The sequence below is a fragment of the Nicotiana tabacum genome, chromosome 10 (assembly GCF_000715075.1).
Source record: "Nicotiana tabacum cultivar K326 chromosome 10, ASM71507v2, whole genome shotgun sequence".
Lineage (NCBI taxonomy): Eukaryota > Viridiplantae > Streptophyta > Magnoliopsida > Solanales > Solanaceae > Nicotiana > Nicotiana tabacum.
Window position 1 is genome coordinate 12,715,448 of NC_134089.1, and position 72,089 is coordinate 12,787,536.

The window sequence follows — 72,089 nt, forward strand, 5'->3', positions numbered from 1 at the left end:
TTATACCATACTTATTATTACTAATAAGTACTTACCGTATAAAATATATGTATTGTGCGTGTACAGAATTTAAACTCTAATTAAAATTGAACTTTTGAAAGAGGACAAATGGGGTATGGTTTGAACGAGGTGAATTTCTTGCAAAAGCCTTCTAAATTCTAACATGTGGGAGAAGCTTAATAGACAATACTTCTCTGTTTCAATTTAGAAAATACATTTTACTTATTGAGAATGAATTTAATTAAATTTTAAAGCTAAATTAGATTAGTTCAACTCAATATTTTAAAATTAAAATTTAGATATTCAAAAATTATATGAAAAACAAGTTAAGTTGAAAATTTTCTCATGTGTATATGATAAAAAAATATTTAAAAATATTAGTCAAACTTTATATAATTTGGCTCTCGATAAGCAAAATGTGTCATTTAAGGTCCCATTTGTTCATAATATTTTTTTCCAAAAATGTGTTTGTCCATAAAATTTTGTAAGTTTTTGGAAATTTTTCGAAAATGAGTTTTCAAAAAACCACTTTTCAAAAATTTCAGAAAGACTTTTCCCCCACTCATAAAATTGTAACATTTTTTCAAGTGAAATGCATATCCAAACATAATTTCAAATTGTAAAGATCATTTTTCAAAATACTACTTTTAAAAAAAAAAATTATAGGACTAATTTTTCTGTCCAAACGTCTACTAAATCAAAATGAAAGAAGTACTACTAGTAATCAGAAAGTCAAAAAAATAGTATAGCTATATTAACTACATTTGTATAGGCATCTGATGTGTGAAAATGATAGTAGAAGTATTAATGTTGGAGAAAATTACAAATTTTCCTTTAAATATTTTTTAATTTATTTTTTACCACCGCCAGTTTCAGAATAAATTGTTCTGGTCAAAAAAACCAATCTCCAGTTTACACACAGTATTCCTTGTCGGGTGCTAAAGTTCATGACTTTCTCTTTCTCTCTCACACATACACACACTCTCTCTAGGTTTATAGGCTGCTCTCATCATCTGTCAATTCTCTGTTCTTTTCCTTGTGGGATAATTTTCTTGCTTTCCTTTACTATTTACCAGGAGTAACTCAAGCAGAAAAAACTAAGAAATTATCGGTAAAATTTAAAACGGCAGTACGGTGCATTAAGCTTTTGTCATGCGGATCCGGGAAACAACGGAACCACAATGGTTTATTGTATGCGGTTTTATCGTGCATTTCTGTAAGAAACTATTTTCACGGTTCAAATCAGTGACCTCCTAGTCACATGACAATAACTTTACCTATTACGCCAAGATTTCCCTTTATCATGAAAGTTACTTGCATTAGATTTTTAGTATTTTCTCTACTTTATTTTATATGATTTAGTCCGAAGTAAAAGAGTTAAGCTGACTAATTATATGAATTTGGGAGAAATTCAAAAATAGCCAGATTTTTATAACTGGTTGTTCAAAAATAGCCCAGTTTCAAAAGTAATCGAAATTTAATCACTTTTCATGTAAAGATAAATTTGAGCGAAAACACTGTTCAAAACCCGGAAAATACGCCAGTATATTATACTGGAGTTCCAGCATAAGTATGCTTGAACTCCAGCATAATATGATGGAGTTCCAGCATAAGTACACTAGAACTCCAGCATAATATACTGGAGTCCAGCAAAATATACTGGAGTCCAGCAAGTATAATTGTCCAGTATAATATACTGGGGTTTGGAGCACCGGTGCTCCAGTCTCCAGTATATTATACTGGAGTCAGCAAAGTATACCGGTCCAGCATAATATGCTGGAGTTCATACACACGTGCACCGGACTCCAGTATATTATGCTGGACCGGTCTCTATTGCAGCAAAATAATGGCTATTTTTCATTGACTTCGTAAACGCTGACTATTTTTGAATGATCAATCTTAAAATTAGCTATACCGTGCTATTTTTACTATGAATTTGGACATAAAACTTTCAATACTTTTAAACTTAAATTTACATATTTAAAAACTACATAAAAAAAGCTAGACATAGTAGTTAACACTTTAAATTTTCTAAAATATACTCCTATTTGCAAATTAGGATTAATAAATTAGGATTTAATGGTATCAGTGTATGAGAAGACATGCACAACATATATTCATTGAATTATTTAAACACCAAATATGTACAAATTTTTACTACTAACCCCAATCCACTGTTAAAAAAGTACATACAGTAAAATTAAAAAAGAAAGAGATTTTTTCCTAATAGAAGTCAATGGTGAGGAAGAAAATATGACTAGGAATAGTAAAAAATGGAGTAACAAACAAGAAAAACAATAACAACAAGGGATGCAGTGAAGTAATAAATACTCCTTCATCCTTAACCAGAATTTTCGAGTTCGAATCTCTGGGTATGAAGTTAACTTTGTTAGGCAACATTTTATCCCAATGTGGGACTTTTCGGCTCGAACTAGGATTTAATCGGACCCCAAAATAAATACCAAAGTGTGAGAAACCAAAAACAGAAGAAAAATAATTAAAAAGTTGGAGAGAGAAAGAGAGAAAGAGTGTAATATAATAAGAGAGATAAAAGGGAAGTGTGGAAAAAACAACTACAAGTGTGGTGTGTGTGTGTGTTTTGTAAGTTTATTGCAAAGCAATGTCACAAGATTCTGAGGAGATAAAGACCATTGGAGAACACTGGAAATGGTCTGAAATGCAAGGCCTTGAACTTGTTGTCTCTGAACACAATAATAACAACTCTATTAAATCCAACCATCAAATTCAAGAAACCACACAAATACAACAACAACAACAAAAACAAGAAATGGAGGTTTCTGAAGGGAAAAAAGAAGGGAATGAAAAGCCAAATACTCAACCAGAAGCAGTTGGTTTTGGAGAGTTATTCAGATTTGCTGATAGTTTAGACTATGTACTAATGGCAATTGGTTCACTTGGTGCTTTTGTACATGGTTGTTCTTTACCTTTGTTTCTTAGATTCTTTGCTGATCTTGTTAATTCTTTTGGCTCTTATGCTAATGATGTTGATAAGATGACTCAAGAAGTTTTAAAGGTAAGCCAACCTCAAATTTCACTAATAAAAAACAATTAAACAAAGCTAATTCCCTTCTTTTTTTCCTTTCTTCTTGATATTTTTTTGGTTTTGTTTCCTTTGCAGTATGCATTTTACTTTTTAGTTGTTGGTGCTGCTATATGGGCATCTTCTTGGGCAGGTAAAAAACTTCATAAAAAATGAATTTTTATTATTAAGATTGAATTTTTATTGTAAAAATTGAATCTTTTTTGGTTCAAGAATTGGTTTTTAGGATTCTTGATTGCAATGATTTTGCAGAGATATCATGTTGGATGTGGACTGGAGAGAGACAAACAACAAAGATGAGGATTAAATATTTGGAAGCTGCTTTAAACCAAGATATTCAATACTTTGATACTGAAGTTAGAACTTCTGATGTTGTTTTTGCTATTAACACTGATGCTGTTATGGTCCAAGATGCCATTAGTGAGAAGGTGAACATACTTTAAAAATTGATTCTTTTTCATTTTTAGGATAATGGGTGTGGAGTTAAGGATCTGATAATTTTTTTTTTTTGCAGTTGGGTAATTTCATTCATTATATGGCTACATTTGTGTCTGGATTTGTGGTGGGATTTACAGCTGTGTGGCAATTAGCTCTTGTTACTCTTGCTGTAGTTCCACTTATTGCTGTTATTGGTGCTATTCACACTATTACATTAGCTAAGCTCTCTGGAAAAAGTCAAGAAGCACTTTCAAAGGCAGGGAACATTGTTGAACAGGTAAAAAGATAAATGGTAGTACAAATTATGTGAAATTAAGCTCAGCTAAGAACGGGAGCCTTGGCGTAACTTGTAAAGTTGATGCCATGTGACCAGGGGGTCACGGGTTGGAGTCGTGGAAACAACCTCTTGCAGAAATGCAGGTAAGGCTCTGTACAATAGACCCTTGTGGTCCGGCCTTTCCCCGGACCTCATTCATAGCGGGAGCTTAGTGCACCGGCTGCCCTTTTTGTTTTAAGCTCAGTTAAGATAAAATATCCTCTGCTTTTTGTATTGGTTTACTGAAGTGTAGCCAAATTGCAGACAGTAGTTCAAATTAGGACAGTACTGGCATTTGTTGGTGAGTCAAAAGCAATGCAAGCATACTCAGCAGCACTTAAAGTTTCTCAAAAGATTGGTTATAAGAGTGGATTCTCAAAAGGATTAGGACTTGGCGCGACATACTTCACTGTTTTCTGCTGCTATGCTCTTCTTCTATGGTACGGCGGCTATTTGGTTAGGCATCATTATACCAATGGTGGACTTGCCATTGCAACAATGTTTGCTGTTATGATAGGTGGACTGTAAGTACTTAGCATTGGACAAAAATGTGTCAAGTTCGTTTACTTTTTTAAAGAAGTTTAATTGCTTAAAGATTTCTCCTTTATCGATAGGGCTTTGGGACAATCTGCCCCTAGCATGACTGCATTTGCGAAGGCCAGAGTTGCAGCAGCCAAGATTTTCCGTATTATCGATCATAAACCAAGCGTCGACAGAAACGCCAAGACAGGTTTGGAGTTGGACTCTGTTAGTGGGCAACTAGAGCTTAAAGATGTTGATTTCTCCTACCCTTCAAGGCCAGATATCAAGATTCTCGACAATTTCAACCTCATTGTTCCGGCTGGAAAGACCATTGCTTTAGTTGGAAGCAGTGGTTCTGGGAAAAGCACTGTGGTCTCCCTTATTGAAAGATTTTATGATCCCACCTCAGGTTAGCACAACTTTGCACAATGACCTCATTATTGAATCCAATATCAGCAATGTGCCTTTATAATAAACCGGATAATTACATTTTTGGACCTCCCTAAAAAATAATAGCCGGCAAATGCATATATATACATATGATATACATATTATATACATAATCGGTATATATGTTTCGTATACTTTGGCTAGCGCCCGTAATTAATGTGGGCCGATGGGCCAAAAATGAAAAAAATCCCTTAATACATTCACACATCCTGTGATGGGCATCTTAATGAAATGTTTGGTAGTTGAAGTGAATTCCATGTGTTTATGTGGAGACATGTTTCGGAAAGAAAATCTCAGCTAATAATTAGTCTGTATGCAGGACAACTTCTGCTTGATGGGAATGACATAAAGACACTGAAACTGAAATGGCTGAGGCAGCAAATTGGGCTTGTGAGCCAAGAACCGGCACTCTTCGCCACAAGCATCAAAGAAAACATATTATTAGGACGGCCGGATGCAACTCAAATTGAGATTGAAGAAGCTGCTAGAGTTGCTAATGCACATTCTTTCATAATCAAGCTTCCTGATGGCTTTGATACTCAGGTTAGCTAATAATAAATAATCATCCAAATCCATGATTTTTCCGAAAGTCTACATTGTATAGCCGCCCTCTAAAATAATAGCCGGAAAATACATAATATAATATACATATTTAATACATAATCAGTGATTTGGCTAGCGGTTGTAATTATTTTCAGAGCAACCAGCCACATGTGTAAAAATTCTTGCACCAAACAGAAATTTAGCTACTTTAGACTCAACTAATTATGTTGCATTAAAGATCTAGCAGATATATCATTAATTGTTGTAAATTTTCTTCTACATTCCATATGCTATTTAATGTGTGACATTTAATATAACTCATGTTGGGTCCCACCAGTTTGTGGAAGATGGATTGGATATAAGGTTAATTGTAGAGATTGCCTCAGAATGAGCTCTAAAATAAGGTTGATGTTTTTTTTTGCATGTATTCTCACGGTTTCAAACCGTGGAAACAACCTCTTGCAAAAATGCAGGAGAAGGCTACGTACAATAGACCATTGTGGTCCGGTCCTTCCCTGTACCCTGCGTATAGTCTTTATTCTCATGTATACAAAGGGTTCCCTTAGTCAATGGGCAAAAAAGGATGACTTTAGCCTTAGGCAAAGCTAGATTCAGTGGTTGTGTTGAATGGTCAAAGTTTATGTCTTACAAGATACATTTGATTGTAAATCATTTCACAAAGATGGTTTCATTAGTCTCACTTGTATTGGTTTTTGTGCCTAAATTGTTTATGTTTAGTCAACAAACAAACCTAACATTTTTTTAATAAAGTCAATGTTTGTAGGGGGACTGGTCATTCATTTAAGAAATAGGTAACATGGGTTTCAGTCAACAATGCATGTGCAGGAACAAGTTTTTATTTTATATATTCATGTGAGAACAAATGACTTGTAACCTTAATAGTTGGAGAGATGACAAAAAAAAAAAAGAGAAAAAACATGTAGGGCTATCGGTAGGATTATAATAAGCCTGATATCCAAAAAACAAAATAAATATTTTTCTTGGAATTTATTGTGTACTTAGGATATAAGGGCGCACTTCTTTGGACTGACAAAAGAATAATTGAAGGGATTGTTACACAAATAGCCTGACAGATTCCGTATTTACTTTTTCTAGCCGGTATACATAAATTATACATTGATTATACACATAGTATACATGAATTATATATATATATATATACACACGCCGGTTAGCGAAGGGACAAGTTGATCAAAGCTGTAGATAATTACCGGACTGTTACAACAGTTTTATTTTATGAATAAATTTCATAGTAGAATTTGACCTTGGTCTTTTTATAAGATGTTAATAATCAAGATCAAACTTTTATTTGTTAATCTGAGAGAAAAATGACACTGAGTTCTGCAATGCATATGGTATTGAATATTTTGGCGTTTCAAGTTAGACCAACAGAAAGTCATGTATATTTGGATATTGCAGGTAGGGGAGAGAGGAGTACAATTATCAGGTGGACAGAAGCAGAGGATTGCGATAGCGAGGGCCATGCTTAAGAATCCAGCAATCCTTCTTTTAGACGAGGCAACTAGTGCTTTGGATTCTGAATCAGAAAAACTAGTGCAGGAGGCTCTAGACAGGTTCATGATTGGACGAACGACTCTTGTAATTGCTCATCGCCTGTCTACCATCCGAAAGGCTGACCTAGTCGCCGTACTACAGCAAGGCAGTGTTTCTGAAATTGGATCGCATGATGAGCTCATGAGTAAAGGAGAGAATGGTATGTACGCCAAGCTCATCAAAATGCAAGAAGCAGCTCATGAAACAGCTCTTAATAATGCTAGAAAGAGCAGTGCGAGGTATCTAATGCACCTTATATCGCGGTCTTGACCTTTGTGGTCAACATGAAATTAATGCTCTTCAACTATTTTATTTGCAGGCCCTCGAGCGCAAGGAACTCTGTTAGCTCACCAATCATCACTAGAAACTCTTCCTATGGTCGATCACCATACTCCCGCCGATTGTCTGACTTTTCTACATCGGACTTCAGCCTCTCCCTCGATGCTGCATATTCTAGTTACCGACATGAAAAGCTTGCATTCAAGGACCAAGCTAGTTCGTTTGGCCGGCTTGCAAAGATGAACTCTCCCGAGTGGAGTTATGCTTTAGTTGGTTCCATCGGTTCTGTCATTTGTGGTTCACTTAGTGCTTTCTTTGCATACGTCCTCAGTGCTGTTCTTAGCGTGTATTACAATCCAGACCACACTTACATGAGCAAACAAATTGCAAAATACTGTTATCTTTTGATTGGAGTTTCATCGGCTGCGCTCATTTTCAATACTCTACAGCATTTCTTCTGGGATGTTGTGGGGGAGAATTTGACAAAACGTGTAAGAGAGAAAATGCTGGACGCCGTGCTTAAAATGGAAATGGCATGGTTTGATCAGGAAGAGAATGACAGTTCAAGAATTGCAGCAAGGCTAGCTCTTGACGCCAACAATGTTAGGTCAGCCATTGGAGATAGAATCTCTGTCATTATGCAGAACTCAGCTCTCATGCTAGTTGCATGCACTGCAGGATTTGTACTGCAGTGGCGTCTCGCCCTTGTCCTCATTGCTGTCTTCCCTGTGGTTGTTGCGGCAACTGTTTTACAGGTGAGTTCACAGAAATTCAACTTAATTTGCATAGCATGTTAATTAATCAGTTAGCAAATTCTTCAGAAAAAGATCAAGTCTCCACTGTAGAACATGTGTATAAGTTATTATGGTTTACATTTGTTTTAGATTATATTTTCGTAGTGCGCTGAATAGTCTGTATTCTCCACCAGAAAATGTTCATGACAGGATTCTCAGGAGACCTAGAAGCTGCTCATGCCAAAGCCACACAGCTTGCAGGGGAAGCTGTAGCTAATGTAAGAACAGTCGCTGCCTTCAATTCAGAAACAAAAATCGTCAATCTTTTCAACTCCAGCCTCCAAACTCCACTTAGGCGCTGCTTCTGGAAAGGACAGATTGCAGGAAGTGGTTATGGGATTGCTCAGTTCTTGCTTTATGCTTCCTATGCCCTCGGCCTTTGGTATGCCTCGTGGCTTGTCAAGCATGGGATATCTGACTTCTCGAAGACCATCCGTGTTTTCATGGTCCTCATGGTTTCTGCTAACGGTGCAGCTGAAACTTTAACCTTAGCCCCTGACTTCATCAAGGGTGGCCGAGCAATGCGCTCAGTTTTCGACCTCCTTGACCGTAAAACAGAAGTTGAGCCTGATGATCCAGATGCCACTGCTGTTCCTGATCGTCTTCGTGGTGAAGTGGAATTTAAGCATGTCGACTTCTCATATCCCACTAGGCCTGATGTGTCAATATTCCGAGATTTAAATCTTCGTGCTCGAGCTGGAAAGACTCTTGCTCTTGTTGGACCAAGTGGGTGCGGAAAGAGCTCAGTCATTGCACTTATAGAGCGGTTTTATGAGCCATCATCCGGACGTGTCATGATTGATGGCAAAGATATTCGAAAGTACAACCTTAAGTCTTTGAGAAAACACATTGCCGTGGTGCCACAAGAACCTTGCCTCTTTGCTACCACCATCTACGAGAACATTGCTTATGGACATGAATCAGCAACCGAAGCTGAGATAATCGAAGCAGCAACCTTGGCAAACGCCCACAAGTTTGTATCTGCATTGCCTGATGGCTACAAAACATTCGTCGGAGAAAGGGGAGTTCAATTGTCCGGTGGACAAAAGCAAAGAATTGCCATCGCACGTGCTTTCCTAAGGAAAGCAGAGCTAATGCTGCTGGATGAAGCAACAAGCGCTCTTGATGCAGAGTCCGAAAAATGTGTACAAGAAGCATTGGATCGCGCTTGTGCAGGAAAAACCACCATTGTGGTTGCACATAGGCTATCCACAATCAGAAATGCACATGTAATCGCGGTGATAGATGACGGGAAAGTAGCAGAACAAGGTTCTCATTCTCATCTGTTGAAAAACTACGCGGACGGAATTTATGCACGTATGATACAACTACAAAGATTTACACATGGTGAAGCTGTGAATATGGCAACAGGTTCTACTTCTTCTGCACGTCCTAAGGAAGATCAAGATTGATAAACTTGAAATTATGGCTAAAAGAAAATACCACTAGAAAAAGGAGTATACCTCGTGTAACACCCTTATTATTTTTTGGATGCTCATTTCTTGTTCACTGTTTTCTAGTATAGTATAGTATAGTATAATATGTGCATTAATCTATAATTTAAAATTTTTCCTTCAATCTTCATTCTTGGTCTTCCCTCATCATAGTTTAGCTTCATTTCTTTTTATTAATACAGATAAATTCAACTGATAGGTCACAGGTTCGAGCTGTGAAATCAGTCACCGAACCTTATATTAGGGTAGGTTGCCTACATCATATTCTCTTGGGTGCGGTCATTTCCTGAACCTTGCGTAAACATGGGATGCTTTGTCTATCGGGTTGCGCTGTACATAAATTCAACTTGTAGGTCACGCGTTCGAGTTGTGGAATCAGCCATCAAAGTTTGCATTAGGGTAGGTTGCCTACATCATACTCTCTTGGAGTGCGGTACTTTCCTGAACCTTGCGTAAACATGAGATGTTTCGTCCATCGGGTTGCTCTGTAGATAAATTCAACTAATTGATTAAGGGTCCGAGCCGTGGAATCAGCCACCGTAGCTTGCATTAGGGTAGGTTGCCTACATCATACTCTTTCGGGGTGTTGTTCTTTTCTGAACCCTGCGTAAATACAATGTAGGAAGAAAAAAAAGAGTTTGGGGGGGGGGGGGGGAGGTGACATTTTACTATCTTTGTGGGGACCTAGTGCCTAATGTTCATTATTTACTCTATAAAAGGGTGAAAAGATTGACACATTATAGGATTGATTTTAATGTCCTTTGGTCAGAAAGTCCTCGTACATCTGTTTATATGTCTCATTTATTACAAGACAAATTCAACATAATGTAGAAACAAGATCCATTGTTAGTGGTAAGTGGTAACTTTGAAGAAACAAAGGACATGTTTATGTCCCACTCCTACCAATTCACTACCAAATCAACCTAATTTGGACCCTACTTAGTACACTAATTAACCGTGAAATGCGTCGAATACAAACGTTAATTATGATGGCCTTGGGTACCATATTGATGACAACCTTAATCAAGATTGTTAGATTTGTATCACTTTTCAGACAATTGTGTGGATTGATTAGCCTTTGAGACTGTACAATATGGGACCAAAAATGTTGGAATTTCCGACAAGATTATAAGTCATAATCCAAGCAAGATATGATTTGCAATTTTGGACCGTTTGATGTTGATGGTGTCCCTAGAGGGAGTTTCTAAAAAGGCAGCTCGGTGCATAAGGCATTCCGTGTTCACGCAAGGTCGGAGGAAGAACAATTAGAGGCGAAACCAGGATTTAAAGCTTATGGGTTTAGAATTCTAGTTCGTTTATGTTACCGAGGTCTAAATTAACAATTTATACATATTCAATGATTTTTTTTAAGATAAATACATGATTTAGACCAAAGTTATTGGGTTCAGCCGAACTCACAAGTCCTATGCCAGCTACGTCCCTGAGGACTGTACCCCAAAGAGTGTAATGTACGTAGTCAGTCTACCTTAATGCAAGCATGAGTGGCTGATTTCATGATTCAAACCCGTAATATATAGATTATATAAAGATAACTTCATTGTTGCTCGATGTGGTCACTAATCTGTCAATACCTAAAGATGATAGTGATTTGTGAAGTGGAAGAAGGGGAAGGAAACGACATTATTGAGTTAGGGGGTTCACGTGGTTGAGTGGTTCCACTTCCACATGAGAAAGAGAAAGCAACTAATTGATGAAGTCTATATAGCAAAAGAAACAAAACAAAGCAATAATGGTTCATGATATATATATATTTGTCAAAACGTTGATTGTGAGTATACATAATGGGGTTTCGGGTGGTGGGAAGTGCACGAGTGAAAAGTAGCAAAAATTGGGCATTAAAAGTTGACAAAGATAGTATAAATAATGCTTTTCTTCGTGATGATGTAACGGCATTATATTTTCTACATGGATAAGGGCAGTGGCAAAAACACAACTGTGCCAAACCGATTAGATTTGGTTTAGTATTGAGTAAAATAATTCAAATCAAATTGATATATAAATATATAGTCTTTATATATACTTTTAAGATTTTATATAGAATTTTCTTTAAAAATTATCAAGAAATATTTGGCATCCTCTCATGGGATGTAACATTTAATAGAACTATAAAGTACATTTATTTTTATTTATTTTAATTGATTAGTTGTATCACTTTCTTATCAAGTATTATTGAAATACGTCAATTATCATCCTTCTATATTCATATGTCAAGATTTCTTATATCTTTTTTGAATTTGAAGTAGTATTTCAATAATTCAAAATTAAATAGAATGTATCATTATTTAGGTATCATATTAATTTTAATGTTAAATAATTAAATTCAATTAACCTTAAAAACGTACATCAACGAAAAATTATTGTTAGATGACTAAGAAAATAACTATCATTTGTTACTGAAAGAATTTTCCCATAAGAATATTAATAGATTATACATTTATTAAAAAAATTTAATTTTTAATTTACATATATTCACTTATCAAAATTTTATCTTTTATTTTAATAAAGTAAAATTAAAATAATATTCATGTAACAAAAAAAATCAAAAAATCCGAAAACCCGACAAAACCAAACCAATCGTTTGATATAGTTGATTTGGTTTGATTTTGATAAAATCCGAACCAACTCGATGCATGTACACCCCGAATCTGCATTATTACATGCCTAAATTATAGTTTCATTATTATCATTTAAACGAAAAAATATTATGATTCTTGCATTAGACACACACTAATCATTCAATAGTGGAAAGTAATGTAACATGAACATTAATTTGGACAGGAAAGTAAAAACTTTGAAACTCCACGGACCCGGATCCCCAACTACAAACCAGGGCGGATCCTGTAGGAATATATATCACAGCGGAAGCAATAACAGAATCTTATTCACGTGCAATCTAAACAACTAGCACGTATGGAGATTTTAGGATTACTTTTTGAAGCGTAAACACAATAAATCTATGTCGTTCTCCAGTTCCTCAGTTGAAAACACACTAGCAGATTTCCACAGTCTTCTACTGTGTTACCCAAACAATAACCGAAAATAGAGAATTTTGGGTGAGCAAAATTCTAGTAGAAACCGCAGTCAGAATCATGAAAAAAACGTCCAACCCTTATATCCATATATATAGTTGCGTTTTTTAGGTCAAAACCGTTTTCAAAACCTGTTAGGTTTCCTTCTCCCACTAAGGGACGGTTTCCACGTTTTCTTTCCCACTAAGTAACAGTTTCCACTATTTTCTATTACTTAGGCACAGTAGGGACCACAGAATTTAATTAACAAGGCTTCCTATTATGATATTAATTTCGAAATTCTGAAACTAATTTCCATCATAATAAATTACGAATTATTCCACTAAAAATTCGTAATTGCACTCCTTAGTTCAATTTCGAAATTCTTCCATAAAACCTTATTTAACTCCCCATGTTAAGATTCAGATACTAATCAATCAAATTAAATTACTGACTATTTAATTTATTGATTACTTCCTTTAGACTTACACTTAACTTATTTCATGTGTCGGATACAAAATCCACCGGCCGGGTTTACACATGAAAACTTATAAGCTTTCATAAAGGAGTATCATCAATCTCAAAATCGAGACATGGATTCCATCAACTAATTATTACTTCGCCAATGTATATCATTGTTATCCGATTTACCAGGCTTATTGACTCGCGAAAGAATCTCGCCTTTTAATAAATCAAAACAACAAGTGACATACACAGCTAATAATAATTATATCAGGATTAAGAGTATAAGTACATTAAATGGACTAGAGAAATTATTTTATAAAGTCAGTATAAAATACTCATCTCTACTTGATCCGTTCAATACATACAAAATGTACTAGCACAAGAAGTTGGAATTAAACCATTCCCATAATCAAGATAAATTATATTTAATCTTGTGCTACAATCATAACGATGATTTGTCCCATTCCATCATTAGATTGTGAACATTAACTTTTATGTCTTACAAGAACCGATGATTTAATCTTCCGTGTATAAGCTAAACTCTATACATTAAATCATCTACTATGTAAGCAATGGACGCACAAACCAACACATGATCTATTTAAAATGAAACTTTATTGAATTTAAACAAGTAAATAAATAATTGTTCATAAAGAATACTATAACAATACACATGGCTTATAGTATATTCTAACAATCTCCCACTTAGACTAATAACCATGCGTCTACAATTTTGACACCCATTCCTTCTACATGCTTATCAAAAGTCTTCTGTGGTAAGCTTTTAGTAAACGGATCTGCCAAGTTGTTCTCTGCACTATATCACGAATTAAATGATATTTACGCTCAATGTGTTTTGCCCTCTTATGGCTTCGTGGCTCCTTTGAATTTGCAACCGCACCACTATTATCACAGTAAAGCGCAATTGGCGCTTGAATCGAAGGAACCACACCCAACTCTCTCAGGAAGTTACCGAGCCAAACTGCCTCTTTGGCTGCCTCAGAGGTTGCCACATATTCGGCTTCCATGGTGGAATCAGCAACACAAGTTTGCTTGATACTCCTCTAACTTATGGCTCCACCTCCAAGAGTAAACACATTACCTGAGGTAGACTTTCTAGAATCTCTGTCTGATTGAAAATCCGAATCAGTATACCCAATAGGTACCAGGTCATCCGATTGGTAGATCAACATGTAATCCCTAGTCCTTTTCAGGTACTTGATTATATGTTTAACCGCCGTCCAATGCTCTTTCCCAGGATTAGACTGAAATCTGCTAACAACGCCAACGACAAAGCAGATATCAGGCCTAGTGCATAACATAGCATACAAGAGGCTCCCCACAGCTGATGCATAAGGGACAACCTTCATCTTTTCTATCTCTTCATCAGTCTTAGGAGACTGATCTTTAAATAGAGAAATTCCATGTCTGAAAGGAAGGAATCCTTTCTTGGAATCATGCATGCTAAACCTGGAGAGTATTGTATCAATATAAAGACCTTGGGACAAGCCTAATATCCTTTTCTTGCGATCTCGCAAGAGTTTGATCCCAAGGATATGAGCCGCTTCTCCCAAATCTTTCATATCAAAATGTGTGGACAACCACTGCTTAACTGAATTCAACATGCCCACATTATTTTCTATGAGCAGTATGTCATCTACATATAAGATCAAAAATGCCACTTTGTCCCCATCCCACTTTTTGTATAAACAAGATTCGTTAAGACACTGATCAAAACCAAAAGTTTTAATCGTCTTATCAAAACAAGTGTTCCATGCCCTAAATGCCTGTTTTAGTCTATAAATGGACCTTTTAAGCTTACACAACATGTGCTCTTTGCCACTTTCCATAAAACCGTCTGGTTGCATCATATAGATGCACTCATCAAGACTTCCATTAAGGAAAGCTGTCTTGACATCCTTTTGCCAAATCTCATAATCATAATGAGCAGCAATGGATAAGAGAATCCTTATAGACTTAAGCATGGCTACCGGCGAGAAGGTTTCCTCATAGTCAATCGCTTCTTTCTGAGTAAACCCTTTCGCTACAAGCCTTGCTTTAAAAGTTTGTACTTTTCCGTCTACACCTCTCTTTTTCTTATAGATCCACTTGCATCCAATGGGTTTAACCCCATCAATTGGTTCTACAAGATCCCAAACCTGATTAGAGTACATAAACTCCATCTCTGATTTCATAGCAGCAATCCACTTATCGGCATCCTTATCATGTAGTGCTTGGTCGTAATTGACAGGTTCGGAGGTAGACTCCTCAGGGATCCTATCATATGATTCTCCCAAGAGCGTGTAACGAACTGGCTGTCTTATTTCTCTCCCACTACGACTACGCACTACATCAGTTGCAACTACATCACGTTGATTTTGTGGTTGAACCACAACATCATCAGGAACCTGAGTCTCTATGCTATCCACAGGGATATCAACGACTTCTTCCTATTGTGCAGTCTGCTCAACATGATTCCCACTACTTTGTGGTAGTATGACTACGGACACTTGTTCTTGTGGTACATTAAGTCTATTGACATTTCTCCCACTACTAAAGTGCAATGGTATGTCAAAATCGACTTCCGGGGTTTGGATATGGTCGTTTTGATTTTCAGATGACTGAGTTTCCATTCCTTTGCTAAGTTCTTGTAAAACGAGTTTACTTCTAGGAACATGGTTCATCAAATAGTCCTCTTCTAGAAACTTGGCATTTGTGCTAACAATTACCTTTTTCTCTTTAGGACAATAGAATAAACCACCTTTCGTCCCTTTTGGATAACCTATAAACATGCATACATCCGTTCTTGCCTCCAATTTATCCGTTTTCCCCTTTAGCACATGTGTCAGACAACCCCAAACTCGAATATGCCGCAGACTAGGCTTGCGCCCAGTCCACAATTCTGTAGGGGTCAAGGGTACTGACTTTGAAGGAACTAAGTTCAGAACATAATTCGTCGTTTCTAAGGCATGTCCCCAAAAAGACGAAGGCAAATCGGAATAACTCATCATTGATCTAACCATTTCCATAAGAGTCCTATTTCTTCTTTCAGCTACACCATTTTGTTGTGGAGTTCCAGGTGCAGATAATTGAGATGTAATTCCACATTCTGATAAATAACCAATGAAGTCCGTAGAGAGGTACTCCCCACCACGATCAGATCGTAGTGTCTTGATATGTTTATTATGTCGCTTTTCAGTCTCAGTCTTGAATTCTTTGAACTTTTCAAAACATTCAGACTTTCGACGCAACAAATAAATATATCCATATTTTGAGTAATCATCTGTGAAAGTCACAAAATACTCAAAACCACCTCTTGCTTGGACATTCATTGGACCACACAAATCAGAATGAATTAACTCTAATTTATCACTTGCCCGATTTCCTTTTGAGGGGAAATTTAGTTTTGTCATTTTCCTTTCTAAACAGGATTCACAAGTTGGTAATGCCTCCACTTTCAATGAACTTAAAGGTCCATCCTTGACCATCCTGGAAATTCTGTTCAGATTTATATGACCCAAACGCAAGTGCCATAAATATGTTTCACTCAATTCAGAAGAACGTTTTCTCTTACTTGGTAAATCAACATTATTCAGTTCTTTAGGTGGTAACGGTTTAGGAATAGAGTCAACAACAAAAAGACCATTAATCAATGTAGCCGAAGAGAGATAACGCTTATTATGAGTAATAACACATTTATCAACGTCATGACAATTAAAATCATAACCATCTCTCATAGCGCTAGAAACCGAAATTAAATTCCTTCTAACGGAAGGTACATATAATGTGTCTTTTAAAGCTAAAACTCTACCACTACCAAACGAAATACTAATATTTCCTAATGCTAAAGTTGGGGCTGCTGAACTGTCTGCTTGATAAACATTGATTTCTCCTTTACTTAGCCGCTGTGTCACCTGAAACCCCTGCAAATAAGTGTAGATATGATTAGTGGCTCCCGAATCTACACATCATGACATGGTAGAAACAGCCGCTAAAAATGTTTCAACGACAAGTAGATGTAAATCACCTGGTTTATTTTTCAGCTTGGCCAGATAAGTTGGACACTGCTTCTTATGATGCCCGGGTTGCTTGCAGTGATAACACTTGCCCTTAGCCTTTTTCACACCAGCAGTCGCGCCACCAACAGAGGGTTTTTGAGCCTTTTTCTTTTTCTGCCCGCCTCTCGACTTAGAAGAAGAACCTGCCTCAAAATTCAATGCCACGGGAGGAGCTTGAGACTTGATAATAGTCTTTGCCGACTGCAGCTCATTCAACAATTTCGCAAGGGACAAATCCATTTTGTTCATGTTATAATTCAGGCGAAATTGCTGAAAACTGTCAGGCAAAGTCTGCAGGATCATTTCAACCTGCGTGTCCTTATCAATGTTAGCTCCAAGGACCTCCAGTTCATTCAGAAGACTCATCATCTTCAGAACATGGTCCCTGACCGATGAACCTTCAACCATTTTGGTATTCAGAAGGGCTTTCATGGCAGTCTGCTTAGCCGCACAATTCTGATCTCCGAACATTTCTTTGAGATTTTCCAGAATGTCATAAGCAGACTCCATCGACTGATGCTGATGTTGCAGAACATTCGACAAGGATGCCAAAATGTAACACCGCGCCATCTCATCAGCCTTAATCCATTTCTGGTAAGCCTTCTGTTCATCATCTGTGGCATCATCTCCAGGTTTTTCTGGACACACCTCATCGAGTACAAATTTGTACTCTTCAGCAATTAGAACAATATCCAAATTTCGTTTCCAATCAACATAATTTGGACCCTCAAGTTTGTTTTGGGTAAGAATGGCAGTAAGGGGATTAAAAGCAATCATTGTTAATCTGGGAGACATTAAATATTTAAATAGATCAAATCAGTTTGTATTATGAACATTAAAATTCAAAACACATTATATATATACAATCTATGCACCTTGAACAACAAATTTCGATAGGAAAGAAGTTATTCTTGCAATATACATATATAATGACAGATTTTCACTCCATAAACTTAAACATGTCATACTCAGATGGAGAGTAAACTGTTAATTTAAGCCAAGTGAATATCAACATTCAACATATATTAGTCCCATTGAACCAACATGCATACTCAGATGGAGAGTAAATACAAATAATCAATGACTAGTATAACATAGTGATTATTCATAATATTTTTATCCGATATGGAAGAAGACCTACGTCAACGTGTAAAAACATTATATCACTGATTTTTTAAGCCCGGGGACCAAGGGAATTGATCCCCACAATTACTGGAATTAAAAACAACTAAAAAAAATTTCAGAATTTTAGAGAAACAGCAAAAACACCATCTAAACGACCCCGAACGCCCAAAAAACGACTTCAGTCATGAGAAACTCATGTGTATTGCTCACTGGGCCGTTTCGCATGGACCTGCCAAGTTTCAGGTCTCCGATTTTCTGCCCTAATTCAGCAAAACATGTTTTTTCGTTTTACATGATAAAATTCAACTTTCAGATTATTCTAACTCAACATCACCAATACTAAAAGGATACATCAAGTTTTCAGAATAATCAACACAACCCATAACACATAATCACACCAAAAAACAGTGCAGGATTTCAGAAAAACAACTTTGCATGTAATTCAAAACTTGCATATAGAACATGATATTAATCCTTATGGTTTATCCTAATTATTTAATTAGACGTGAGTAAGCTCTGATACCAATTGTACGAATATATACCACAGCGGAAGCAATAACAGAATCTTATTCACGTGCAATCTAAACAACTAGCATGTATGGAGATTTTAGGATTACCTCTTGAAGCGTAAACACAACAAATCTATGTCGTTCTCCAGTTCCTCAGTTGAAACACACTAGCAGATTTCCACAGTCTTCTACTGTGTTACCCAAACAATAACCGAAAATAGAGAATTTTGGGTGGGCAAAATTCTAGTAGAAACCGCAGTCAGAATCATGAAAAAAACGTCCAGCCCTTATATCCATATATATAGCTGTGTTTTTTTAGGTCAAAACCGTTTTCAAAACCTGTTAGGTTCCTTCTCCCACTAAGGGACGGTTTCCACTTTTTCTTTCCCACTAAGTAACAGTTTCCACTATTTTCTATTACTTAGGCACAGTAGGGACCACAGAATTTAATTAACAAGGCTTCTTATTCAACAACAACAACAACGACCCAGTATAATCCCACAAGTGGGGTCTGGGGAGGGTAATATGTACGCAGACCTTACCACTACTCTGAAGGGTAGAGTAACAAGGCTTCTTATTATGATATTAGTTTCGAAATTCTGAAACTAATTTCCATCATAATAAATTACGAATTATTCCACTAAAAATTCGTAATTGTACTCCTTAGTTCAATTTCGAAATTCTTCCATAAAACCTTATTTAACTCCCCATGTTAAGATTCAGATACTAATCAATCAAATTAAATTACTGACTATTTAATTTATTGGTTACTTCTTTAGACTTACACTTAACTTATTTCATGTGTCGGATACAAAATCCACCGGTCGGGTTTATACATGAAAACTTATAAGCTTTCATAAAGGAGTATCATCAATCTCAAAATCGAGACATGGATTCCATCAACTAATTATTACTTCACCAATGTATATCATTGTTATCCAATTTACCAGACTTATTGACTCGCGAAAGAATCTCGCCTTTTAATAAATCAAAACAACAAGTGACATACACAACTAATAATAATTATATCAGGATTAAGAGTATAAGTACATTAAATGGACTAGAGAAATTATTTTATAAAGCCAGTATAAAATACTCATCTCTACTTGATCCGTTCTATATATACAAAATGTACTAGCACAAGAAGTTGGAATTAAACCATTCCCATAATCAAGATAAATTATATTTAATCTTGTGCTACAATCATTCCGATGATTTGTCCAATTCCATCATTAGATTGTGAACATTAACTTTTATGTCTTACAAGAACCGACGATTTAATCTTCCGTGTATAAGCTAAACTCTATACACTAAACCATCTACTATGTAAGCAATGGACGCACAAACCAATACATGATCTATTTAAAATGAAACTTTATTGAATTTAAACAAGTAAATAAATAATTGTTCATAAAGAATACTATAACAATACGCATGGCTTATAGTATATTCTAACAGATCCAACGTTATGGTATCGTATTTATCTGAACCCAATATTTTTGACACGGAGCACAATCAATAAAAATATCAACGGAAGGAGGGGAGGATGCACACCTGCAAATCAGGGGCAGATTCAATGTTATGGTACTGTACTTCCAATGCGGCAATAATCATATAATTACAAGAAATAGTAGATATGACCTTATAATTTTTAAAATATATGTTAAAAATATTAATGACTTAACTCATAGGATTTAAGTCTTATCTGTAAATAAGTGAAATTTTGATAACATAATGACAGTAAGTTTGAGCAAAATTGTGTGGTTGTAAAAGATATGATTCTAGTTTATTACTCCATATGTTGGGGAAAGCTCCATTCATATCCAATTATTTTTCACCGACAAACCTCTATGCTCAAAATTTAAACTAATTTGCACATGATTCTTAGTGGTCTAAATGTATCGTGTCTTTAAAAATGAATTATTTTTCTTGACAACATTAATTAGAAATTGTACATTTGGAACTGGCATTGGGTTAAGATACACTGGTTGGGTTTTCTTGATTGTTAGGGTCTTCTAAGTCCCAAATACATTTTTCCGTCTGAGCTTACTTATTTACTTTTGACTTCGCTCACCTCTTAAGAAATAGTAATAAATAATATGATAATATTTCTATATCAATCCTATTTATTATATGTTGAAAAATAAATTGAAAATAAATAATACTTAATAAGAAGGGTAAAATAGGTATAAACTAGTAAATTATCCATTGATTTTTCAAATTAGACAACTAAAAGTTAAAATTTATTTCTCAATGTTGCAAACAAATAAACTTGGACGGAGTGAGTATGTTGTAATGTGTTATAACATCAATATTATATACCTCTAAAATATAATAGTTTACCTATAAATATAATGCAAATTTTCGACGAAGGGTGGTCAGTTGACTACCCTTGAGACCATGTGGCTTCGCCACTGGTTGTAATTAAATTGAGTCACAACTCACAAGTCACGTGAGAGACGCATTTACTAGCTAATTAAATAAAGATAAAGAGACTAAAGACCCGTTTGGTTATAGATTTTGCCAAAATAAATTTGGGGTTTATTTGGCAACACATGTTTGGCCATAGATTTTGGCTATATTTTGGCAAAATCCCAAATCTCAAAACCAGCTCAACATCACTATTACATTTTTTAAAAATTGCCCTAAACTTTTGTATTTTATAAAAGAGCCCACCATTTATTTTGTAACAATGTTACTTCGTCTTCTCGGTCATCTGATAGTGTATCATGTAGTTCATTAAAAAATGATAATTTTGTACCAAATTTATTTATGTTCAGGACTATGGTTTGCGATAATATAATGAATGTTATTGATAATTGTACTGTTGGGTATTTTGTGATAATTTTTAGAACTTGTAGGTATAAGCCATGTTTTATGTTTTTCCAAAATAAATTTGGGAAATATGTTTTGAAAATTGATGTCCAAACACATTTTTATCTTCAAACTAAACTTCACCCACATCACATTTTTTAAAACAAATTTGGAAATCTATGCCAAACGCAAGCTAACAATTGTTTAGTGACTAAATATTGTAGAAAAAAGTTGAAAGAAAATTTTCAACGCCACAAACGATCTTGGAGGGAATAAATGGGGTGAGCTAAGTATACAAAATGCTAAAAGTCAAAAAATGACTGACAAGAGTTTGAAGTAAAATCATTTAGTGGAACACAAGTAGTAGTAGTAGTAGTAATAAAGGATACAAGAAAAATAGACAGAGAGTTGAAGACAAGTTTATGTTCATTACTCAACTGGCAGTGAAATTAAATGATTGCTATTTCGTAGTCAACTGGTACATCAATTCAGAGCTAGGTTTTACTTTTACAATGAGAAATGCCCACTGCCAGAAAACGCAGTAGTATTAATTAGTTACATTTGGCAGGTTCTGAACATGTTTTGACTTATTCAAATGGATCATTAAATCCCAAACGAGAAGAGAGCTACGAAATACAAACAAAATTTGCGTCAGAGAGTGCTCGAAAAACGTTGGACGTTTGAAAGCTTGGACCACTTGAATTTTTCCGATCAGAGAACTCGCTTCGGGATATCGACGAGAAAGATAAATCTAAACGAAAACATTGTTCAAAATCCAAAAAATATTTCATCATAATATACTGGAGTTCGAATTTTTACATGTGAATTTCCAGCATAATATACTGAAATTCCAGCATAATATGCTCTCTTTTTTCAGCATAATATACTGAAATTACATATACATTGTTGGAGTTACATAAAGATATAGCATTAATACAGCATTGGGCCATAGACCTATAGAGCAGATTTGGGTCAAAGTTAGCCCAATAATTGTATTTTTATTAGTCCGGTTAGGTTGATAGAATTAGACTATTTTGCCCCTTGTATATATATGTGCATATACTCTAGAACTTTCTTAATCAGATGAATGAAAGTTTAATCTTCTCTCTTTCTTCGTCTTCTCTATTCAAAGTGTAACCTGGATTCATCTCGTCAATTTCGTTCAATTACAATGTTAACATACATGTGCTCCAATCTCCACTATATTATGCTGGAACTTTCCGTGTTGTAGTAAAATATTAACTATTTTTCAATGACTCTTGATTATTTTTCAATTACTAGTCCACAAGCTGGCTAGCCCGCACTACTTTCACGAATAGTCCCATAAGGGGATGGTCATAGCCGAACGTCCTCAAGATTAGCGGTATTTAAAAAAAAGTCCCAAACTCGGAATACAACTAGTGCTCTTCCGTTTTCTTCACCAGATCAGTAAAATTTATGTAATATCTATTTGTTAAGGTCATCAAAATCTATCAGATTAACATAATTTTGCTCTTCATCGGATAAGTAGAATTTATATTATATTTAATCTACCTATCTGTAGACTGTTAATCAAATTTACCCGATTGATATAATTTTTCTGTGTTTTCTAACAAAGTACTTTTCGAATTTGCAACTTCAATTTTGATTAAACCACCCCAATTCCCCTCTAAATGATCTCAAATTTGAAACAAAGCTTGCATATAAAACATAAACAATTTAGTCAAATAACATCAAATCAAAGACGCACTTTCTCTTCTTCAATACTTTCTAAAATCCAACAATGAAGTTTAATTATTTTTACCTCCTATAGCAAAGGTTAACACCTTATTTATTTTAAATAAATACCATTTTAAAAAATTATATTCTATAGCTACCTTTTAATGGTTATAGCAAAATATATATTATTGGTTACTTCCTACCCTTAAGCCACTATATACACTATTTTTTTCTCACATAATTACCGTATTTGATGTAAACTTTTCACTCCACGTTCTATCTCTAGTTTGATACACGTCATTCTCTTCCCCTAATCAAAATCTCTCTCACCAACATCGCCCAGTTCTTCCCCATTCTCAGTCACCACGCTAATTTCATACACACCATCTGCATTATCTCTCTCAATTTTTGTTATTTTTTGCTACAAATAGTTGTGGTAAGTATTTAACTTGTTAGAATTTCGCTTGTATTCTGTTTATCTCTACTAACCATTATTATTGTATTCAACAGAAAACTTGAGATTTTCTATCCAATGTTTGATTCAACATCCCACAAAAGGGTTAAGAGAGGTATACCCACCAAAGTACTCAATTTTGATGGGCCCTCGTTCTCTTTGCAAATCACTCAAGCGAAATTGAAATTTGCAAGTTTAGCAGCAAAAATGGAGAAGAGAACAAAATTATACAATGACACTTTGAAACGAGCCCAAGTTGAGAAATCTTCTAAAGAATCAACACTTCTCATTGCGGAAAAGTGAAAAAACCCTATGGATGAAGCTTCACGTGTCAAGGGAAAGGAGGTTGCTGCGAGAAATAGTTCGGATACACAGGACGAAAAGGTATTTTTTTAATGTATTTGATTCCTCATACATTGATTATTACCTTCTCCAATGGTTTTTTTTTTATTATTGTATTTGTGCACAATAGTGATACACAGCTTCATCTTCTTATTTGTTGATTTGATTTATATGTATGTTGATGTATTCATGAGTATTCAAAATTTCCTTCACTATATTTATACTTATTACAATGACCTTTGTATATCGTATTTAGATGTATTCATAAGTATTCAAAAATGTCATCACTGATTTATACTTGTTACAATGACTTTTGTAATTGTATTGACTAACAGAAATATATTCTAAAAAAAATAACAACCACTTAACAAATTAGTAAATTACCATATTTTCCTGCAAGAAATAACACATGCAAAAGTCACTGTAACAAGTATAAATCAGTGATGAAATTTTTGAATACTTATGAATATATCTAAATACGATATGCAAAGGTCATTGTAATAAGTATAAATATAGTGAAGGAAATTTTGAATACTCATGAATACATCAACATACATATATATCATATCAACAAATAAGAAGAGGAAGCTATGTATCAACTATTGCGCACATATAAATAAAATACAATAATAAAAAAAAAACCATTGGAGAAGGTAATAATCAATGTATGAGGAATCAAATACATATTGATACATCAAAAATTACCTTTTCGTCTCGTATATCCGAGCTATTTCTTGCAGCGACCTCCTTCCCCTTGACACGTGAAGCTTCATACATAGGATTTTTTGTCTTTTCCATAAGAGGGAGTGTTGATTCTTTAGAAGATTTCTCAACTTGGACTTGTTTCAATGTGTCATTGTGTAATTTTGTTCTCTTCTCTGCAGCTGTTTTTGCTGTTGAACCTGCAAATTCCAATTCTGCTCGAGTGATTTGCAAAGAGAAAGATGGCCCATCAAAATTGAGTACTTTGGTGGGTATACCTCTGGTAACCCTCTTGTGGGATGTTGAATCAGACATCCAAGAGAAAATCTCAAGTTTTCTGTTGAATACAATAACAATGGTTAGTAGAGATAAATTGAAAAAACAAAATACAAGTTTAAGTTAAATACTTACCACAACTATTTGTAGCAAAAAATAACGAAAGTTGAGAGAGACAATGTAGATGGCATGTATGAAATTGGCGTGGTGACTGAGAATGGGGAAGAACTGGGCGATGTGGGTGAGAGAGATTTTGAGTTCTAGAATCGTGTTTTCTATGAATAGGGGAAGAGAATGGCGTGTATCAAATTAGAGAGATATAGAACGTGGAGTGAGAAGTTTACATCAAATACGATAATTATGTAAGAGAGAAATAAAAAATAGCGTATATAGTGATTTAAGGGTAAGAGGTAACCAAAAATAAATATTTGCTATAAACATTAAAAGGTAGCTATAGAATATAATTTTTTAAAATGGTATTTATTTAAAATAAATAAGGTGTTAATTTTTGCTATAGGAGGTAAAAATTCCTTTAGTAAATGGTATCTATAAATAACTAATAACCTCTAAACAATAGTGCTTTGTGAAAATTTCTCTATTTTTTTTAGGCAAAATACAATAGCCTACAAACCACACAAAAGATATAAACCGCACTAGACAAGCCCTATGCGACAGGTCCAGGCTCAAAAGGCATTGAGGGTGAATCAATCCTAGGACATCACTATGGATAACATTGGCTTGTTTGTGCTTGTTCTGGTCTTAACATTCATGTCTCCGCTGCTTTGTTTTCCTTATTATTAGTATTTTACATTTTCTGTATAACACAAGAAACTAACATCTTCTAGCCCACGTTGGTACCAACAAATCAGGCAGATAAACCATACTCAATAAGATAGTTAGATAAAGTACATTGCCTAATGTACCCAAACTGATCCAACTTTTAAAAAAAAAATTAAAGAAATAGCAACATTATACCTTTACGACAACTATTTATGAGATTGTTTCTTTGAATTAGGTGTAATGGACTGCTTCAATTTTCTAAAATACAGACACATACACAAAAGATCAACCCAATAGTGACGCTTGCTCATAAACTGCACAGTACTTCCAAGTTCGCAACAATTCCCAGCTGTTTGCAACAATTCCCAGCTGTTTCTTCGTCCAGATTTTGTCCTTCCCAAGTTCCATAAGGTAGTTTTACCTTTTCTTGTTGATAACAAGTAAGGTTTAACAACAAATTATCAAAGAATGTGGGACTGTGCAAAACATGCAGAAGCGGACAACTTTTTACTTTTATATAACCTTTGAGCATTTCTTTCATGTACGACAAGTACTATCATATACACTTGGGTATCAGCTATCAGTTCCTTAACATTTACGTTCTCTCTGAGCAATCTGATGCAGAGAAGACTAGACATTATATTTCCGCCTTCAGATGTATTTTCTTCATTTAAATTAAAAGGGATAGAGCATATCTCTAAACTCTCTGCAAATACCACAATTTCTTTACCTCCTATAAACAGCTAATTTATAAACACGAAAGCATAATAACCCCGCTCTCCAGCCGCTCACCCAATTTAAGATGGCTCAGCCACGTGGAGAAAATTGGACGTGAGGATTCAAGTCAGTGCAACGAAGACCCAACCAATAGAAATAAAACTAATTTCAAGCTGAGATGCAACTACACTGATTCATCAATTTTCAACATTCAGCTCCATTATCTCATAGTAATAAATGAAGAAATTCACAACTAAAGCATCTCGCTGAATCTAGACCAAACATAAAACGCCCAACTAAAGCACTCTGCTAAGTATCTCTAAACTCACTATAACTATAAGAGAGAGAGAGAGAGAGAGAGAGAGAGAGAGAGAGAGAGAGAGAGAGAGAGAGAGAGAGAGAGAGAGAGAGAATATAGACTAACAAAAAACTAAGTTCATCAGTTAAATTTTCAAAGTGAAGGGAACTCTACCAGTGCCAAAGGAGTTATTAACCAGAACGAGAGAAGCTCAACCCATTGACATAGCTTTGGACCATTATCTGGCATGCCCATTCCAGCAGCTATATCAGCATCAAGTTATGTGTGTGGTGCACGGCCATCATTATTTTCACACTGCATCAAGAAAGCTGCTCAGGCAAGTATACAAGATTATGTACTTTACAGACTACAAACCATAGTCTATGAAAATCATGGGTTCACAATTCATTAGTCGCAATTTGTTTGCTTGACCATCTAAGCTTCGAATTGATACCACTAGCTCAGACTAGAGTATTCTTATTTCTTTACAGCCAAAGTAAATGACCTTATAGTTGTGCTCTTTATAACATAAAATGTAAGTGTCAAATTTAGCATTCATAATATGTATGTTTGTTTGACATTTATGATTTTGGCATGTTCCTGAGAAACAAAAACCTTTACTTCACCATGTGGTATGTGCTAAATTATCGAAGAAACCAAACCCCGACTTAGCCAACCAAAAGGAAACAGAGAAATTGGAAGACCCAACTTAGCCAACCAAAGGAAACAGAGAAATTCGGAGAAGAAGCAACATGATTGTCTAAAATGCCCTAAAATGAAACAACAAAATGTTGTAAAATTACAAATAGAAACAGCTGCTCAATGAGTTTCAAGTATTTCAAGAAGGAAGTTCAAGACTTCCACATTATCTACCACCAGTATCTCTTTTCACCATGCACTGGCCAAAAGGTAATCTATTCCGTCGCCCTATCCTTGGAAGCGTGTATGACTGCAGATGCCATATAAAGATATGACCTCTATTATCATTGGCAGTCCCCAGAAGTCAAAACCAACAGGCTAGAATAAAAAGGCAACTCGCAAAGAAATCAAAGCAAACACTTCTGTCAAATTCAGTACAGAAAATTATTCCATAATGCAAATAGAAGAAAACGATTATTCTTCTTTTGGCATTAGTAAAATACAGTTAATCCTCTAGACAACCCAGCTACTACCACTTGTTGGCAAATATTGTGATTTGATAGCAAATTATCCGGTATGAAATATTGTGCATTTGCACAATTACAAGCAGATGAGACAGCCTTCACTTTAGATGACTCTAAAAGCACATCTACTATGGTCCAGGACTCCTACTAAAACATCATGGTCCTTGGAATTTAGATCATTAGATATGTCTGTCCAGAAGATCTAATGGCACAAATTCCAAGGATCATGATGGTCCAAAACCGTATACTTTTGGATTCTTTTGAGCTTGTTTAGCTATTAGGACTGGATTCAGGCGTCGTAAGCAGCTGGCACGCATAGACCAATCCAACAAGTGTTCTTTTAGATGCAATTTCATTAATATACTATTTAATTGAGAAAACTACTCATATTCTATTTGCACTTAAAACATAGAGAGCTCTTGGAAGTGCTAGGCAACAAGATTCTACCACTTTTTGATAACAAGTAAGGTTTAACAACAAATTATCAAAGAATGTGGAACTGTGCAAAACATGCAGAAGCGGACAACTTTTTACTTTTATATAACCTTTGAGCATTTTTTCCACGTACTACAAGTATATCATATACACTTTTGTATCAGCTATCAGTTCCTTAACATTTACGTTCTCTCTGAGCAATCTGATGCAGAAAAGACTATAGACATTATATTTCCGCCTTCAGATGTATTTTCTTCATTTAAATTAAAAGGGATAGAGCATATCTCTAAACTCTCTGCAAATACCACAATTTCTTTACCTCCTATAAACAGCTAATTTATAAACACGAAAGCATAATAACCCCGCTCTCCAGCCGCTCACCCAATTTAAGATGGCTCAGCCACGTGGAGAAAATTGGACGTGAGGATTCAAGTCAGTGCAACGAAGACCCAACCAATAGAAATAAAACTAATTTCAAGCTGAGATGCAACTACACTGATTCATCAATTTTCAACATTCAGCTCCATTATCTCATAGTAATAAATGAAGAAATTCACAACTAAAGCATCTCGCTGAATCTAGACCAAACATAAAACGCCCAACTAAAGCACTAGTCAATAACTACTCCCCGCGCACAAAATTTAATTTATATATTATTATAATATTATCCTAAATTGCCAAGTGACTTTATAGTAGTTTTCCCCTTGACTTAATTACAATACAAACTTTATTCCTTATATATATATATAGAGAGAGAGAGGGTGTGGGTGAGAGAGAGATTAATTATGAGAAAGAGGGGGTGTGTGTGTGTGAGAGAGAGATTAATTATGACATTTCATATCATATTTGTCAAACTAAATATTTTGTTAATATGTAACTAAATTAAAAAATTAATATCACCTAAATTTTAGTTGGAAATGTATCATGAAGGAAAATCAGTCCAAATTCAATCCTTTCGTTTTTCACTTTGACCAAAATTAAAGAAAGAATCTTCCTTAAATAAAAATATTTACTACATAAAAATTTCTTGAACAATTTACATATTTGGTATTCTTCTAATAAGCATAATGTTCCTAAATATACCATATTTCATATTATTTTTATCCTAATCTTGTCAATCTATATTAGATTTTGTCCTAAAATCTATTTTGATTTTGTCTTAAAAGTGCCAAGTGGCATTTTCTCAATAAGCCATTTGGCTTAACCACATTGCAAACTACTCTCCTTTTAATATAATATAGATTTATATATTATTATAATATTATCCTAAATTGCCAAGTGACTTTATAGTAGTTTTCCCCTTGACTTAATTACAATGCAAACTTTATTCCTTTAATATATATATATATATATATATAAAGAGAGAGAGAGAGAGGGGGTGTGTGTGTGTGAGAGAGAGATTAATTATGACATTTCATATCATATTTGTCAAACTAAATATTTTGTTAATACGTACCTAAATTAAAAAAATAATATCACCTAAATTTTAGTTGGAAATGTATCATGAAGGAAAATCAGTCCAAATTCAATCCTTTCGTTTTTCACTTTGACCAAAATTAAAGAAAGAATCTTCCTTAAATAAAAATATTTACTACATAAAAATTTCTTGAACAATTTACATATTTGGTATTCTTCTAATAAGCATAATGTTCCTAAATATACCATATTTCATATTATTTTTATCCTAATCTTGTCAATCTATATTAGATTTTGTCCTAAAATCTATTTTGATTTTGTCTTAAAAGTGCCAAGTGTCATTCTCAATAAGCCATTTGGCTTAACCACATTGCAAACTACTCTCCTTTTAATATAATATAGATACTAGTATTCGTGCGCGGTCGATATCAATGAAAAATTTTAGTAAGAAAGTAGAAACTTATTTGTTTGATATAAAAAAAAAAAAGTTGTCATATCGCATCGACATATTTAAAATAATGTATACTTCAATAGAAATTTATACTGATAATTTTAATTGACACTTGATATCAATATCACGATCTTAATTACTTGTTTTATATGAAAACAAAAAAGTTCTTATCATATCCCTGATATTGACATTAATAAAAATTAGTGATCTCACATTATGTCAAAAAGCTTTTAATTTTATATATGTTTGGTACTATACATACGAAATTTCATAAACAAATAGAAGCCATATTTACCGATTTCCACAAAGTCAAAATAGTAATAGGATTCTTTTAATTTCAGTTAATATCATTAAAACTTAACATCCAACTAAACTGAAGTATATCATATAAAAAGAAACTGACCGAATGGGAAACCTACTCTAGTTCTAACTTTATATTTTTGAACTCTTTCTGCACCACAGCAAAAAATTATAGTGTCGAAGCCTTCCAAATTTTCCGTAAGTATAATTAAAAGGAGTCTTAAAGCAAAACATAAAAGGAATAATAATAATAATAATAATACAAATAAAATAGCTTCATGAAATAAGAATTGTATTTGAAAATGAAAGGGATAAGAGGTCTAGTTAAAACCTCTAATCCCCTGCTTCAAAAAAATGATTTTGGATTGTCCTTGGTCTCCAACAGAGACTAACCACCACTTTCTGTTCAATTAACAAAACGAATCCAAATCTAAGAAACCATAACCTTTCTTTTATATGCACCATTATCGAATAGTGGTGGATAATGTTCAACTTCTAGTAGAAATGACTCCCTATGTTAATATTAACTAAGCAACTAAGGTAGATAACGTTACCCTTCAATCCAAGCTACATCATCTTCTACCGATAATTCTGACTTTTCGGACCAACTAACCAGGACCTGCCTTCGCAGGTCTCTCTGCATTTTAGGAGTAAAATATGCAGCAAAATCGACCAACGAATCTTAGAAGAATTTCACATTTTCAGCGTATTCGTATACTTAAAACAAAGATCCTTCAGCATAATATCTTATCAAGCGTACCTGAAACGGCTTCAACATGTGAAATATTATCTCATATTATGTATTATTATATAAGAGGAAAAATAACTCATCTTCGGCTAAATCTCAAGTATGGAACAACTAAATCACCATTCCTGACTTTCAGAAGGAAAGCATCACATTAGCTAGGTAAATGGATCAGACCAGTGAATGGATTGGCATATTGAGAAATGCAAAATATTGAAAGGAAGTTAATCAATTAATTAAAAAAGGCAATTTCAGCAATTTTTTAAAGTTGCATTACAAATAAGTTAAAAGATTGCCGACGTCTGTAAGTTTAACCATACATGATGATATTTATTAACATATGCTTAGAGCAGATGCCAAAAGAGGTTATAATGAAGGAAGAACAGATAGTATATCACTATGAGTCATGAATTTAGTTTAAGATGAACATGTATGTAAACCTATTCAGCAACAAATATTTTGTTGATTGCATATCCATCTTGCTAATCGCAACTTTCTGCATATTATTGAGATATAAAGTAGATTAGCAACATGGAATAGAAGTAGATAACTAATTCTGAACTCCCAGGGTTTTTTTGAATGAATTACACTACCTCTTAATCTAGGAAATAAGATACTACTGAAGCACGGGCTAGTTAGCAGATTGCAAAACAATCAAATTTTGCTTCCATAATCAAGTATAAAATCTACTAAAACTTATGCAAACAAACAACAGTGGTACTAGTCTCCTAGACCTTTGTAATTTGTAGTATTCTATAGAATGAAGTATCTGACAATTTAATGATTCAATGAAGTGAAACAAACACCTAAGACTGAATAATTCATGAACGGGTCTGGATTACAAAACTATTTTTAAATTTATATCTTAAAATATGCAATGGTCGATCTTTACTTTTTACCGGTTGATCTTTAATATATAAGCAACCTTACATCTCTTCAGTTGCTGGCTGATCAAATGTCGTTCGTTGTTGAAGTATGAACTCAATCAAATGTCGTTCGTTGTTGAAGTATGAACTCAATGTACAAATGAAAAGAAAATGGATAAAATATTTACCAGGGCATAGTGATATTCTTTCAATTGATCTTTGTAAGCAATAGTCCTGTATTAAGCATATAAAATTTCAAAAATTAGCCACAACAATGCAACAAAGAGTGATGTATTCTAAGTCGCAGGAAAAACATTGAATAAAGTACTGTATAATTTCAATATGAAGAGATAAGAGGAGATGAAGAGAAAGATATTATTTTTTGGTAACGAAAAGGAAAATAGTTGCAAACACCTATGGTTTGGCTTCATCCCTCTTGCCTTACCTTCAAGAGGATGAGATCCAACACTATTGCTTTTAACACCATGAAGCCCAAAGTGAAACGCATCATTCCTCATTCTCTCGATTTCTTGTTGATAACGTTTGAGTTTGGTGACCAACATATTCAAAACTCGTAGCGTCGATATTTTATATTCGCTACAATCGTTAGCCTCAGTAATTCCCACAAGTAACTCAAAAGATGATACTTATAAACCTAGTGAACATTCAGAAAGAAAAAAAAATATAGCTCCCCAAAGCTGAACTATAATATGATCAGAATGCCATAAAAGTTCACATGCTGCTCCAACAGAATGCTATATCAGCAGGGTCAAATAACTTTGTGCTCCTTGAAAAAGAAACAAAGATTTTAAGAATAAGTTTTTGTAAGCAATTTAGTGGCAACGAAGTTCAGTTAATGAGACCGCAGCGCAGCGGAATGGAGCAGCCGCGACACGAAGTTCCTTACCTTAGCTGCAATTTAGTATAAAACTAATAGTAAAAAGAACGTTTGTATAAATCCACTTTACTAAATGTAGTTCCGGATTCTTGAGCTCTAAGATACTAAAATTAAACCTACAAAGGTCTTCAATTAAAAAGTGCTAGTAATCTACCAAAATATTACTAACAAAAAAGGGAAAAGGCAGGTACCTTTAGTTTACTTCTTCATAGAGAAGCATATGTTGTGGCAGCGTCGAAGTCCATTTTTCTATTTTTTTTTAAATTTTTACTGTATATTAAAGAAGAATCAAATTTGAAATATTATGGATTAGCTTGGCCTAATTGCTGATTAGATTTTGTCATATTACAAAAAGGAAGAGAAAAGCTAGACGTGTCAAAGAAATGAATTATTACTTGCAATAATCATAGTGAACTGCACTGTGAGTCGAAATACAATTTTAAAGCTATGATTGTTCTTAAAGGTTAGTTTTAAGATATGCATTCGCGAGAAGAACTCTATTTAAAACATGTTTTACGTTATGTACTTCAAATATTATTTGATGAATGAGTCAGGTATATTATCAAACAACTTGGGTGCATAGTCCACTTCAATGATTATCATTAAAACTACTCAATAAATACATGATTAAAAGAAAGAGGGAGAGAAAGTAGAGAACTTAACTGAAAAAATAGGTGCATCTCCGTTCATCTTCTGCTTTCATCCTCATCTTTCCTTGTTCGTCCTTTTGGAACTGGATCCATAAATAAAGTTATTCTTACAAGAACAAATAATAATAAAGCACAAATTAAGAGACCTAATCTTAGAGCAACAATTTTGATACCTTGCAATTAGGTACGATCAATCAAGAAATTATTCAAAACAATCAAAAACTAACACCCAAAAAATTAACAACAGAAGAAGTTCAAGTTTTGCATATCATCAAACATCTTAGGTGTATAGTCCACTTCAATTGAATTTAGAAATTACCAACCGAAGAAGTTCAAATTTGGCAAGTAAAGCAGACTACTTTGAGAATTTAGATAGGAAATGAAGTGCTCCACAAATAGCAAATTTCGTTATACTTTGAAATTCTATATTGAGTCCATGTTCCCATAGATTCTCCCTTAAACTTCTTGACGGTTCCACCGGTTTTGTACAGTTTCTTTTTACCACTTCTTCGATATCTCCGCCACAATACGCAAGAAACTAATTATTAAAAACTAACTGTTTAGTTTTATTATTGGGAACAGTAGAATCACTTGCCAAAGAAATGTGATTTTTATTTTGCAAGCGGTTAAGGCACCACTACTTACAAACTGTTAAATTTTTCTTCCTATCCTACGATGGTTACATAAAAAAGTTGTTTTATTATTTTAAATTTTAATTTTAATTAAAAAATTAGCTTTAACTAATAACTAATTATTACTCATAACAACTACTTTTTGTCCTAAAAACTAACACGTGCCATTTTCTTATTCCGCCACTTGTCACAATCCTATGCCAAACTTCCTTCCTTTTAATAATACTAGTACTAGTATTAGTACCCGTGCGATGTGCGGACACAAATTATGTCAAATTGTAATCTATGTTGTTTGAATTATGTGCAAATAACCTTAAAATATAAACCTTTCATATAAAAATTATATAACATTAGATATTAATTTTGAAGCAAGATATGAAATTATTATTCAAATCTCGTAGTAGACAACTTTTTATTTTATTTGTAGCAATCTAATCCCTTGATTTTAGTACTTGTATTTCGTTTCGGTGTCAATATTAAAAAATACTAAATATGTCATGTTGTGATATGTGTTATTTGAGCACATTATATCATATTATTTTAAGAAAATTCTTATTATCACTTTATTTTTGACTGAAAGTCAAATATGCCTTATTCATCATATCATTTTATGCAAATTCTTTTTTATTTTTATTCTTTTCTTATAGTTATTGTATTATTTATTATTTAATATTATTATACTGTCATATAATTTTTTATTAGCATAATAATTTAATTCATATCTTGCTTATTATCTTTTTAATAGTCTTTAATAAATATAAATATTTTATTCTTAAAATTTGGTATATTTTTATACTTGTATCCTCTTATTTGGAATTTTTTAATCATTTAAATTTATCAGTAATATTTTTAAATATAATTTAATTATTTAATTTATTTATTTTTCAATTAATTTAAAGTATAAATCACACTACCTTTATTTTTTTATACATCTCTTCCCTACTATATTTTAAATAGTTTTATATTAATATTTTACCTATAACCAAAATAATATCATATTTTATTTTAAATTTTAGCTTTGAATTAGTCTAAAATATTAATACATAAGTTATTTGATTATTACGTTCCAAATATATTGAGTTCTCTTATAATTATTTTTATATTAGATGCAGTTAAATTTTCTTTTCTTTTTAGCTTTAAAATAAAAATTTAATTTTTAATTATCATTAGTAAAATTACCTATATTAGAAATTAATTTATATTTTTAGAATTTTAATTTAATCATAGAAAAATATTTCTTAATTGTTTGAACACATTATATCTAAATATTGTAGTAATATTTTTACTGTTTTATTTCTTTACGTGACATTTTCAAAAATAAAAAAATTATGAAATAAAAAAATAGCATCTTAAATTTAAATAATTCTTATCATTATATGTTGTAAATTGGACCGCATTTTCAAAATATTATGCTATGCTTTCGTACTTAAACTAACTGCACTCAATTCAGATATTAATCATAGAAAAATATTTTCTTAATTGTTTGAACACATTATATCTAAATGTTGTAGTAATATTTTCACTGCCATTTTATTTCTTTACGTAAACTTTTTTCTTTTTTAGTTTTAAGATTCAAATTTAATTTCTAATTTTCATTAGTACCTATATTATGTATTTTTAAATATGTATTTATTTTTTTATTTTTCACAAATAAGACTTCAATTTTGTGGTATGCTCCATAGTTTGAGCATTCTCAACATAGCTTTAAGAACTTTCTAATCTCAAATTCAAATAGTCTTTCCCTTTCTTTCTAATAGTAAATTTTTAATAATTTAATATAAATTTTCTATTTTTTAATCTAATATATAGTTTTATTACATTTTATTTGTAACTTTATTTAATATCATTATCACTACTATTCTTTATATAATATAGATAAATATATATAAAATTTTGTAATCATAAAATAAATATTTATTTTGTTTTAAAAATATTTCTCGAAAATTTAAAAAATTTTAAGTTTTGATAATATTTTTAAGTATTGTATATTTACATTTATTTTATTTTCTAAACTTATGATTTACAAATTTCCTCACATTATCTCTAATTTATTTTTATTATTCAATATTTTAGTTTTTGATTTTATCTATTAGACTTGAGTTATGTGGACTTATCCATATTATGATTTTTCTTATCATAATATAAAAAACTTTCTCATCTCAAATTTAAATAAGTTTTACCCTTTTCTCTATAATAAAAAATCTGAATTTTTTTCTCCATTTACTAATATATATATACTATTCTTTATATAATATAGATAAATATATATAAATTTTTGTAATCATAAAATAAATATTTATTTTGTTTTAAAAATATTTCTCGAAAATTTTAAATTTTTTAAGTTTTAATAATATTTTTAAGTATTGTATATTTACATTTATTTTATTTTCTTAACTTATGATTTACAAATTTCCTCACATTATCTCTAATTTATTTTTATTATTCAATATTTTAGTTTTTGAATTTATCTATTAGATTTGAGTTATGTGGAATTATCCATATTATGACTTTTCTCATCATAATATAAAAAACTTTCTCATCTCAAATTTAAATAAATTTTACCCTTTTTTCTATGATAAAAATCTGAATTTTTATTTTTTCTCTATTTATTAATATATATAAATTTTTGTAATCATAAAATAAATATTTATCTTGTTTTTAAAATATTTCTCGAAATTTTTAAATTTTTTAAGTATTGTATATTTACATTTATGTTATTTTCTAAACTTATAATTTACAAATTTCCTCACATTATCTCTAATTTTTTTATTCAATATTTTAGTTTTTGATTTTATCTATTAGACTTGGGTTATGTGGACTTATCCATATTATGACATTTCTTATCATAATATAAAAAAATTTCTCACTCAAATTTAAATAAGTTTTACCCTTTTCTCTATGATAAAAAATCTGAATTTTAATTTTTTCTCTATTTATTCTTTATTTTTAATATTAAATTATTCAATAACTAATATTATTACATTGTCATGTGAATTTTTATTAGCTTGTTTGAATTTAATATCTATTTCTACCACATTCATTCTAATATAATATTGATAAAAATTTAAAAAATTTCTCATCTCAAATTCAAATAATTTTTATCATTCTATTTTCTAATTTGGACCGTATTTTAAAAAAGTATGTTATGCTTTCAAATTTAAACTAACTGCACTCAATTCAAATATTAATCATAGAAAAATATTTTCTTAATTATTTGAACACATTATATCTAAATGTTACAGTAATATTTACGTAAAAAAAATTCGTTTGCATGATTTATCAATATTAATATGACTTTGTTATTCTTGTTATTAAACTATTTTTTCTTGATTATTTATTTTTTTTTACCTTATAAATAATTTGTATACTTTATGTAAGATCTTAATTTGCTGCTTGAATTTATTTAATTTTAAACTCAATAAATTTTTAATATCGTAAGTAAATTTTAGTTTTATTTTATAGCTCCAAAGTACAAATAGTAATAGCTTATCTCAATTTATGTCTTTCTATATTTTTTTATTTTTATTATTCTAGTTTTTAGTTAATTTTTTACCTCCATATTTCTAGTTAATATAGAAAGAAATCTATGAAGAAAATCTATGAGTGAATCAATATATATATATATACACACACACACACACACACACACACAAATATACATATAAATATAAATATAGATATAAAGATTGGATTTGTCTAAGATCTATTTGGATTATGTATAAGATTTATTAAACTACTTTCATTAATTATGTTTCCATTTATAATTTTTAATTATTAATATTGTCTTAAAATTGCCAAGTGGCTTCATTTTAGCTTGCCACTTGGCTTAACCACAATGCATACTACTCTTCTTTTAATATAATATAGAAGATAGAATATAGATATGGATATATAGATTAGATTTGTCTAATATCTATTTAGATTATGTATAAAATTTATTAAACTACTTTCATTAATTATATTTCCATTTATAATTTCTAATTATTAATGTTATCATAAAATTGCCAAGTGATTTCTTTTAAGCTTGCCACTTGACTTAACCACATGTTTCACTACTCTCCTTTTAATATAATATAGATATAGAAAAATTAGAGGTCGTTTGGCTGGAAAATAAGTTATTCCAAAATTAATTATCTCGAGATTAGTTATTCATTCTATCCTCCCCTAGAGATAAAAATAAAACTACAATCTCGAGATTAGACACTAATCTCAGAATTAGTTATATCACAATTTCATCCCAACTAAACGTGAGATAAACTCATCTCAAATTTAATTACAAAATTAATTATCAAGCAAGTGAGCCCTTAAGTGACACAAACTCAAATCAATGGTGGAATTTCTAATAGTATATTCACGTAAACGGGGTAAAGGTCCCCTGATTAGATAGTTCCGAATAAGGCTGTCCAACGGGATGGGCCGGCCCAGCCCAGCCCGCGTCCCGTTCCGCGTCTTGTCCCATTCCGCCCTAAGTAAAACGGGATGGGCCAATGTTAAACGGGACACAGGATGAGACGGGACGACCATTTCATCCCGTTTATCCCATCCCATTTCATCCCGTTTTGTCCCGTCCCATCCCGCCTATTCCAGCTGTCCCGCGAGTTTTTATGGTATATTTGTGGAATTTCTGTTGTATTTGGTTAGTATAAAACAAATTCAACTTATGCACCAGCCATTAATGAAATGATTGCAAAATTTAAAAAGTATTTTTTCTCTATTCCCCAAGTTTATTTAATTTCTACAATACTTAATCCATATTTAAAATTAAGAGGTGCAAAGGGACTTGTTTGTAAAATTTATCAAAATTTAGCAATTCAAAAATATGAACAACCATCTCTCGAAGACTTCCAAGCTAACATATATTCTTATGTTAGAATCTAGATCAATGTTTGATAAATATAAATCTATAGAAACAACAAGTGGTGAAACTGCTCCTTCTACTTCTAAGTCTAGAGTAGAAATTCTTATGGGAAGATATTGATGATATAACATGTTTTGATTCCTTTATTGATGATGAACTTGATTCTTAGCACCGGAGAATGTTTTTAGCGCAACAATATTTCAAATCGAAGATCATAGACAGTCATTAGCAGAGAACAACCTAGAGATTTCCGTATTATTCAGAGATTGGATTAATGCAGAAAGAAGAAATCTTGGTTTTGAAAAATTAACACTAGGGAAGAAGAAAAATACAATGAGATACTTAGCACTGGGACCGATGACGACATGGAGCTCATAGAACATCAATCAACATTCAACACTGCCAATTCCAGAACAATGTCCGAGAGATATTATTGATAAGTTACAAAGAAGCTATATAGGAGCTTACAAATATTAGTATGATAATTTGTAATTGGCTACTAAGAGGCCTAGTTCAAACAGAACCCTTCCTAGAAGGTGGCTGCGTAGATTATGTGCTCTTCAAAAGAATTATATTTGTATTTGAGATTTGAAAGTTCCTAAAAGGCTTTAAGCGTTAATTTTTTTTATATGAATTGTCTTAGTTACTTAATAGTTAATACTTTGAAATTATATTAAATAAATTATAACTCTATTATAAATTTACAATTACTAGAATATTTCATTACAAGTCTTTTGTTTTAATATTTTATAATTCTTTGCTTAGTTTTCTAATTTTTGTTTTAACATAATAACATTTAAGTTTATTAAATAAGTCAAAAATCTAGCCATTGCTTTAAAAACATAATAATTTTCAAAAAACTAGACGTTTTTAAAAAAAAATACACTTAAAGCCCACAAACCCGTCCCATCCCGTTCCGTCTCGTCCCATTTGTTAGCGGGACGGAATGGGACGACCGTTTCGTCCCGTTTGTCCCGTCCCATTTCGTCCCGTCCCACCACCGTCCCGCTTAAATATTGTCACGTCCCGTTAATTTCGTCCCGTCTCCCATCCCGTTGGACAGTCATAGTTCCGAATGACAAAACATTAATCTAGACTTGAACTCTTGATCTATTATAGTTTTCTTTGAAATACTAGATAAATCTTTTTTTTTTCAGTCCTATATTAATTAAGAAAAAACAAGCTTAAATTTGTTAATGTCAATGGGTAAATAGTTGCATTTGCATTCGGTAGAATTCAATCGGACTGTCAGAACGTCCACCCCTCCTCGTGCATGTGCGTATCATTAGGATAAGGAAGAAAAACTATTGAAAAGGCAACTCATCTTTAGGTTTTCTGCACACTTGACAAGTGCAGAGCAGAGAGTTATAACACATCATCTATTGGGATTTTCACATACCTCTCAACTTCAATTACCAACAAAAAAAAATTATCTATATTTTGCTCGGTTAAAAAATGCCTAATTTGAGGTATTTTATAACTGAAACAATAAAAAAATAAATTATGAATTTGCAATTCCATGTCAAATAAAGAAAAATAATTAGTGAATTTTGCACCACACCATCAACCTGAAACCTCTCTTCACTATAGTATGCCACCAAATCTTCAACCCCATAGGAATGGCTAAATGCAAGTAAAAATATATTTCCTCACTGATTACATTCCCTCAGAACAATATATCGTGGTATTAGTACTGGGACGATAATAACAACAATAACAAACCTAGTTTAATCTTATAAATGGGATCTGAAAAGGGTAATGTGTTAACAGACTTTACCCCTATTTTATAAAGATAGAAATGTTGTTTCTGACAGAACCTCGACCTATGTTGGGCCAGTGGCGGATCCAGGATTTTAAAGTCGTGGGTGCTCACTGATAAAAAATTTGAAAGAAGAGAAAAAAAGAGTTTAGTTATGGGTGCTCAATCAATATTTACCTAAATATTTTTATAATTACCTGTACAAATTTATTAAATCTTGTCAAAGATAATGGGTGCTTGAGCACCCAAAATTAACATGTAGATCCGCCCCTGTATTGGGCGGACTCTCTAAAATGATGCCGCATCCGTATCATATCCTTCAAATGCACTACTTTCGAAGGATTCAACAATTTTGAAGAATCCAAGCAACATAAACTCAAGAAACAATGAAAATAAAAGCAACCAAGCAACATAACAACAAAATAATATGGTAATGGCGCGAACGAAGTATTGTTACTACGACAAAACAAAGGAAATCTTGATAAGCAAAAGCTACTATAAGGAAAGACTTATATTTAAAAATAATAATGAGAGTTAGCTTATACGCATGTGAATTAAGATATAAAATATCCGTTACCTCAAACTAGGGTACACCATTTGACGGAGTGAAGATGGAAAAAGAAAGGCAAGATGCCATTTTGTCTGCAAAAGCACCAGCACCTTTCTGCACGAGTCTCTCGATCGATCGGCCACAATATATTTGTATTGCTAGAATTATATGCTTTACAAACTCGTCCACTAAGGTGCAGGTGCAAATGCAGATAAAAATGTGCAATCTTGTTTATTTAAATAGAAAGAGACACTCAATCAATCGCCCGAATCACAAAAGACAGAGAGAACAATAACTTCTATATATGCCTTCAACTCCTGTTCCCTTGACCTCTACTTAATTATACACCAGATATAATAACACCACACACACACACATATATATTTAACTACTAGAAGCTTCTTATTCAAAGAAGAAAGTTCTAGTACGTAGCTAGTAAAGTTAAAACAAGAAGTTGCATGGTTAGTACAGTGTAATGCAATGGTCAGACAAGAACACGTGATCAATGGTTCAAGGACACGTGGTATTACCAAATGGAAGCCTAGTAGCTTCACCTGAAGTACCTCCGGTGGAATGGTGAGTGATGCGATTTCAACCAAAACCTGAGTAAATAGTAAAGTAACTCTCACCTTTTTAACCATTCACGGAGTGGTAAAATGATTGAACTTCCTTTTTATTTCAAGATGGGTCGGATAATTAATTTTGATGAATTATAGGAGTTTTTTTTTTTTTTTTTTTGCACTTAACCTACTGTGCTTTTGCTATAATGAGGTCAAAACTTAATATTCAATGAATTATTAGTGGTTTTGTACATTCCATATAAAGGATACTGAATTCAGTTAAACACATTAGCTTTATGTTAATGGTGTGATGGATTTAAGCCTTGGAAATGAAGTTTTTTCATGAAACTTTATCCGACGTAAATCAATACTATTAATTAGGCCTTAGTGATTTCGGATTAAATCGAAAGAAAAGAATTGTAATATTTATATAAATAGTCGGTCAAATTCATGGTTTATCTTTTCTAATCCATATACATAAATTATACACGTATTATATATATCTACTACCTATTTTTAATTTAAACGGTTGAATATACGACTAATTAGGTTAATTCTTCAAAAAAAAAATCCATTGACGTGCCTCCATGGGCTGGCAGTAAGATAGTCAAAATCCTTTGAAAGTTGCAAGTACTTTCAGTCCACCTTAACCCAAGTCAAAAGACCAGTATGATATGAGATTGAAAATTTTCATAAAGTACTTATCTTTTAATGGTAATTAACTATCTATAAATACCATTTGCTATATTACGGATTGTAAATACATTTTCTATTTTTATAAGATATGTTAGATGTATTTAAGCTACTGTATTCATGAATACAGTAGCAAAAATAGACGTGAATCAGAGAAGTCGAGCTAATCAATTGTTGTATTCGACTGTATTCATGGCATGAAACATGGGATTACAGTTGGACAGATTATTGTATTCCACTGTATTCACGACGTGAAACAGGGGATTACACTGTTTTTAAACGGAAAGTGAATCAATTAACATAAACTCCTAATATAACTCAACAAACTCAATTATAACACACAAATTTTGTATTTCTAGTTATAAAAAAGATTCTCAACCGAAAAATACCCCAAAAACATAGCAATCTTCAGAGAAATTATATAATACATCTGAATACATAAATTATATTAATTAAAAAAAACATATGAATACATTCATGGCATATAGCGAAACAGTGAGTACAATAAAATACATAGAATACATCAGGATGCATTGAAATACAATGAAAAAAAGACAGTGAATACAATGAAATACATGAAATACAACGAGATACATTGAATTACAATGAAAAAAGACAATGAATACAATGAAATATATGAGTGCTCATCAAATTGATACCATTGTGAAACGACGAACTGTTACAGAGCCTATTATATATTCCTATGAGATAGAAAATGGAAAATAAAGTGAAAAATTGGAAGTCGTTGGATTTGAAACAAGCTAATCTGAATATGATTCTTTGTGGTGCATTACTAATTGAAGCAAAGAGAGAAATTTGAACTGAATAAGCTGGAGTTGCAGGTTTATGGAGCCGCTGATCTCAAGAGTTCCGATGATGGTTATTGAAGGAAACCATGAGATTGAGCCTCAAGTAGCAGGCCTCACATTCCAGTCGTACTTGACAAGATTTGTTGTTCCTTCAAAGGAATCTGGCTCTAACAGTAACTCGTGGTTTCAGGGAATGGGGGAAGAGAATAACATGTATCAAAGTAGAGAGAGAAAGAAAATAGTGTAACTGAATAGCGTATTAGGGGTAGGAGGTAACCAAAATTAGATATTTTGCTATAAACATTAAAATGTATCTATAGAATATAATTTTTTTAAATGGTATTTATTTAAAATAAACAAGGTGTTAACCTTTGCTATTAGAAGGTAAAAATTCCTATGAGATTTGCAGTAAATTTTAGCTCAGGCTAAGTTGGGCTTAACAAGAAACCAGCAATCTTTTGGGCCACGATTGCGCCTGCAAATGCTAGATAATTCATTTTTTCCTTGAGAAGGTGAAGAGAAGAAACAAAGAATAATTGATCTGCCATACAGCTGACTAATCACGCTAAGAAATTCATTCATATTCAACTAAATGGATGATAGTATTATAAATTCACGTTGTCAAGTTCAGTAGCTACATCATATCTTGTAACATTCAAGACAATGCAAAACACCAAAAAGTTACTGTTTTTCTCTCTTTTCCTTCGAAAGGATTTAGTGCACTACAAAACTCAAATTTAACCGACATTAGCATCACCTTTGTGATGCATTTGACATGAACAAGAACAGAGATTACCTTTTTACGGAAACTTGGAAAATAAGCTAATTAATACCTTGAAATGCAGGGAAAGATGCATGAATCCGCACACAGAAATGGAAAGAAGAGATGATTTTTCCTCGTAGTAATTGCGGATCTTAGGAAACGCATTGAAAAAGACACTCACCTGCAACACCAATATATATCCAAGACATATTAGGCAAGACATATTAGGCACGTAATTGAACAACAATATCTTGGAGGCAAAACTATATATTGGAGTAGATTATCCGTCCTCCACATTTCAAGAAACTGGAGAGCCTCAACCACGTTAATAAACCAATACAACCTACTAATGGAGTTTGGTTCTGGCAGAAAGACATTTCAGAGGCCCAACACCCATGAAAAGAAACACGCATAGAAAAATGCACTTAGCAGTTAGGACCGCAGACGCTGGAATGGTTTCATTTAACAAAAGGCAATGAATTTGTAATTCGATATGCTTCCCACATGGTTGGAAAATGATAAAAGGTTGGATACAGTGCTTATTCCTGAGTCAGGCCCTTTTGTTATAAGGTCTTTTAGAAAGTGGTGAACTGACAATGAACGACACATAGATGATGTGCTGGTTTTCTCCCTAAAACAAACCAAAGCTCCTCCTCCACAATGATCAGATGTCACATGATCTATCATTCCAAGCAATAATCACAAGCACCAACCCACACATGCACAAATTAATCTTTAAGGATCAACAACCAATTAGGGGAAAAGAAGGAACCATCAACAACTAATGTTGATCCAACAAATTGGAATATTCAAGTGGTCTGATTGATTGGCTGCACAGGCATGATATCCGGTTCAAATGTGATGAGTATGACAGTAATGTTTGAAAGGTAAAAACGTCTGACCATGCACCACTTCTCAATTTGTCAGTAACAGGGAAATAAGATGCAATCTTCCCATTTAATTGAAGGGATACCATGAAAAAGAAGTGGAAATGTCAGTCTCATAACAAAATCAGCATTAATGAAGAGGTAAAAGGTGGAGAATGCACAACAGCGCAAGAATTTGAAATTGAATTCACGGTCATGATTCTTAAAAAGACATTCATTTGTGTAGCATGGGTTTACCTCTGATCCAACAGAAATGCACCGTTCTTAGAAGTAACATAAAAGAAGCTGGATTTCAACAAAGATACATTCTATTAGCACCCAAGGGTGTAGCCTAGTGGTCAATGAAGCGGATTGAGAATTTGACGTTTCAGGTTCAAATCTCAGTGGAGACAAAAACACAAGGTGATTTTTTCGCATCTATGCAAGCCTTGGTGGATAGAATTACCTGGTACCTGTTGCTAGTGGGAGGAAGCAGGTATCCCGTGGAATTCGTCGAAGTATGCGCAAGCTGGCCCAAAAACCACAATTATAAAACAAATGTACAGTCCATTTGTTTTCTTCGGAAAGATTGTTTAAATCTAATTTAAACAAGAAGAAGAAGAAGATAGAAATGCTTATATGTTGGATTATTAACAATTAACCACAAGATATATAAGTCGTTTTACTTCAATACTTCAGTTATAGACGGTCAAGCCCCTAATGTCTTGAGTTTCTAAAGAAAGAAAGAAGCAACTTGCATCTGAAAACATGTCAGATTTTCAAACATGAGGACTGTTGTACCATATCATCAATTATCACTATTAGGACATATATCCACGACATACATAGTGATGATCAAATTAGCCGCATCACCCAACATATAAATTACAGAAGTGAGAAAGTGTTTGAACAATATAGTCGATAACATTGTGGTAATGGAAACCAAAAACTCGGGAAACAATCTATACAATCAGTGGTTAACATGTAATATACAGGAGTCAACAATGTGTTCCAGGGGAAAACAGCCATTGGTCAAAAGTTAGGTCACTAGAGACTAAAAGAGATTATCCAACTTCAGTGGGTCATTTCATAAATGAATTCGCCTAAACTTGCAGCTGTAGTAGCTTACAGGGTTTGTTAAATTTATTTTTTAGTGCACATGTGCTTATGCATCCCTACGCATATTTGTAGAAAGGAAATCCTTATTCAAGATCATAATTATGATTGCAGATCTCATATCCTTACAGGATCTTGAAGTTTATAGCTTTTGAAAGTAGATTTTTCACATAATCACATGGAAATAGTATTGAAAATCTCAAGAATTCTTAGCTATACTAGGTATTGTAGAGGAGATCTCCACAATGATATGAACTTATAGAATCTTAAATGCACTTGAAGTGAATTTTAGAATCTAAGGTGGCACGTCCAAAATTCTTTTTTTTTTATTACTTATTTCCCCAAAACTTACAACTGTCACATTCCCATTTTGGAAGGAATAAAGGTTGGAGTAATACAAAGAGAAAATAAAAAATAAAGCATCAACAATGACGAAATGGCGTAATCTATTACAGTATTTATGCAAACCTAAGACAAGATATATATATATATATATATATATATATGTGAAACAAAAACAAAAGAAAGAATAGAAGAAAGACCAAAATCATTTTATCCATATAACGATGAGCTACTGAGGAGACTCAATCACTTAAGAATTTAGGAGAAGCACATTAAGAATATTCATATGGATGGATATAATTCGCACTATTCACCTACATCCTCATATACAGAATTTACAATGTTTTCACAAAAAATCAGGGTAAATGTTGGTTCAGGTTAAAGAATAAAAACAAGAAAAAACAAGTGAAAAAAAGTGTCAATTTTATCTTATTCATTTAGCACCCACAAACATCAAACAATATCCTTTAAGAGTCAAAACCAGGATCGTATCCACATGGACTAAATTTAGAGGTTATCAGTACACATAACCAAAAGATTCAGAACTAGAAAAAACATATTTGGTGAACTCCATACTTTGATTTTCAAAATACATCATTTTATGAAGTGTAAATTGACATGTGCCAATTAAGCTGAACATTCTTGTTTCTTACCCAAGTGACGTTAGTCACTAACACATTACAAGTTGCTTATAAGTTTTAACTAACTTAACAACATTTTAGTGTAGGAAAGTTGACAAATTGGGTAACCAAATCAGCCAAATTAGCCAGCAATTTATTGCCCTAAACAAAATTGGACATAGCTTAACTAGAATATTGCCCTCAACAAGTCGGACGTATTTAAACCAAATTTTTCTACTTTCTAAAGCATTACCGATAGCAACGAATAATTAGGAAAGTCATCATTCAGAAGGTAGCTTATAAACATTTAAATAAAGCCAACCACTTACTAACATATCCATCATGACTTGGGACTGCAAGTAACCCGCACAAGAATGGACAATTTAGATGACAATTCAAAGAGTTGATGACGACATTAGACTTGGATGTGCTCAAAACGTGTTATGTTCCATATTCACATGATTCCAAATGAGGCGTGTCGTCTTTGAGGCTAGATTTCTGCATCACTTGATGGTTCTACGTTCAGAAAAACAGAGTTATGCCAGCTGTAAAGAACTTCAAAGCTTATTTTGCAATACTCGTTATTTGATAATATGATTTTAAAAGCAATCATTTGATGTAGGTGCGCAGGATAAAACGACATAGTCCTATTGAGCTAAATATTTTGTTTCTAATCTAGGTCAGTATTACCACTAATACTCTCAAGAAGAAAGCATGAAAAGCAGAGTGACATAGGAGCTAAAACATGGATATGGGCAATAGTGAAAAGAGAGGATGAGTTATAATCAAAGGACTCGGGAATTAAAAAGCATTTGGTGAAATTCAGATGGAATTTCTTAGGCGCTTCTCTTTAAAAGTGTAAATAGATAGAATAATTCAAAACTTAATCTGTATTATCCAATTCAAAATGTTAACATGTATAGCTATGAATAGATCCTCCAACAGCATTGTCGGAGGGAAAAGCCAGAACTCCAGCTAGCAAGATGATACGTTGCAGCACCTTCATTGCATGTAGACCGTGTGTCTCTCACATGGAAGAACTTTATTTAAATGGATTACTCAATCTACTACACCACTCCACCTCATCTCCATTTACTATCGTCACCTTCACTACAATCACACTTCATCTCTATTTAAAGCAACAAAACCTGCATCCTCAAGTTCACCACAATCTCACTCCATCTCTATGTACTTACAGTGCAAGCTCGTTCCTTTCAACCCAAAGTGGTCTGCTCCCTCACTGAACTCCGAATTCAGGCCCTCCATATCATACAGTAACTTGAGCACAGACCATGAGAAATCTCATTTTCGAAGAACCTGGGATCAGAGTAAATACCAATACTACTCAAAGTATAAATCATGCCTGGGAGCGGATACGAGTTCCAGTAGTTGTGCCTGCTCTACATCTTGCAATGTATATATGCATAGGGATGTCCATCATGCTCTTCCTTGAGCGCATTTACATGGCAATAGTGATCGCAGGGGTCAAGTGCTTTGGAAGGAAAAGATATACGAAGTATAAGCTCGAGTCTGTAAAAGAAGACCTAGAGAAGCACAAAAACTACCCAATGGTGTTGGTCCAAATACCTATGTTCAACGAAAAGGAGGTACATACCTGGCAGAACCTTTTAACTTTACTTGAGTATATGTCTTTTCTGTTCAAGTTCCAGAGATTTACAGTTATGCATACATGATTATTGTTCAGCATTGTGTCTCAATTTTAACTGTTTGCTTAGAAGTAACTAAGAATATGTTTGTTTTCATCCCCCTTTCTTTTTCTCGATCGGTGGTTATAATGTTTCCATCTTAAAAGTAATTTGTAGAAAATAAATCACTAACATACAATGATCCCAAAACTGAAAGAAATTTAGTCAATCAGCAACAGAAAATACAATTTCGTTTCTCAAAACCCCCAATAATCAAAAATCTAGAAACAACACTAGTGTAAAACTGTACTGAGTATCAAGTGAAAGTTCATTGGAGGATTTTACCTTCAATGCTAGTGGAGCAATCTTTGTTCTTCTCTCACCCTTACCCTTCCTGGCTTCCCCATACCCAGACCATTCAGAAAAGAATTAGAATAATGGCAAAATTACACCACAAATGCCAGAAATTTCTTAAATGGAAAAATAGATGCAAGAAATTAATCCCTTCTCATATAAATCCTGAACCATTAGTCAGACTTTACTGATTAAGTTGACAAATCTTTTGTCGGTGTCTAATCTTTTCGTCTTGAGTACTGCTACAAAACCATGTTTTTAGTAGCAGGAGACCAAATAAATAAGATAGATCTAACAGGTCAATGTTAATTGGCTAACAAGGTCAAACCAGGACGGTAAGCCAGAACATGGGAAGGAAGCTTATTGTCCATCTCTTTAAAAATTCCAAAAGGAGCAAGATAGTTTAAGGACGTTTTGATCAATAGAATCTACATACTATTTGACTGATTGTAGAAATGATAGATTTATGTTAATCGTCCAACATTGTTAATGACTTGTAGATAGCTTAATAAGCACATCTAATTAAAACCCAACAGAAACAAACCTAGATATTTTCTGCCATTATGCAATTTAAATTTGAGAATGTCACTAGCATATTGACTGTAAGGGTCTAGCCTCTAGCTTAGTTGGACAAGGAACAACGTTTAGGAGCATATAACATAAAGGCACTAATATTTGTGCCTTGCTCCTGATCAAAGAAAATAAAAACTGGGCAACAAGAAAAAAGCATTTGGAATTAGTCTGAGTGCCAACAAGAATAGCAGATTAATAGGAATATAAACTTTCTTTACAATGAAAACCATTACTCATCTTATTGTTCTTCAGGTTTACAAGCTCTCTATTGGAGCTGTATGTGGCTTGTCATGGCCATCAGATAGGCTCATTGTGCAGGTTCTTGATGACTCCACCAATGAAGTTTTAAGGGTATCTCTTTCAACTCAACATTATCTGAGAGCAAAATTTAAGAATCTTCTGAATCCCAAATAATTTTTGAGGATATATTTGCAGACATTAGTGGACTTGGAATGTCGAAAGTGGATAGAGAGAGGGATAAACGTGAAATACGAAACAAGAAACAACAGGAATGGCTACAAAGCGGGTGCTCTCAAGGAAGGTCTAAAGAAGCAGTATGTTGATGACTGTGAGTTTGTTGTGATCTTTGATGCAGACTTTCAGCCTGATGAAGACTTTCTTTGGAGGACCATACCATATCTTCTCGACAACCCAGAATTGGCTTTGGTTCAAGCCAGATGGAAATTTGGTAAGGCCAAAGACAGCAATATGTCCATAACACACTGAATTATTGGTCATGTTTCTCAAAAACTAATTTTTTTAAAGGTGTTCAAAAGAGGTATAACACAATTAATGAACAGTAATATTATTATGTTGTGACAGTAAACTGCGATTGCATCCATTTTATAATTACAGGATTCCTTTATGTTGTTTCCATCTCACTCAAAGAACTTTTCATGAAGAAATTTATCTAAAAAAGAAATATATTCAGCAAACTGTCCTTAATCTATTTAAAGGCAATGCCTGCGTAGACTCATAGGCAGAATTAACAGCTTCAGTCGTATTTCTTACTAACCTAGTCATTAACGTAATCAAAATGTTTCCACAGTTAATGCAGATGAATGTCTGATGACTCGACTCCAGGAGATGTCATTGGACTATCACTTCAGTGTTGAGCAAGAAGTTGGCTCGTCAACATGTTCATTCTTTGGGTTCAACGGTAAACCAAGAGTCAGATCTCACTCTACATACAGGCATTCAACAGCTAGAAATTATTTTGAGAATGCAATTAGCTTTTTGGATTGAATTGTAGGGACTGCTGGCGTCTGGAGAATTCAAGCAGTGAATGATGCTGGTGGATGGAAAGACAGGACCACAGTAGAGGACATGGATCTTGCAGTCAGGGCTAGCCTTAAGGGTTGGAAATTTGTGTTTGTGGGTGACCTAGCTGTGAGTTCACAACTTCAAAAATTCTTATTTATGGAAATGACTAGAAGCCTCTATCTATCAGAAGCATAACATAGTTCATTTAGGTCAAGAACGAACTCCCAAGTACCTTCAAGGCTTATAGATTTCAGCAGCACCGCTGGTCGTGTGGCCCAGCTAACCTCTTTCGCAAGATGATGAAAGAGATCATGCTTTGCGAGGTGATACTATTTTCTAAATTCTGTCTATTTTTTTTAAAAAAAGAAGCTTTTCTGTCAACAAGTCACATCACACCTTTTCTTTTAATGCAGCGTGTATCAATCTGGAAGAAGTTTCATCTCATCTACGGCTTCTTCTTTGTGAGGAAGATTATTGCACACTGGGTTACTTTTTTCTTTTACTGTGTTGTCATTCCAGCAACTATCTTAGTGCCTGAAGTCCATCTTACAAAGCCTCTAGCTATATATCTTCCAGCAACCATTACCATTCTTAATGCCGCTTGCACACCAAGGTATGTGAACTCAAACTCAGAAAACCTTCTTCTGTTCATTTACATATTTTTGAAAGAACGATAATTACACAGCTTAGTATTGTTTCCATGCAGATCTTTCCATCTTCTTGTATTCTGGATCCTATTCGAGAACGTCATGTCTCTCCATCGATCTAAGGCAACAATAATCGGACTCTTAGAAGCCAACCGAGTAAATGAATGGGTTGTAACTGAGAAGCTGGGGAACATGATGAAGCAAAAGTATAGTGCCAAGGCATCAAAGAGACCAAGATCGAGGATAGGTGAAAGGTAATCGTATATTGATACTTTTTATTACATTTGACAGTTTATTCAGTCCTACAAAGTTGGTAACATCAAAGTATTCTCTATCCTGCAAATTTCTGATTGCAACCTGCACTATGGTTTGAAAACAGGATTCATGTCTTAGAGCTGCTAATGGGAATGTATATGCTATACTGTGCTATATACAACATGCTATTTGGAAATGATCACTTTTTCATATACCTGTTCCTGCAAGCAGGAGCTTTCTTCATCGTTGGAGTAGGGTATGTTGGAACATTTGTCCCCAATTAGCGAATCCAGTGAACATAGATGCCACTATCGTGTTGGACAGACAGCAAGAACCATGCCCAGCTAGTAGACTAATAGTGTGTAAGTGCTAAATTGTATAAAAACTTAGGCCCTGCGAGAGCTCAAAGGTTTCAATGTAATAATGTGTTGTCTCATATTTATACATTTGCAGAATTGACAGCTTGTTCATTTGGCTGTCCAAATAACTTTTGCTACACTTCAGCCTGTTATCAGATTTCCACTGCATAACATACATGCAGTAAATTATGAACAAAATGAACAGTAGTATTGTGTTTTCTTTCCTGCTTATCAAGAAAGATATTTTCTCTTCTTTTGTATAAGAAAAAGGTGAATAGGTGAAACTTGATACTTTAAGTAAGCATATTTTACTTCAAGATTTAACACTTCCTGATGAGCTTAATGAACCTATGGATCCAAGAACCTCCAAATTTTATAAACCTTATATAGCAACAACAACAACAACAACAACCAGTATAATCCCACTAGTGGGGTCTGGGGAGGGTAATGTGTACGCAGACCTTACCCCTACCCTGGGGTAGAGAGGCTGTTTCCAAATAGACCCTCGGCATCCTTCCCTCCAAGAACTCCCCACCTTGCTCTTGGGGTGACTCGAACTCACAACCTCTTGGTTGGAAGTGGAGGTTGCTTACCATCAGAGCAACCCCTCTTGTCTATATAAAGATATAAATCGACAACAACAACAACATACCCAGTAAAATCCTACTAGTGGGGTTTGGGGAGGGTAGGATGTATGCAGACCTTACCCCTACCCCGGAAGGGTAGAGAGGCTGTTTTCGGGAGACCCTCGGCTCAACAGAAGAGATAATAATTTCATAAAAGAAACGAAAGAAGAGATAGGTAACAACAAAAGAAGTAAGAGAAGTGATAATAATATCTTAAAATAGACCAAATAAGTGAAAGGGAGTGCAATAATATAATCATATGCAAAATAACAAAATAGTGTGAACATAACATATACCGCTACCAGACATAGGCAAAACTCTATCAGACAAACCTTATATAGCGAAAAGCGGAAAAAAAACAGTGCACCAAAAATCATAGAAGAAACCGGGGGATGACAGAGAAAGCCATAAAGTTAAGAAATTCCTCCAGCTTTGGTGATCTTCACCTGTTAGCTGTTTGTTAACCACGAGAATTCAGTATCTTTAGAACTAGAAATCTTCATCAAGGATCTAGAGAACAGCTGGCAAGCACAGTACATGAAGAAAAGGATGAAGATGATCTGGAAGCTTATTCCTTTCGGCATCATTTGGACGGTTTGGCAAGAAAGAAACAAGAGATGTTTTGAAAAGAAAAAGGACCAGATTTCTCCTATAAAATATAGGTGTTTACAACTTTTGTTATAATGACAAAAAGGTGATACTGTAATTAGCATAGATGACTTCTTAAGACTTGCTAGATTCAGTTTCTTGCTAGTCTTCGTATAAGTTCAATATTTTTGTACTACTTTATTACCTTCTTGGTACTGTTATTATTAATAAAATTACCTTATCGAAAAAATATCTAAAAGCTGTTGGTTCCAGCGATTGAGGTAATAAGCATAAAACAGCTAGCGGGCACATCTGGCTGCAAAGGCGGACAACTCCCAACTGTGATATTGAGAAGTTGATATGACATGGAGTTAGAAAATAAAAAAGATATTCCTGAAAATCATTTTTTTTTTCATGAAGTAATATTTCTATTAATGCAGTGGGAAATTCCTATTACAGGAGTAGCTTACAAAATTAAAGAACCTACACAACAATATGGTTCTCTACAATAAAAGCATTTGAAAAGAACTTCTTTCCTCACAGTCTCCCTTTGCCAATTCTTTAAGTTGTGAATGCAGGGCTAAACATGTGACCTCTTCTGCAGTATCACCTATAGATTAACCGCAAGTTGCTTCTTTCCAAAAAACACTAACAATGTTAACAAGACCAGTGCAACTAAATTGATTTTCTTCATTAATTAAACATTACTTGTCCTCAATCATTCACCTTTCTCTTCTATCTTGATATTCAACAAAACTTTTATTCTAATAAAAGGAGAAAAGAAAACCGAAATAAACTATCAAATGGAGTAAGAGGCATATCTAATAATTAACAAACTTGAAATTTCCATATTTTAGTAAGGGATTTTTGTTCCTCTATACTTTTATATAATAAGTAAAGGCATGGTGACATAGTAGTGAAGCTAGTGTCTAATGTATTAGATGAATAGGCTTGTGAAACCCCAAATTAGTAACCGATCCACCAATTCCTTTTGGATAATGCTTAAAATATATAACAAAACGTAATTACTGTATAGGCAAATACTGCACTAAGTTAAAATTCAGTGAGCACAATAGACCCAAACAGACTTACATGGACGGGTCAATGGGACGATCAGAAGGCTCATGGCTGGGGTTGGTGTCCTCCGTTGGACTTCAGAGGGGTACCCGCCTAAGGTCGGCCCCAAGTTGTCGAGCCTATGTCAATAAAAATAAAATTAGATAGGAGTAATAAAATAAATACACATAAACACAAATAACAGACAAGAGCACGAATTTGCTTCTGAGATTCTGCACTTAAAATAAATACATACAGATATTGATTTCTTCTTTATATAGCCATCAAGTATCACTGAAACCTCATATCAATACTCACTTTATTCCAATTTGTACCATAATCATCCCATTTTGCTAAAAATGAATGATACTATTCCATTTCTTTTTTCTTTTTCTTTTTTTTATGACGGTGGTGTTTGGCCCAGCTTGCATGCACCTCGACTATTCCACCGAGCACTTGCTACCACCCACCAGCACAAGTATGGAGAAACTATGCCTACCATCACCTAGTGTCTTTTTTCTTTTTGTTTTTTTCCTTTCTTTTTTATGAAGGCGGTATCTGGCCCAGCTTGCGTACACCTCAACTATTCCATTGGGTATCTACTACCTCCTACAAGTACGGGTACGATAAATCTGCCTACCTAAGCTTAGGCAGAAGAAATCACTTAATGTTATTTTGTCTATGCTGGAATTTCAACCTCACACCATTCCATTTCAATATAATTTTCACAACTTTCAGATATTCAAATTCATTCAACTACTCAAACTTTTAACTTTTTCTCTAACAACAAACTTTCAACTATTACTTTAATACTTTCGCTGTCTAATACTCCCTCGGTTTCAATTTATGTGAACTCATTTGACTGGGAGGGAGTATATAATTAATTTAACATCTTAAACTCCACGTTCAGTCAAAAAGCGTAATGCAAACACATGAAATGCGCCGTACAGTGCTAACAATATATGATCGCGATAAATTGTGCGATATTGTTATCATTCATGAAAATATATACTACCTGTGAAAGCGCGAAAGTTTTTCTGAAGCATTAGCACTGATTAATCACTGTGAAATCCATAGTCGACAACAGCGAATTTTCGATTGGCGGATGAAAACGAGCCGGATATGAAAGCCGCCGAACCCGACCCGGTCAATGAGGATTTGCACGAACCGACGCCCAATAATTTGAAGTCCAAAAGGAAATGGATCCGATGCTGTTGAATGTGTGGGCTGAAAAAACAGGCCAATATCAGGACCCTTGGCATTTGAAAATGGATTAGTTAGCTCGTATAGGAAAAGTTGATACCTTACTTATTTTAAATAAATATCCTTTTAAAAAATTATATTTCATAACTATCTTTTAATTTTTTATAGTCAAATATTTATTTATAATCACCTCCTACCCTTAAGCCATAAAATAAGCTTTGTATTATTTTTCATTCTCATATCCCCTCAAATTTCTGCTATCCCCTACCCCGTATCTATTCTCCCTTCCCTCTCTCCCCCTCTCTTTCTCTACTTCTCGATGTCTTCTCCTCCGCCGGAGGCTGGAGCAATTGCCACCATCACCGTTTCGACCATGGCCATTATTTATTGATACCGCCGCCCTCAACCTCCCAATCTCATTCTTTGACGCAACATATCGGATCAACAAAAACCTCCGTTATTTCGCCAGTAATTACGTGCTAATCGTCGATAACCGAAGGCAACGGTGATAGCGAGCGAGGACTGGATACTGATGCTGCTTCAACGAGACGACATTAGGGTTGTTCTTGAACAAAGACGACAGAATTGGGGGCTGAGCAACTTGAATTTTTTGTTAATATATTCCAATGTATCTCGCTGTATTTCATTGTATTCATTGTCTTTATTTCATTGTATTTCAATGTATCTCGCTATATTCTATGTATTTCATTACCTTTTTTTTCATTGTATTTCAATATATCCCGTTGTATTCTATGTATTTCATTGTATTCACTGTCTCGCTATATTCAATGAATGTATTCAGATGTTTTTTTATAATTAATATAATTTATGTATTCGGATGTATTGTATAATTTCTCTGAAGATTGCTATGTTTTCGGGGTGTTTTTCGGTTGAGAATATTTTTTAAAATTGGAAATACAAAATTTGTGTGTTGTAATTGAGTTTGTTGAGTTATATTGGGAGTCTATTATGTTAATTGATTCACTTTCCGTTTAAAAACAGCGTAATCGCTTGTTTCACACCGTGAATACAATCGAATACAATAATCTATCCCACTGTAATCCCATATTTCACGCCATGAATACAGTCGAATACAAAAATATGTCTAGCTGTAATCCCTTGTTTCACACCTAGAAATGCTAATGTATTCATGAATACAGTAACTTAAATACATCGAATACACTCTAAAAAATCTGAAAATATAGCTATAGGAAGTAATATAGTAAATGGTATCTACAACTAGCTAATAGTGGTTTCTGAAAGTTTCTCTTTGAAAATAGGGGTTTTGGCATGGTATAACAACATACCCATATAACTGACAGAAAATAGTTCTAGTTATAAATATTGGTATCAAATAGCCAATAAATATATATCACAATAATAATATGTATATCACAACTTTTTTCTTCTTCTTTGTCTATACCAGCATGTATATTAAAATTTTATTTTTATTCTTTGTATATAAATAATATTATTCTTTGTATATCAATAATATAAAATTATATATATAATTATTGTTGCCTTTATATCAATGTATATATTACAATAAAAATATTATACTATTTGTATATCACATTGTATAGCACATAAGACAAGTGTGTACCAAAATAGATATCATAAATTTATTTCTTCTTTGTGTACATCAATTTTTTTTTTTTTTGTACTAAAATATTATTGACTCCCACAATTATATTTATTATTTTATATTTTAGAACTTGCTTAAACATGCTATACCAAAAATTTATTTTCCTTTTTTTGATCAATAAATAATAATTATATTATTTGTATATCACAATGTATTACATAATAATAATGTGTATATCAAAAAAAAATTATTAAAATTTTATTTTCCTTCTTTGTATATCATATTTCAGATTGAAAACTCAAGTTCAAGATGGCTCCACATATGTATACCCTATTGTAACCCGTGTATATCTCTATGTCTATCAATGATATTTTATGTATATTATATGTATCTGTGTATATCCATGAAAATATATGTTATATATACGATATAAAATGTGATATATATGGGCGTCCATCAAAAAATTATGTTGTATACCGATATACAAAGTGATATACACAGACGTCCTTAAAAACTTGTGTGTGATATACACTGATGTGTACGATATACAACGTGATATACATATATCGCAATTGAATTTTTAGGTCTAATTTTTTGCCTAAAACCAGTCTAAATCACTTCTATCTTGATCAAATTTAAAGCTTCGTTTAGGTATTTTCAACCAATTTCAATCACATACTCATTCAATCCAACCAAAAAAAGGAAGAGAGAAGAAAAACAAAGTTGAAGTATATTTTTTCTCTCTTAGTTTTTGCTAATCTTACTCAAATTTTGTATATAGCCTCGTTTAGGTATTTCAACCAATTTCAATGTTTGAGGCTATCTTTGCCAAACCTAATATAAGGCTAAAAAATTACAAATTCCTGTTTTGGGTTGTTATAGGATGCCAATTTTTCTTGAAAATATCTTTGCACAAATAGACGTTTGAATTTATTATTTATTTTTTCTAGTCATATATATAATTGTAGTTTTTTTTTACTTTTAGCCTACATCAGAAACTATTTATATTCGGTAGCAGAAAAAGTATATTAAAACTGTATAATTTTTGTATATAACATACATTATATATATACAAAAAAATATTTATTTTTTGGCTATTATTTTGAAAGCGACTATACAATGTCATTTTTCCTAAATTAGTTGTACACCGATTATATACAGTTCTATTGTGTGTGTGTGTGTGTTATAATACATACACTTGCTATTTTAGTTTAGTCGATTGAGTGGGCGGCTATTTAGGTCAATTTTGGATTTTAGGCCATATGCAAAAACCTTCAAATGAATTGGGCTACTTGGTCGATCAGATCAGTAACAAAGCCAGCTCCAAGTACATGTTGCCACTCTTGTATACCCTCAGTTCTAATTCGTTTTGTCACTTTTTGTTTATTGAAAGTCTAATTTCAAATTAAATTATGTAGACATGATTTAATTTTAGAATAAAAAGCAAATTAAAATTTCATAACTTATCAGCATTTTTCCATATAATAATGCAATTAGAATGTCCGGTCAAAGTTTCTTAAAATGATCTTGGGAAATCGAAGGCACGTAACAAATATTTAATTCTCTTTCCTCTATACTTTTATTATTTGGCCTATGGTCGTTTCACGAGTTTTATTCGGGAGAAATTCAAAAATAGTTAGATTTACAATCGGTCATTTAAAAATAGTCCAGTTTCAAAAGTAATCAAAATTTAGCCACTTTTCATGTAAAGATAAATCTGAGCGAAAACACTGTTCAAAACCCGAAAAATACATCAGTATATTATACTGGAGTTCCAACATATTATACTGGAGTTACAGGATAAGTATGCTGGAACTCCAGCATAATATGATGGAGTTCCAGCATAAGTACTGTGAGCACGTGATTTTTGCTCTATATGAATTACTCCCACAAATTCAAAACAAAATAATTTTTTCCGTTGTTTGCAGTTTCGTGGATTTTTGTGGCATTTTTCGTTAATTGTTTGCATTTGTCTGTGCATGCTAATTTTGTTTAATTGATGAAAAATACAAAAATATGTTGCATTTGCATTTTAGGATTTAGTTCTACATTTTAGGATTAATTGGCAATTAGATGTTTTATAAAAATGGAAAAATCACAAAAATGGTTTGTTTTCATTGTTCAATTTCTAGATTTGAATTTTGTTGGTTTTCCATTTAATTTGGTATTTAATTAGTTGTAATAATTATTAGGGTTAATTAATTTAATTTTCTAGGATAATTTGGTTTAGGAATTAAGTTGGGTTTCGTTTTATTTTCATTTTTAGAAAAAGAAAAGGAATTAAAAAGGTTTTTCCAATTTTGGGCCGTTTTTATTTAATTCTCTCAAGCCCAAGTCAATTACCCCTTAAACCCGTCCAAAACCAGCCCAAACCCGCCCTTTACCCGGTCCGAATCCCCTCTTTAAATGAAACGACACCGTTTAAGCTTTCCCATCCCAACCGTCGATCTCATTCGATCTAACGGACCAGAACTCGACCCCTTCCCCGTATAAAGTTGTCCGAAATAACCCTACCCCTCAGCCCCCCCTCCTCATTTCTCGTCTCTTTCAGAACCCCCTCCTTCAGAGACCCCATAAACCCTAATAGCCGCCACCCTTTTCCACCGTCCTCCGGTGGTGGCGCCACACCAAACCGCCCCTAAACTAACACCCTGAAACCCTCATGACCCCTCTTTCCAAATCCCTAACCCATATCCCTCGAATCCTCTCAATCCCTTCGAATCTCGAATCAAAGTTCGAAGCCCTAAAAGCCAAATCGCTCTGCCTTTGATTTTGTGGCTTGCATGACCTCAGGCATCCGGGTTTTCAAGATTTTCGAGTCTAATTTGGCATAGGCAGTGTTGATCGTTTGTTTTTAACAAAGAACAATCGACTAACACTGATTGTGTTAAATCAGGGAGTCCAGCTTTGTGGTCGAGTCTAGTCGGTTTTTCTTCTGTCCACTTTTGATTCACGTCCTACTCCTCTTCTTTTCTTCTCATCTTTCTTGAAGTAGACTGAAATTCTAGCAAGTTTCTGAGCTTAGGTCTTTCCCCTAGTTTAATTTTTTTGTGTTCGTTTTTTCGTTCAGTTTTCTGGCCGAGGTTTAAAGGTCTATTCGCTGATTTTGTTAATAACATGCTTGAACCTTTGATTTTGCTTTAGTCTCATAAGTTAATTAAGTCGTCTCAATTTAATAACCTAATTCACTCTTTGCTTGTTTATGTAATTAATCAATCGTGTAGTTAAACTTTAATTTTCAAACAAGTGTTTACTTTCTGCTCTTGGTAGACTCAGAATCTAGTTGGTCTGATTGTATTTGGGCCTGGGGTTTCATGCCTTTAGGTTCGGGCTCATGGTCTGGGTTGGGTTTTGAGTTAATTCAACCCAGGGTCAACTTGACCCATACCCATTTGGTCTATCTGGTTAATTAACAGGGGTCCAGGGGTAATGTGGGTAGTATAGGTAGGGGAATCTTATGTAACAACTTTAGGAAGCTTCCAGGAAATGGGATGAGGGGCTGTGTTTGAAATTCTGATAGTTGATTAGGGGTATTTGAGCTAAAATAAAAATTGCAAAAGGGTCTAGGGGCAAATCCGATCCTCATCTAGCTGCCCTAAATGCCTTGCCTATAAAGGTTCTCTAACTTGGCATTCAAGAGAGAGAGGAAGAGAGAAAAAGATCCTAAAAAATTGAAATGGATGCCTTCTTTGGAAAGTTCTGAAATACTTTTGAACTCCTTATATTCCCTTGTTAAAAACTACTCGAAATTGGTTTGGTTTCTGGGTTGCTGATCTTCATTGCTTGATTAACACTATTGAAAATGACAAAATCATGCAATTGGGTTGAAATGGAGTGAATTTTGGATATTCAGAAGCTTGTTTTAAGTGTTGCTATGTGGGTTTTACTATTTTATTGCTTGAATCTGGGTTCCTGCACTGTTACACTGCGGGTTTCTGCTGTTGCTACTTTCCTTTGATCTCCAGCTTGATATTTTGCTCTTGGTTTTTTCTTATCCAGGTATTTTTCCAAACTATTGTCAACAAGTGCTTAGGGAGATGTATGTTAAGCTGAAGCCTGATTGAATACAAGTCCTTTTGATTTCTTATTTCATCTGCTTCTTCTATTTTCTTTGATGTCTTGTAACAAGCCTTGGATTACGTATGCTACCTCTGTTGTCCTATGTCAATAGCATGTCGTAAAAAATAATCATGTGCTCTTTAAGAATTTGGGATGTTGATTCTACTTAAGTGAACAATGCTCAATCTCCAGTAGTTCGTTACTACTGATATTGAGAAAGTAATTAATTGAGTTTAAGTTCGAGTTTTTGTCTTATAAGTTTGGTTTAAGACTGAATTCAAACATGAATGTCAGGTAATTAAAGTCAACCATACACTTTTAGTATCCTCTAAAATTGTTTTATGTGTCTATTGCTGTGCAATGATAATTTAGTAAGCTTCTTTTGGATGCAAATTAGGGGTGGGCATCGGTCGATTCGGTTCGGTTTTGAACATTATCGGTTTTGCCTATCGGTTATCGGTTTACAAATATCATAACCCGATAACCAAACCGATAAGATATTGGTTATCGGTTATCGGTTAATCGGTTATATATCGTTATCGGTTCGGTTATCGGTTTACCCGATAACATAAAACAACTAAAAAAATTTGCAATATATAAAACAAAGAAATCAAACTGCCAGAACGTGTAAACTGCCAACTTTTGTTGTTTCTTAACAAAAGCACGCTCCCACTTCTGTGCAGTATCTACTGATGTCTGGCGGAGAACTGGTGGTGAGTCTTGCGTCTTGACTCTTGGGGGCTACGACGGAAACAAGAATGAGAACTGAGAGACAAATGACTGAAGACTAAAGACTGAAGAGGGAATTAGGAAAATGAATAACCCTAGTATATACTTAAGGGTAAATTAGTAAATTATATCATTCTTATTGGGTTATCGGTTTTTACCCAATAACAAAAATGCAAACCGAGCCCGAACCGATAACCCAATAAAAAAATTTTTTAACCCGTTACCGAACCGTTAACCCAATAATCCAATACCGATAACCCAATAAAGAATTAACGGTTCGGGTTATCGGTTTTACCCGATATATGCCCACCCCTAATGCAAATGGTAGTATGCCCTAGTGTAAACTCGATAATGCAGTCTGTCTCTTATCCTTGGCTTGGAGAGTTCTGGAATTCTTTAGGCATTGGGCATTTGGGCCATGTACAGGAAAGAACAGGACACCAATGTTGTTTGGGCTCGTTTGGTAGCCCAGTAGCTTGCTCGTTTGTTGCTGGATTTTTTTTCATAGCAGATTAAACCCCAAAAGAATGCGTTGGAAGCTTCAGTTGGTTAACTTGTGCCAAATGGTTAAAATTCAGAATTCTTTGATTAATCTAATTTCTTGTTTTCACGTAGTATCGACTGATTGGCCGTTAATTGATTGTACACAAGTGCTGGTTCTAAGAATTGGGCTTAGTATTGGTCCAGTTATGGAAGGATCAATGTCAGACTCGGCAGCCTGCTACACGTCCTTAGACGTTCTTTTTCACTAACAGATTAGGTTTATTGTGAGCCCAAGCTTGAATGCATCTGCATAAGGGCCCTCACTTAATTAAGTTTAACTCTTTAGAAATCGAGGTGTGCCATTAGTGAATTTTCCATGGCCCTCGCAAACTTGAAAACGCGTAATTGCTTTACGCGCGTTATTTTAATAATTTACCTTCCCAAATTCGGTTGTGCATTTCATGTGACCCAAATCCAAATCTTAACAACGTTAAATAAAATGTGTCTCGGACTGCGGGTGCATTTCATGTGGTGTGGTCCAAAGTCGTGTTTTAGATGACGTCGAAATCTTCCTTAAAATAATTAAAAGCGGTTTGAAGTAAAATGCACATAGGTTTTAAAAGTGTTTTAAAATCAGATAATTAGGCCAATGATAATAGTTAAGCGACCGTGCTAGAACCACGGAATCCGGGGATGCCTAAAACCTTTCCCCGGGTTAACAGAATTCCTTACCCGGTTTACTGTGTTCGCGGACTGTAATACAGAGTCAATCTTTTCCTCGATTCGGGATTTGAACCGGTGACTTGGGACACCATAAAATTATCCCAAGTGGCACTCTGATTTTTAATAAAAATAAATCCCATTTCGATTGTCACTTAAATTGGAAAAACTCCCTTATACCTTTTCAGGGGGTGTAGGTAAAAAGGAGGTGTGACAGCTCTGGCGACTCTGCTGGGGACCGAATCCAGAATCACTGGTTCAGGGTTCAGAATTTGAGCTTAGATGAATTGTTATAGTTGGCTTTATTAATTATCTAATTTTATTACATATTTGGGCCTATGTGCTAAATGTTGCTTTTACCGCTTTGATATTCTGTGAACTGTATATAAACTGCTACGAAACCCTTCTTCTCTCTGAGTCTTCTAAATCATAGAGGAGTGTGCACTTCGTGTGACTTCTCTTCTGTTAGAGTCATATCCCAAATTTTAGAAAGAGGTTCGGACAAGTTGGAAAGCCGGTGAAGCTTCTGTATTCCCGGTACGTTGTTCCCCCTCGGCTCGAGTTGTCCGCTCGGGTAAGCCAGGTCTAGAACAATAAACTCAGGTTTTAAATCTAGTATAACAAGACCTCATACCGGATCCTTAGTAGGAACGTTTGCTTGCATCACGTGCATTTGACTTTAGAGACTCAACACAGGGGTTGGGTCTGTCTAGGACAGGTGTATCAAAAATAAAAAGACCATCCTGATGCATCTTACTTGCTACTTGTGCATTTATTTGATTTGGATTTCCATGCTGACCAGCTTTTGAATAATGGGAGAAAGTGGGGAAAAATAGCAATGTGAGGGTTAAGTGAGTTAAATCACCTGTTTTGGAAAAATCAATGTCCAACTGGTACTGAAACTCTGCCGATTTTTTTTTGAGAAAATGAAAAAAAGGGTTTGGTTTTGAAAAATAGTTGGTTTTATTTTATTTGCCTGAACTATGCCAGTTTGATTCTCACAGGGTGTGAGATACGTAGGCAACCCCCATCGGGTCCAACTTCCCTTTTGCAAAAATAGCCCAAAAGAACAAAAATTTTAATTTTATTGCAAATAAGTAAGGTGATGCCATTCTTGTCTAAAATAGCCGAATGTCCCCAAAAGGGCGCCGGAAGGCCTTTTTGCAAGAAAAGCCACCTTTGGTCATTTTTTAAGGTTTTTGCCGGTTAGCAAACACAGCCTTAAAATCTTCGTTTTCGGAGTGCTGAAAGGCTGTATTGGTAAAGCCGGATATTTTTGTGAAAATTTTGAAAAAATGGTCATGTTTTTTGAGTCAAAATGAGTCATAGTTTTTTTAATCAAAATCACCTTAATAAATGTGCAGGATGAGCACAATTCAAAATGAACCTTTCTCAGACCGTGAAGAGATCCTGTTGGAGCTACATATGTGGTGGCATAATTTGGGGGACAATAGCAGAAAAGTTGTGACAAAAGCATTGGGTGGTCTTGTCGGGCTCTTGAAGGTTAATCCGAGAAAGGACATAATTGAGGCCTTGATACCATTTTGGGACCCATCGCATAATGTATTCCACTTTGCTTATTTCGAGTTAACTCCTACACTGGAAGAGATAGCAGGCTACACCGATTTCTAGGGGAATCTTAGAAATCAATACCCGATAGCACCGAGAACAATAACCTCTCACAAATTTTTGGACTTGTTAAGCATCAGTCGGGATATCCGAGACGGAAATTTGGCCAAAGGATTCTGTACCTTCTACTTTTTGTACCAACGTTACAGGAATCCCCGTGGCTTCGAGATGCCAGATACCGGTCTTACTCACGCGGGAAACCAAGACAAGTGAGAAGCTCGGAGAGGATTAGTTTTTATAATGGTGTTCATGGGTATTTTGATTTACCCCAGAAAAGACGGGAACATAGAGTTGGGACTCGTGGGGATAGCCGACTTTATGATTAAAAAGGCAAATAGGACCATAGTGCCGATGATTTTGGCAGAAATTTACCGAGCTCTGACCCTTTGTCGAGAAGGGGGAAAGTTCTTTGAAGGGTGCAATATGCTGTTACAATTATGGATGGAGGAACACCTTTGCCACCGTCCTGGATATTTGAATTGTGGTATAACTGGCCTCGAGTGCATTGAAAAACATGAAAAGCGGGTAAAGGGTTATGAGTTCCCGGATGGTACAGAAGCATTGCATGTTCATTTGAGATCTTTGACTGCAAATAAGATCGAATGGACATTCGGGCGGCTCTCGGTCAGTGAAGTAATTTATATGTCGGCTGAAGTCTATTTTCTGCTGTTGATGGGTCTTCAGAGTATCCGACCTTATGCTCCATACCGAGTTTGTATGTCAGTTAGGCCGACACCCGACCATCCCACACGATGAGGATTTAAGTCGATAGGTTATTGAGTTGGAACCAAAAGCCGCTTTTCCAGAAGAAAGAGTGCGTCGGATTTGGCATCAGTGCAAATTCTTAGAGCCTAGAACTCAAGTACGAGATCTATCCAGAGGCGAGGCGGAGCCTAGTTACACTGCTTGGTATGGTAAAAGATCCCGAGTTCATCATGAGCAAGTTGCAAAGAGACCCCATGTCCAACAGTTCACCGACGGAGCACACGTGCAATGGGACTGGTTGGCCAGAGAAAACGAGTACAGGGCTACCATAAGCAAGTTAGAAAGGCAAGTCATGGACCTTCAGTTTGAAAATGGTTTGCAAGCCGCCGCAGATGAGAGAGAGAAGAAAAAAAACTAACTCAGGAAAATGAAGCCCTCAAAGCTCAAATCTGGAAGATGAAAATACCTGCTAGAAACCCGGAAAGAAGCCGAGCGGATGAAAGGCTTATAAGCAGTCTGAAAAAGAAAGCCCTTGAGTGTCAAGATGACCTAGAAAAGTCTGAGGCCAGTCTGGCGAAAGTCCGGGCTCAATTGGCAGAAAATGCAAAAAGGCGGGCATAGTTTGTGCGACAAATGAAAAGAAAATATGAAGGGACAATCACCAGCCTGAAGAAAAAATGACTACCCTCGAGAATGAGGCAGCCAAGCTGGCCAAGGACTTTAAAGCTGATAGGGAACATTGTTATGATTTGATGGCTCGGATGAAGGAAGAAATGCAACAGTTGCAAAATCAACATCTCCATGACACTCAGGTGTTAGAAGCCCGGAATCAACAGGTCGGGCGTCTGCTTCAAGAAAAGGGTAGAATCTGAGAGAGGATCAGAACCATTGCCGACTACATTGTTGTGAAATGTCAAGCATGTGAGGATATGACTCACACCACCTTCTTCACGGCAGTGATGACATTTGTCCGGCAGATAATGAGTGACTTGGAAAGGCTCCAAGGGGATTTAGCGCGTAGGCTCGTGGCGAGACCGAATGATGTCCCGCGGGCCCCAGGAGCAGTTGAGGTGTTGATGTATTCATAATTTTCATTGGAGTCTGTTAGTTCGTTTTCGAGTCTGTGTTTTCATCTTTTTGTTTTTAAGTCTGTATTTTCATCTTTTCATCAAAGTCTGTTAGTGTTTTTTTGAGTTTGTTAGTTTTTGAGTCGTTGTAATCAAAGCATTTTCTTTTTATGAAAATTTGAAAATCCCAAAATATTTTATTTTTACACTTATCCCCTAGAACTACGCTTGGTCTGATTCATGCAGGGTCATGATACATAGGCAATCTCCATAGGATTCGACCATAACCCAAAAAAAAAGATAAGAAGAGAAAAAGATATGAAAGACAGAGAAAAAAAACAAGAAAAGAGAAGAGAGAAAAATAAGAAACCATGGGGAGGAAACAATGGCAAAACAAGAGAGAGAAATGAGAGGATAAAAACAAAGATAAATCAAGAATAGAAAGGCATGAGTGAAAAGAAAGGAGAAGAAGTTGCAAATGGAAATAAGGAAAAGCCGAAATGACGCAAGCAACCGATCAAATGCATAACAGAAATGATTAACTGCTTAGGTGCATTCATTCCCCAAATGTGCGGTTGCCTATCTGTTAAGCTCTAATCACTAACAAGTTTGTTGTTGACAATTCAGCACAGAAAGGTGGTTGGTTTGTGGTTCCCGAAGTAGTAACTCCTCTCCACAATATAAATTCAAAAGGCAATGACGGACAATAACAAAATTGGGTTGGTTGATACTGGTGCCTGAAAGTAGTTGGCTGAACGGGACACTGGTTTAGCTGATGAGGTAAGGATGTTAAGACAACACATGATGGACATGTATCATGCTTGGATGACTGGGAAGGCACCACCCCGCCGCCTCCTAGCTTCCTAAATGCTACCCTTACCCAAACACCGATCACAGTGCCAGATGATTCCCCATACTCTCCAGATCCACCTACTTATCATGGCTTTCCCAACCACCCTAGTAGCTCCATTACTCATATTCCAATTACCTTTCCCAAAAATTGCCCTCCTATCTTATCCACCATCCCCAACAATGAACACCCACTCAAAGCTCATGATGCCCAATATTACCCCTCAGAGGTTGCCCACAAGGTTCCCAACTTATACAAGCAGGGCCCGCTGGATGAGCCTCATATTGAAAATGAAAAGTTCACAGGAAGAAAAGGGTGAGATAGGATACCTAGGAGGCTGAAAGGCATAGAACAGTCCTTAAAGAACAAGCAAAGAATGGGAGACCAGGGTAGCATGTCTTACAAAGAATTGTCTATGTTCCCGACGTTCGTCTGCCTGCGGGGTTTAAAGTTCCAAAGTTTAACTTGTATGATGGGTGTGGAGATCTGGTAGCCCATTTGAGGGATTATTGCAGTGAAATGAGAAGTGTTGGCGAGAAAGATGATTTGTTGATGGCGTATTTCAGTGAGAGCATGACTGGGGCAGCTTTGGAATGGCATAATCGTCAAGATGTTGGTAAGTGGCCTACATTGGGTAACATAGCTCAAGATTTCATTTGGTACTTTCAATACAAATTAGGCGTTACCCCAGATCGCTCCTCCCTAACTAAAATGGAAAAGAAGTCGGAGGAAAGCTTTAGGGAGTTTGGGCTCAGATGGAGGGAGCAAGCTGCTCGAGTCAATCCCCCCGATTGGTGAAGAAGAAATGATTGAGCTTTTCCTACAAGCCCATGGGCCCACCTACTTCAGTCATTTGATCCCGGCCTTAGGTAAGCCTTTCAATGATGTGTTAAAAATGGGGGAGATGGTATAAAAGGGAATCAAGTTAGGCAAAATCATGAGTTATTCGGCATTGAAAGATACCACGGAAGACATTCAGAACATCCTAGGGAGAAAGAGAAACAGAAAAGATGATCTGCTGGGCATTCTTGCTCAATACTCTCAGCCTCGACATCGGCCCCGTAGATATCCTTGTGCACCAGATGACCCTCCCCAATGTTACTTCTCTCCACAAAACTCCCAAAGTCGTACATCACTTTCCTAGTACCCAGCTCCACAAAATGCCTATGCACCCCCGAGCCTACCGAAACCCCCCTGGATTAGGTTTCTGGCCCAATCAAGCATTTAAGAACGATAGCTTGTAGAAGAAGAAAACCTTCACTCCATTGGGAGAATCATATGCCAGTCTGTTCCAGAGGCTAAGGAAAGTGGACATGTTGAAGCCGACCCAGATAAAAATGCCAAACCCTCTTCCAAAGAAGTTTGAGTTTTCTCAAAGGTGCGTATATTGCTCAGATGCACCGGGTCATGACATAGAGAAGTGTTGGAATCTGAAGAATATGATTCAAAAGCTTATTGATGCAGGCGACATTGTCGTGCAAAATCCAGATGCAGCAGACACCAACCAAAATCCATCGCATGTGCACAATTAGACGCATATGGTGGGTATGATTTATTTGGAAAGAGAATGTGAGAATTCTTCTGGTAGCCTCGAAGTTCCATGTGCTACTAAGCTTTCAGCGCTATCAGAGTTTGATCTTAAGAACGAGCCGACAAAAAGGAACCCAAAAGCAATTTGTTAAAAACAATGTGATGAAGACTTGTAAAGGTCCTAGTATTGTTGATGCAGAATTCAGTAGCTAAGATACCGTGCTTGGTAATTGGATAGACGCTCCATTTCTTGGTCGACCGAAGAAGAGTTTTGGTGGTTTAGTTTGTTGTCATTTCTGTTGTCCGGTTTATTTCAGGGTTGTAATCCGGATATTGTCTTGTGACTCAAACCCTTCTATTCTTTTATTTTGTCTAGTTCCTTTAGTTGTAGTATCTCATTTAGTGTTATCTAGGTTTGTTTTAGGGTTGTACCCCAGTTTATTTTGCTTGTTTTGTTGTTCAAACCCTTTCACCGTCTGTCTAATGCAATTTTCTGTTTTCTGCTATTTCTAGTCATTTTTTTAGTTCTCTTCTCCTTTTACAATTTTTTTCATGATGGTTCTAGTGATATGACATGCACATCATAATTCTCAGCCTGATCTTTAAAAGTCAGCTTAGTCAGGAAGCAATGAAACAATTTTGAAGATGATGAGGACATTTGAAGGAAATAAGTAAAGGTATTGTGAGATCATTTCAAGCCCAAATTGTGTGAAACTGGGGCAGATAGAATATAAAGAAACCTTATTAAAATGCATCATGCTGCATCAGGTTGAAGGTAAAGGCAAGTTTGCCTAAATTGATAGAGGTCATTCGTGGTAATGAGAGTGAGGGTGTTGTCCCAAGGTGCTTTGTAGTTAACAGATGCAGAAGGCGAATGTGTGGATATGGTTATCAAATCTGGTACAATCAAAAGATGTTACAAATGTTTTCCTTGGTTTGTTTAATTATATAGTTTGCACTTGGCATGTTTTGGAGATTGGAATGACGAAGGCATTTTGTTCTACTATCTAAACACTTTATCCTTCGTTACCCCTTTGAGCCTTATTTATTTTCTTTCATACCCCTCTTTCGAAATCAGTAGCAAAGATCAGAAACGCAAACATGAAAGATAAGTAAAGGAAAAAGAGAAAAGAAAAAGAAGAAAAAGAGAGAAAAATAAGAAGAAAAGGAAAAAACAGAAGAAAAAGAGAAGAAAAAGAAAAAGAAAAAGAAAGAAAAAAACAACAACAAAACAAAAAAAGAGAAAAAGAAGAAAGAAAAGAAAAGAGGAGAAATAAGAAGAAAAAGGAAAGAAAAATCACAACAACAAAGTAATTCCTATGACATGAACTACGTTTGACCTGATTCCTTTAAAGGATACGTAGGCAGCCTCACGGTTTGGTCCCATCAAAATAAAAACCAAAAGTCCCCAAGCAAGAAACTGGGGCAGAAGTTGTGGTTGTTCTAAGAAATATGATTCCGAAAGTTGTAATTTTGAACCCATGTGAATTGTTTTGAGCCTTTGATATCCTTTCTTTTTAACCCTCTCCAAAAGCCCACGTTACGGTCCAAAGAAAAACCTTCTGATCAGTCTTCGAGAGATGCCAAGTCAAGCAAGGAGAGGTAATTCATATCAGGGGCAACACTCTGGACCAAGAAGAAAAATAATGAAAATGAGAGAGTCTTATTGGTGAAAACTCTCACGGGCGTCGTAAGGCGATGGGAGCTGAGAGAAATCAAAAAATAAAAGAGTCTTATTGGTGAAAACCCTTGTGGGCACCGTAAGGCGACGGTAAGTTGAGAGAAAGAATAAAATGAGAGAGGCTTGATGGTGAAAACCCTTTGGGCACTACAAGTCGAATAAGGATTGTGAATCAGATTGGATAATCGGAGCATTGAATCCCAGTTTCATGGTTTAGGGGTATAACAGGAGTTGAACATCAGACTTGCTCAACAGAATAGGCCACAGGTGCATGTCATGGTCATTAGAGTTGGTATCCACATCTGATAGGTTTCTACTTTGTAATTTTCTTGTTAGGAATCATCTCTTTCCTTTGTCCTTTACCATGTTCCTTTTGTCTTGTTTACTTCCTCTTCCTGAGTCTGTTTGGTCAAAATAAGTGAGAAATGACTTCAAAATTTTCCACCAGCTTTCCAATTGCACAAAACGGGATCTGGCCAGCACATCAATGTGGCATAAGTTAGGAAAGAACAACGTGCGCACAGAGTTGGTAACAATCAACATGCTTTGGGATTCATGTGAAATACAAAGGTTTGGTATATATCAATTCATGAATAATGCAACAGATGGAGGGTGTAGGGTGAACGGATCAAAGGTATTTTCTGTGATAAGATTGACAAAGAAAGTGGCTAACCAGTGATAACCAAGGTCTTCCAAGCAGAAATCAAAGTTAACATGGCAAGTGAAGGAGCAATAGACCTCAAGGCCAAGGCCAGTGGTTTAAGTCAAGAAAGAACAACATACGCACTGAGTGGGTGGCAATTGACGTGCTTTGGGATTCATGTGATACACAAAGGTTTGGTAAATGTCAGTTCATGAGCAATGCAATAGATAGAGGGTATTGGGTCTGAACGGAGAAGAGGTATTTTCTGTGATAAGAATGACAAAGAAAATGGTTAGCAAGGTCTTCGAGTGGAAGTCAAAATTATCATGAGAAGTGGAGGAGCAATCGCCCTCAAAGTCAAGGCCACAAACCAACCACCGCATTTTAAACTGATAAGATTTTTCTTTGATTGAAACAGGGGAAGAAAATTTTGTTTGTTTCGAAGAAACCTTCTATAAGGAAAAGCAAGTACCAGACAGGTTTGACCGTAAATTCTCAGGACCCTCCTGGAAAATGGAACCTAGTTTTAAATTCAAAACAATTATGAGTAGCAAGATCTAGCATAAAAATGTATCCCCAAAGGAATATAAATTGGCTTCAAAGTTTTCATGCTTGAGTTAGGATTCAATTAAGAGCTTTTAGGACCC

The 72,089-nt window shown here is 34.5% G+C and overlaps 2 protein-coding genes and 2 long non-coding RNA genes across 10 annotated transcripts; 2 read left to right on the plus strand and 2 right to left on the minus strand.

The window, feature by feature from the left end:
* The first annotated feature begins 2,484 nt into the window (after positions 1–2,484).
* LOC107825457 (ABC transporter B family member 1) lies at positions 2,485–9,562 on the plus strand. Its single transcript, XM_016652329.2, has 10 exons — positions 2,485–3,034; positions 3,140–3,194; positions 3,314–3,489; positions 3,576–3,776; positions 4,080–4,339; positions 4,430–4,746; positions 5,107–5,330; positions 6,771–7,144; positions 7,225–7,939; positions 8,113–9,562. Exons 1-10 carry the CDS (start codon positions 2,621–2,623, stop codon positions 9,388–9,390), a joined length of 4,014 nt encoding a protein of 1,337 aa, XP_016507815.2. The 5' UTR covers positions 2,485–2,620; the 3' UTR covers positions 9,391–9,562.
* A 15,008-nt stretch (positions 9,563–24,570) lies between these two features.
* Positions 24,571–34,257, minus strand: LOC107799843 (uncharacterized). 5 transcript variants are annotated; one of them, XR_012695373.1, is made up of 6 exons: positions 34,038–34,257; positions 33,637–33,706; positions 32,264–32,309; positions 26,874–27,014; positions 24,907–24,965; positions 24,571–24,828 (listed from the first exon to the last, which is right to left on the minus strand). It is a non-coding gene; the product is annotated as an uncharacterized LOC107799843 (long non-coding RNA). The 5 variants fall into 5 exon arrangements; XR_012695371.1 differs by lacking the exons at positions 24,571–24,828; positions 24,907–24,965 and adding an exon at positions 25,760–26,299; XR_012695370.1 differs by lacking the exons at positions 24,571–24,828; positions 24,907–24,965 and having other exon boundaries at positions 25,760–27,014.
* Positions 34,258–43,219: 8,962 nt separating this feature from the next.
* On the minus strand, positions 43,220–55,825 carry LOC107814488 (uncharacterized). 3 transcript variants are annotated; one of them, XR_012695375.1, is made up of 5 exons: positions 55,574–55,825; positions 54,595–54,698; positions 53,740–53,841; positions 47,521–47,707; positions 43,220–45,642 (listed from the first exon to the last, which is right to left on the minus strand). It is a non-coding gene; the product is annotated as an uncharacterized LOC107814488 (long non-coding RNA). The 3 variants fall into 3 exon arrangements; XR_001654559.2 differs by having other exon boundaries at positions 43,220–47,707; positions 55,574–55,819; XR_012695376.1 differs by lacking the exon at positions 53,740–53,841 and having other exon boundaries at positions 43,220–47,707; positions 55,574–55,822.
* LOC107814486 (glucomannan 4-beta-mannosyltransferase 1-like) lies at positions 47,702–52,399 on the plus strand. Its single transcript, XM_016639915.2, has 9 exons — positions 47,702–48,798; positions 50,017–50,115; positions 50,200–50,452; positions 50,813–50,923; positions 51,017–51,153; positions 51,237–51,350; positions 51,441–51,640; positions 51,734–51,928; positions 52,054–52,399. The coding sequence occupies exons 1-9, from the start codon at positions 48,484–48,486 to the stop codon at positions 52,211–52,213; spliced, it is 1,584 nt and encodes a 527-aa protein (XP_016495401.1). The 5' UTR covers positions 47,702–48,483; the 3' UTR covers positions 52,214–52,399.
* Positions 55,826–72,089: the final 16,264 nt, after the last annotated feature.

What these genes read in the sequence shown, in the direction of transcription:
- LOC107825457 (XM_016652329.2), top strand. Translation starts at nt 2,621, where the DNA reads ATGTCACAAGATTCTGAGGAGATAAAGACCATTGGAGAACACTGGAAA. An exon ending in TGACTCAAGAAGTTTTAAAG is followed by an intron (nt 3,035 to 3,139) that starts GTAAGCCAACCT and finishes TTTCCTTTGCAG; the next exon opens with TATGCATTTTACTTTTTAGT. An exon ending in CAGGGAACATTGTTGAACAG is followed by an intron (nt 3,777 to 4,079) that starts GTAAAAAGATAA and finishes GCCAAATTGCAG; the next exon opens with ACAGTAGTTCAAATTAGGAC.
- LOC107814486 (XM_016639915.2), top strand. Translation starts at nt 48,484, where the DNA reads ATGAGAAATCTCATTTTCGAAGAACCTGGGATCAGAGTAAATACCAAT. An exon ending in TTCATTCTTTGGGTTCAACG is followed by an intron (nt 50,924 to 51,016) that starts GTAAACCAAGAG and finishes ATTGAATTGTAG; the next exon opens with GGACTGCTGGCGTCTGGAGA. An exon ending in AATGCCGCTTGCACACCAAG is followed by an intron (nt 51,641 to 51,733) that starts GTATGTGAACTC and finishes GTTTCCATGCAG; the next exon opens with ATCTTTCCATCTTCTTGTAT.